Consider the following 72,089-nt stretch of genomic DNA (forward strand, 5'->3'; position numbering starts at 1 on the left):
GTGTTGCCTCTCGCTCCACTCCAAATCATAGTTGTGGTGCCTCCGAGGCTCCACACCCAGTGTGACCGAATCGGTTCTGGGCCCCTAAATCCGGCTCTGGACCGGATGGGAGCCCCTCAATTGAAGCTGAACCCCCCCCAAAAAAAACCTGCAGTGGGAAGGTGGGCAGTTCCCATATCCTGGAACTAGGATATATGACCTGTTCTGGGCGGGGTTACACACACCCCACAGAAAAAATGGGTTCGTAATCTGGGATTATTCCTGTATCCCACTTTGTCACTGGTGTCTCAAGCGGATTCTGTGGCTAGGAATGTGTATGCCCATATTAGCTGGTTTTCCAGCTAACTGTTGTTCCTGGACTGGGATAGCCTGGCCTCAGTTGTCTGTTCTCTAGTGACTTGCTTGGACTACGGTAGTGTGCTCCACGTGGGGCTGCCCTTGAAGACAGTCCAGCGGCTGCAGAATGCTGCTAGGTTAGTGAGTGGTGCAGTTTGATGAGACCATGTGCTACTGTGTTATTAGCATAGAGTAGTTGTGTTTGAGTAATTTTGCAAACTGTATTGATTTCTAATCTGTCATAGGAAGAATAAAATAGCACTTAACGTATTAGGAATGTTTTTTTTATTCCCTTAAAATCCTTGTGATGTAGATGATTACGCCTCATTTTACAGGTGAGGACTACAGCAAACATCCACCTGCCTAGCTAACAAGTTGTTTGATAAGTTTTTAGAAACCAGGCAAAGGTTTCTCTTCAACCAGGCCTTTGGATGATTAACATTCTATGTCCTTTTAAATGGGGGTTGTTTTTGGGGGGGGGCAAGTATTGGTTATGTTATTATGTTATGTTATTTTTATTATGTATTTTGTGTTCTCATTTTGTATTTTTATGTCATGAACATAAAAATGTGATCTTTGAATGAAGGGCAGTACAGTCATACCTTGGATCCTGAACACCTTGCGAGTCAAATGGTTTGGGTCCCGAAGTGAGTGTTCCAGTTTGTGAATGTTCTTTGGAACCTGAACGTCCGACGCAGCTTCCGATTGGCTGCAGGAGCTTCCTGCAGCCAATTGAAAGCTGTGCCTTGGTTTCCGAACATTTTGGAAGTCGAACAGACTTCCGGAAGAGATTCTGTTCAACTTCCGAAGTACTACTGTATACAAATGCAATCAATCAATCAAAACAACCAGTGTGACAGCCAGTGAGCTATCAGGCCCAATTTAGCGTGTTCATTGTTGCATATAAATTCCTAAATGGCTTGGGACCCAATTACTTAAAAGAGTGTCTTCCCCAGTATCAACCATATTGGACCCTATAATTTGTAGATGAGGCCTTGTTGGTGATGCAGCCATCGGGGCCTGCTCAGTTGGTGTTGACCGATGACAGAGCCTTCTCAGTGGTGGCTCTCCATTTGTGGAAAACCCTCTTCGGTGAGTTTGTCGCCACAATTATTAACTTTCAGCAATTGGAAAACATTCATGTTTACCCAGGCCATTGGTGGCTAAAGAATACTGCTCATGGCAACCCTGAGATCACTGGATAAAGCAATGTTTTTTAACCATAACTGTTTTTAGAATGTCTTGACCATTTTTAAAATGCTTTTTGAAATAAATTGGGGTTGTGTTTGGCATCCTGGACTCCTTTGGGAGGAAGGGCGGGATTTAAATTCAATAACTCTCTCTCTCTCTCTCCTATGTTTTGTGTCTCCTAGCACTTTTTTATACATGGGACACAACTGTAATTAAGAAGTGCAGGATGAAAAGATGGCGCAATCAGTGCTGGTACCACCAGGACCTGACAGCTTCCGCTATTTCACGAAAGAATCGCTGGCAGCTATTGAACAACGCATCGCTGAGGAAAAAGCGAAGAAGCCCAAACACGAGCGCAAAGACATCGACGACGATGAAAACAAACCAAAACCCAATAGTGACTTGGAGGCTGGCAAATCACTGCCCTTTATCTATGGAGACATACCTCCGGGAATGGTGTCGGAGCCCTTGGAGGATCTCGACCCATACTACCTTAACAAAAAAGTGAGTCTTTGCTGTGAGTTTAGTGCAAGTCCCACTGGAATAGGATGGGATGGAAACCCTGCAACCTTTCAGCTGAATGCTTTTTAGCCCGTGCAACGTACTGACGCTTATTATCCAATATATTCTGTTTTTCTTAGTTGTCTTCACTGACGTTGCCCATAAATAAGTGCTACATATTATAGTGTTTATAATATTCCCCTCCTCTATATTTGCATACAGTGAAGCAATTTTATTATACGATGCTTGGCATTTCGTGGCAATTGTTGCTTACAGTATCTTACACCTAGGGAAGGGCTTGAAAAATGAATGAACAGAGGCATTATTAACTTCGCTGCTAGCAGCACATCTTCTCTTAGTAATTTTTTAAAAAAATATTAAGTACATTTTGCAGTTGCTCTTTGGCTCATTTATGTCATGTCTCTGCAACAAGGGTTTTCACTGCATATTTTGTTTCTGAGCTGTCCAGTCATCAGCAAAGTTTGATTTTATTTATTTACAGTATTTGCAAAATAATTCTGTGCCTCCAACATTAAGAAAAAACTAATAATACCATGATGGCAAATAGCATAGCAATAGCTGTGGAACAATACTCTCAGAAGGACTAAGGCAGCTTTCCCATGATGCAGTGTGAAACTGTTGCGTAAGGCAGTCGGTTCCATAGATGGCACCATTTCCTTGCTTCCATAGTCAGAACAATCAGGACTGGGCTTCCCATGAAGCAGTGCGAAGTCGTTACTTATTCCACATATTACCTCCTTGCCTCTTGGTGTTAGTCCATAGGAGCTGGGCATAAGTTTACCTGTTAATTTCCGCTTTGAAAATGTTTAAGGGCAGAACTGTACTTCTCCCTCCTATGCAATGTGTGTACTAAGCCCCGCTCAATGAAGAATCGTTATCTTTCAAAGGTTATGTCTTTCAGATGACTTATTCTGAATCGAGTTGTTTTACTGTGGGAAACAAATGGTAGGTTGCAGTTGAAAGGTAGATAAGGCTCCTAGCTTACCCTCTGCCTGGCCCTTTCCTGCAAAGTAAAAGGCAACTCAACCATGAGGATTTTAATCTTGGCTGGAAATGTCATTGATTTGATTAGACGTAGATGTACCATTTCATTAGAAACAGAGAGGTGACGCTTTCACTTAACTCTGCTTAGCTATACATGGGCAGATGCATGGATAATTTCTGTGATTTCTCCCATGAGACCAGATCTTACTGTTTTGAGCATAAAACAGCCCTCAGACATGGCAGCTCAACAGAAAACACTATATTAGGAAAGGTTTCTTTAAAAAAAAAGTATATGAAACAATCAGACTGGAAGTGAAACATCAGACCAAGTCCAGCATTTTGCAAAGACAGATATCTTTCAGAGCTCACAAATGTATAGGCCTTCTTTTGTTGTTTTTCCCTAGTATTCCTTAATTTCAGGTGGCATGCCTCTGTATGTGGAGGTTCCACTAAGTTCTCGTGACTCATTGCCATTGATAGGCCTATCTGCTCTGATTCTCTTTTAAAGTTGCTATCTTACAGCAATGAATTTTGAAGTTCACATTGTATGAAGAAGTTGTGTATCTCCTTTGTTAAAGGGTAACCCTTTGGAAACTAATTAGTCTCTTGAATTATTTGTTCAACAATACAGAAGCTGGAAAAAAGAACAATGACAGCCCCACTTAGGGTGGTTGTTGCTTGTTGGCTTGTATGTTTTTTTGCAGGTAATTTCTGCAACATGTCATTGACACAAAAATAGTGTTTTAGTATTGGCTGTATACTGCGTCACCCATATGCCACTTTGCTTTCATAATTGTTCTGCAATATTTCTGCATTATTGCCATATGGATGGGCGCTCTTGTTCTATAGCACAACGAAAATAGGACAATAGAAACTCAGAATATATGTGGTATGAAAAGTTATAGGATTTTAGCAGGAAATTATGAGACATGCACCTATTGCAAACAAAGCAGCTTGATTGTTACAAACTTAGTGGATCAGGGGGATGCTGTTGATGTAGTGTATCTTGATTTCAGTAAGGCTTTTTAAAAAGTCTCCCATTATATTATTGTAGAGAAGCTGGTAAAATGTGGGCTGGATGAGGTAACTGTTTGGTGGATTTGTAAGATGGTTGACTGACCAAATGCAGAGAGTACTCACTAATGGATCCTAATCATCCTGGTGGAAAAGTGACAAGTTGGGTGCTGCAGGGTTCTGTCGTGGGCTTAAGTCTTTATAAATAACTCGGATGAAGGAATTGAGGGGATGCTCATCAAATTAGCAGATGACACCAAACTGGGAGGGGTCATTAATGCCACTGAAGACAGAATTGGGGTTAAAGATGACCTTAACAGATTGGAGAACAGGCCGCAAACTAACAAAATGAATTTCAGCAGGGACAAGTTTAAGGTTCTACACTTGGGAACTTAGATGGTCTTCAGCAGCTTCACCTTTTGTAGCTCCCCCAAACCAGGAGGTGAAGCTGTTTTCCTCTAGAAACGTGTGTATGAGGAAAGATGGGGAGAAATAAAGAAAGATGGGGGAGAATAAAACACCTGCAAGAGGGAAAGCAATTTCGAAAAATTAAGTGCAAACATTTGGGGCTCAGAGATGATCAGAAGGAGCAACTTCTTGTTGCTACAGAAAGAGTCATTTATGCTTCCAAGGATTCAGATTAGGCCACCTACAGTATTTGCTAATCCTGTGGCCCTCCTGTTTTAAGTGAAGCTTGCCTGCTTATGCTTCCTCGGGGATGTGCAGGGCTGCTGGTCACATCATGGCTGTCTTCAAAACAAGAGGGAAGGTCACCCCCTGCACCTCACCTTGTCCCTGAGCAGAGAGGAAGCCCTAGTTCTACCTCACCCCTTATATGTGTATTCAGGGTCAAACCTAGATGTCCCTTGGAACTCAGGGAATTATCGCTTGCTGAAATCAAACGGCAAAGCTTCTCGAGCATAAATTTGGTGTGAAGTTTTAACTGCAGATTTCCCGCCCACCCCTTCCCTGTTTCTAAATGAGAAGGCATTTTTAAAAATAAATTTTAAAAAATGTGATGGAGCTGTTATTGGAGGATTGTGAATAAAATATAAATGGTTACTTGATTGCTGCTGATGGCTAAATGTAGACATGAGAGCACAAGCAATTCATAAAAAGAATGAAATATGAGGAATAAATGTATTAGCAGCGGTGAAAACCTGGCAGAGAAACAAAACTTGCAATCTTGGCAGGCATGAAGGAAAACAGCCATTGTAGTTATGCAAGTGTCTACTCTCTTGTGGGGGGGGGGGGGAGAGACAAATATCTCAAGTGCTTCCTATAGCATGCGATAGTAAAAGCAAACCAGCCCTTGTGGCCTGAGTTTGTGAGGTATGTTAGACTTGAACACGTGCAAGCAATTATTCTAAACTATTCATATTTGAATGCATTGCTACAGCAAAGGAGATGTCACTTGAAGGCGTGAGAGACTGCTTACCAGTTCATTCCCTCTCTTTTCTGTACAAAACGAGGACTGAAGGTTTTAAATGCAGTTAGATGAATAAGCTAAGCACTTGCACCCTAATGCAGTCAGCTATGACTTTGCTTCAAAGGCCGTGGGACTTTACAGTGGAATCCTATACATTTATACTCAGAGGTGAGCCCCATTGCGTTCAATGAGACTTACTCCCTGGGAAGCGAGTGTAGGATTCACTCCTAAGCACACATACTGGGCTGACTAAGCCTCACAGAGCTCAGCAAACTTCTGAGTAAACCTGCAGGGGGAATATGTTGTTGAAACACATAAAACTGCAAACCTGAAGATGTTGCAAAACGGCAGGCCTGAAGTTGTTGCTTAGGAACACAGGAAACTGACTTTTACTGAGCACTGGTCCATGCAGCTCAGTGTTGCCTAAACTGACTTGTCAGTGACTCTCCAGGATATCAGACAGGAGACATTCCTAGCCTTATCCTGGAGGACGCCAGGGATTGAACCTGGAACATTTTGTGTGCCAAGCAGATGGTCACCCACTGGCAAGCTACTGCTGTGCAGTTGTAGGAAACCATTTCCAAGCATCAACAGGGCCGATGAGGTAATAGGGATGAGGGGGCTGTAATAACAATCGGTATCTATTCTGAATCCTCATGCTGTTCTGACCAAATGCCACAGTGCTCTACCTGCATGCAGACTAATCCTTTCTTTTCCTTTTCCTTTTTGAAACAATAGCTGTCTTGCAAATAATTGCAAGGACAGAGCCGGTAAAACCCAAATCCAGTTCTCAGGTGCGAGGCTCCGTCTTTAAAATTCACACACAATGGTCATTCAGGTCCTGGCTGGAAGTTAAATGCAGTGCCACTGGGTCAGCCCAATGGCCCATCTAGTTCAGCACCTGGCTTGAGAGCAGTACATGTGAAAAGGATCTAGGAGTCTTGGTAGACCACAAACTTGACATGAGTCAACAGTGTGATGCAGCAGCTAAAAAAGCCAACGCAATTCTGGGCTGCATCAATAGGAGTATAGCATCTAGATCAAAGGAGGTAATAGTACCACTGTATTCCACTCTGGTCAAACCTCACCTAGAATACTATGTCCACAGTTCAAGAAGGATACTGACAAGCTGGAACGTGTCCAGAGGAGGGCAACCAAAATGGTCAGAGGCCTAGAAATGATGCCTTATGAGGAACGGCTTAGGGAGCTGGATATGTTTAGCCTGGAGAAGAGAAGGTTAAGGGGTGATATGATAGCCATGTTCAAATATATAAAAGGATGTCAAATAGAAGAGGGTGAAAGGTTGTTTTCTGCTGCTCCAGAGAAGCGGACACGGAGCAATGGATTCAAACTACAAGAAAGAAGATTCCACCTAAACATTAGGAAGAACTTCCTGACAGTAAGAGCTGTTCGGCAGTGGAATTTGCTACCAAGGAGTGTGGTGGAGTCTCCTTCTTTGGAGGTCTTTAAGCGGAGGTTTGACAGCCATCTATCAGGAATGCTTTGATGGTGTTTCCTGCTTGGCAGGGGGTTGGACTGGATGGCCCTTGTGGTCTCTTCCAACTCACAATTCTGTGATTCTGTCCTGTTCTCACCGTGGCCAGCTAGATGCCTATGGAAAGTCCTCAAGCAAGACCAGAGGGCAACAGCATTCTCCCCCGTTGTGATTCTCAGCAACCAGTACGCAGAAGCAGTTTGCCTCTGATACGGGAGGTGATATGGCCATTGATGGCCTTACCCTCCACAGATTTCTCTAACCCCATTTTAAAACCAACTTGGTGTCAATCACTACGTCTTGTGAAAGCAAATTTCGTAATTTCACTATATGCTGTGTGATGGAGTCCCTCCTTAAGTATTAAGTTAGTCGTGACTAACATAAATCCATTGTTTTCAACTGATCTAACTCTGACTATGACTTTGGGCTGCAGCCCAGGATGCTTAAAGTCACTGGGTCCTTGCATTGTTTTCCATACCAGGTGCCGCGAAGGAGAACAGCAGTATTTATATTTGTAAACTTTTTAGGCATTGGCCCACGCATAAAAGCACAATGCATCTGAAAACAAAAACTAGGTGTTTTAAATGGCAGCAGTACAAAATTGTTTTACAATATACCCGCTTTAGAAAACAAAATAAAACGGCAGTGTGGATTCTAGCAGCTAAAAAAGTATGCTTTTTTTTTAAAAAAAAAGATCTCTAGCTTAAAAATCACATAGGCCTAAGCTGGGAGGCAGTGGAGTCTGAAATAAATAGGTTTTTTTTTTTAATTCACCAAAATTTGCAGAGTTAAAGCCACAAGAACAATGCCACATGTGACCAGAAGTCTGGAGAATAGTTTTGTTGTTTAGTCATCTTAGTCGTGTTCAACTCTCCGTGACCCCATGAACCAGAGCATGCTCTCACTTTCTTCTCAAAACTTCTCCATTTTTATGTCCATGAAGTTTTCTTGGCAAAATACTGGAGTGGTTTGCCAGTTCCTTCTCCATGTGGATCACATTTAGTCTAAACTCTCGGCTATGGGTGGCCCTGCACGGCATAGCTCATAGCTTCTTGGAGTTATTCAAGCCCTTTCACCACGACAAGGCAGTGATCCATGAAGGGGTGGAGAATAGTAGTGCAGTGCTTAATCATGAAGTTCAGGAGCTCATCATGACAGCCTCCGTAGTCAAGGAAGCAGCAGTGTCACATGAGGACAGGCAGTAGCATCCTCCTGCAGTGGTGATGTCACTGGTGAGGATGGATGGGCTGAGGTGGCAGTGAGGTTGGAGGAACTCTGGGCTGCTGTGATTGGCCCACAGGTAAATGCAGCCCTCCCCATACTGCTGTCCAGGTAGTTTTATACAGTTGGTGTATGATGATTAACTGAATTCGCCTCAGATCAAGTGTTAAAATGTGTGGCACTATTCGCCACACCGCTTGGCAGCTTTGTGAAAGTGGCCAGCTTATAAATGGTCATTTACGCTCAGCAGGTAGCAGATCTCGGCCATCCTGATAATTCTATGTAGTAGATAGCAGACATAACCCACCTTCCATTCTCCATTCTGTGTAGGTTGCCAGCATTTTAAAATTTCATCTTAGGAGGGAACGTGACTGGAGTTCACCCAGTTATGTGATAAGGGAAACAGAATTCATAATCTGAGTCCTTGAATATTTCTAAAGGAACCCAGAGCAGGGTCCAGGATAGTGTTCATAACAAAACACTTCCAGAACATTATTTTACCGCAAAAGCCCCTCAATGCGCTATATAGCTTAATGCTTAATTAACCCGGATGCTGTGAGAAGTGTTTCTTCTAATCCACAAGACAGGAGGTTGCTTAGGCAACCAGTCTGACTTGATATCTGGTATACCAAAGAAGCCATCGCAGAGTGAGGACCGGTCATTTGAATCCAGTAGATAACAGGCAAGTTTAGGTGTTAACACTGCTTGGGAATTTAAAGAAATCTGTATGTGTTCAGGAGGCCAGGCGTCTCTCACATGTGCGCATGCACTGCTCAAAAAGTCGCTGCACCACAGGAAAGCAGCCACTTGAATTGCCTGTAGGGCAAGTTCATGCAGGTGAATGACTTCGGTGTGACCCCTCCTGTCCGTTCCTTTCTGGGAAAATGATTTGTGTAAATACCAGCTGCGAAGATACCCAGCGGTTTCCCAAAAGTGGCCCTGAGGCCCTGGATATTACAGCAGAAATATACCCTCTTCCTGCACCAGGCATTCCTTCATTCAGTTTGGAGTACAGTCAGAACAGGCATGTAGGTTCAAATGTTCCAATTTTTTTTAAAAAAAAAATTGTTACGTTTGAACCTACACATTAGCAAACCCTGCCCCATTCATTTTTTTGACACATCCACTTTTTTGACGCATTTGAACTTGAGCTTCCTAGCTGTTGAGAGCCAAATCTTGCTAAAAGTTGATGTCGTAACCTTTCTACCTGGCTGGGTGGAGCTGTTCGGTTGCAGTGCTCCACAGAGCAAGGCCTGCCCATTGATCTCAGTCGACTTAGCTGTGCCTGACCAGGACCAGGCTGTTGGGAAGGAATGGCTGAGGCTGTTACCTGCCTGCAACAACTTCTGGTTCCATCTTCGAAAGAAACTGGTCTGCAGTCATAATGGTAGGAGGAAGCAACAGTAGCCCAAGGGCCTGGACTTCGTGTGGTGTGCCCCAAATCCCCTTCCCCTTTAAAAAAACTTTTTTTAAAACAAAATTTATATGGCAGTTGGGCGCACTGCAAAGTGCAATGTTGGCAAGCCACCCACCATCTTAATTTCTCAGAGTATATTATAATTAGCACATGCTAATTTAATGCAAATTTCAGTCACGGGCCAGCCAACCAAAATCTAATTCCTAGTATTGGTTAGGAAGAGCTAATGCCTGCCTTGTATGTCTGGCTGTGCAGAAGAAGATGACTTTAGACTGAATCCTGAACCTGATTGGTTGAGTAGCCTTATGGAAATCATGGTATTAACTGAATTAGATAGGGAAGGTTTTCTTTTGTGTATACTGTTCTCTAACCAAGCTTCTGTGTCTGTGCGTTTCGGTGCTTGAGTGATAACACAGGTCAGTGTTACATGCCACGAATCAATTCTTTCCTCCTTCTCTCTGTCCCTTTTTCTTCCAGACATTTATAGTATTGAATAGAGGGAAGGCGATCTTCCGATTCAGTGCCACTTCCGCCGTGTATATGTTAACTCCATTCAACCCTCTTAGAAAAATAGCTATTAAAATTTTGGTACATTCATATCCTTTTCAAGTGGTTACGTCACAAGAAGTGAAACGGTGCTACTCTGTTTTTCGGTGCTTTGGTTCTTTCCAGGCATTTGGTCCCAGGGAGCCCATATAATCACACAACATGCCCCAAGCAGCTTGGCCCTGGCAAGCAGGGGAACAGAAAGAAATCAAGTGTGGCAAGAAGTGTTGGCTTGCTGTTGAATTTACTTTCCAAGAATGGAACCTCTACCTTTCCATTTTGCTCTAAGTCTCAAATGCACCTTTGGGTATACTTGCTTTCGTTGGCTAATCCAAGAAAAATCTTAAGGAGCAAAGCTATACCTGTGCAAAGAAGGGAGAAGGATTGCAGGGAGACAAACAGAAGCATCTCGAGGGGATTCCAGTTCCATTTTTTAAAATTCCCAGTTTGCATGTAACCAGAGGAGACCTAACATCCTTAAACTCACATTGCTTGGCAGAAGCACTGGCTGCTTCTTTGTTCTTTAGAACCGCCACGCCAAAAACGGCTGTTAAAGAGAAGGGGCTGGAGTATTTCTAAGTCGAAAGCTAAGGAGATCTGAAGCATGTCCTGGGAATCCCTTGCACACTACTCTGAGGAAGGGCATGATGCAAATGTAATAAATGAACATCTAAATATGCATGTATACGCCTTCCGTAAAATAAAAGAGCTCTACATATTTTTCCTAGTTTATAGTGCCATCCTGTGGCCACTGAGAGCCTATCATGTCTAGGTAATTAAACAGTATGCATTTGTGTGGGGGGTGTACCCTTAAGTTATTGAGCCTTTGAATGACAGAGGAAATAATTTCTATTGCGAAGGTGAAGAGAACAAGTTATGTCCAGTGTTCATAGTGATGTAAACCCCGGGTCATTCTGAGTGGGGCTCTTGCTTAACCTTTTCCCCATCCCCCAGGTGGGCAGGTTTCCCTTCCATGAGTAGAAGCCCAGTTTTCCCGTACGGCAGATTCCCGAGTGATCCGTTGACAACAGTCAAGATGGGCTAAAGCCAGCAAAACATTGAGTGCTGTCTCCCTAAAGAGGCAGCGATTGTTGGCTTGATCAAACAATCACACCTGGAGTATCTAGAATAATGTATATATATGGACATAGGAAGTTACCAGGGCACTGGTCCATTTCGCTCATACTGAGTGGCAGCAACTCTCCAGATAGGAGTCTTTTCCAGTTGTCCCTGGAGATGCTGAGATTGAATTTGTGCCCTTTTGCAGCTGCTTCCCCGTTGGCTTTTCCATTGTTTTCGCAAACAACAGCAAGAACCTAAAACCCTACCTCATTTTGGAACCTTGCCATGTTTTGAACCTACTATAAAATCTACCTTAGATGAGATAAACTTTTGATTCACATTTGAAACTAATTGTCAGGTGGCAAATGCTAACCTACAGCATTCACATACACATACACAGAGTTCATCTGACATCATTTTCTGCCTAATGTTCCATATCATTCTGAAACATCATTTTGAAGTTGCCTGCCACTTTGCTGAGCACAATAATGCTTAGCGGTGTCATCACCGTTTAGACTTAACATTTGCATCTTAATATTATACCGGCCACCTGCATCCGACTCAAACCACTTGTTTTTACTTCTGATCCAGAAGTAAAATGACTTTATCCTTCCTTCCGTAAAAAAACAACAGCAACAATTTAATAATATTTCTGAAAGGCTATTAGAATGTCCATCAATCCACCCAATTTTTTTAAAAAAATGGAGTAATATGTGAGAAGGGTATGCGATGCTCCCCGAGCATCATAAAAACCACAGGAAAGATTAATGATTCTGGAAGTGAACCACAATGTACTGTTGATGTAACCAATTTTTCTTACAATGAGTTCTCAAGAATATGTTCCTTAACAATAATATACATTATTCAGCATGCTTATTATGTGCACTATTTTGACCAACTGTGTATTTATGACCATGAGCAACCCTCCGGACTGGACAAAGAATGTAGAGTAAGTTAAATCTAATCACTATTCAGTGTGTTAATGAATATGTAATGCATGATTTTTTATATATGTATATAAAGTCATCCAAGGGGCAGTTCTGTTGGCAAGAAACCAACAATGCTGGTTCTCATTACACGGGTTCCCACATTATGCAAGCATGCATTCAGGGCCGGCTCTAGGGGTAGACTGGGTGGCGCGGGGTGCTAAGGCGCCGGCCCGGCAGGGGGGCGTTGCGTGGCAGAATCATGCGGAAGCCGTGCTGCGCCCTGCGCCCACCCACCAGCCACGACAAGATACGGGGCGGAGCAGGGGTGCCGGAGCGATCTCCGCACCCGGGCACCCGACATGGTTGAGATGGCCCTGCATGCATTTGTGCCCAAGATTGACCCCCTACTTCTTGTTCACAGTTTACACCTTTAAGCTAAAATAGGCCTCAAGGCCTGACTGGACCATTTTCTGTGCTCAAGAACTGATCTTTGCTTCCCTCTGCCTCTTGCTGTTTCCCAATTCAAAAGGCAATTAAAATGCAGATTGGTGATTGAATCAGATTTGTAATATGGTACCCAGGGATGTAACAACAGTCATGTGACTTCTTTCAATTTGGACACAACTCAGTGTGGGTGGGAAGGTAAACCCCACACTTGCTGTCTGATAACAATGGCATGTCACCAAAGGTTGAAGACAATCAGCTACAAATTCCCTCTTCAAAATGTCAAATCAAGCAGAAACTATGCCACTAAAATTGGCAAGTGAGGAAAATCTCCAGGCTAGAGGGGAGATCAAAGTTGAACACTCAAGGAAGGAGGAGGAGCCACCTGCCCTTCTTTGCACACTGGTTTCCTTTTCCTTTTCTTCTTTTCTATTAAAATAGAATGGGGAAAATTTATGGGTTACTTGAGGACACATTGTAAACAAATCAGAACATTAGCGGGATTGATATAAATGCATGCAGTAAGAGATAATTAAGGGGAGGAAAGGGGGAATTTCATAAATATATTTGAATTGGATGTGCAGTAACAAAAAGATAGGAAATGGCCCTAGTCAAAGTCCAACTTTACCTGTTCTTCTGTTGAACCATCATGGCGACATCCACCCACAACAAAATAGCAGAAAGTGGTTTTATCCTTCTGGCAGTCCTCCTCTATTTTGGACCCCAAGTATAGAATCACAGCCTTGGAAAGGGTCCAGGGAGGACATCTAGCCCCATTGCAAATCATACAACAATATAATTCCCTGGCCTATCCTAAGATAGTTGGAGCATATAAAGCCAATCCTGGCACGACTGAACTGCCAATTAGTTTCAGACCCAATACAAAGTCCTGTTTGGGGTTTTTTAAAAATTATTTTCAACTTTTCCAAAAACATTTTAGCAAAGTAAAATAAAAAAATTCCTTCAGTAGCACCTTAAAGACCAACTAAGTTTTTATTTTGGTATGAGCTTTCGTGTGCATGCACACTTCTTCAGATACACGAAAGCTCATACCAAAATAAAAACTTAGTTGGTCTTTAAGGTGCTACTGAAGGAATTTTTTTTATTTTACTTCGACCCAGACCAACACGGCTACCTACCTGTAACCAGAATTTTAGCAAAGTCTTTACAAATCTAATTTACCTTCCTGTCGACTTCCCTCCCCTCTCTTCTGCACACCTGGTTTACTCTGTTTTTGCATCTTCTTAGTGGCTGAGGAAGAAGAAGTGAAATTAACCAGTAAGAAGACACATAAACAGTAGAAGCCAACCAGTCAGTCTTCTCCCTCCTTGCCTATGTGACTTTGATCTCTCCCAGCTTTCTGCTACTAGTGGTGGTGGTGGTGGTGAGGGGAAGCCTTAGGAATCCTGACATTGTGAGCATTGCATTTAATCAGCTCTGCCTCATACCTGGCTTGTCATCCAGAGACAGAGCTCATAGCTTTCCCTTTGGAAAACAATTCATGCTTTAGACTTCTGACATCTTCCCCCCGCCACCCAATTTTATAATTGTCTGTTTTTTGTTGGGAATATTTTGTTGAAATCATTAATACTTGTTTTCTGTTAACTGTTGCACTGATATTTTCTTCAGATACACATTCACGGGAATTTACACCTTTGAATCACTAATAAAAATTCTTGCAAGGGGCTTCTGTTTAGAAACTTTCACTTTCCTCCGGGATCCCTGGAACTGGCTTGACTTCACTGTCATTACATTTGCGTAAGTATTTGTTTGCAATATTTAAAGGGGGGTGTTGTTAGTTACTGGTAACCTCAAATTGAGACAGGGAGAACCTTTAGAGAAAGAGATATACAGTATTGTTGATTGTTAGCGTCCCAGAATGGAGACTGTGCTGCAAAGCCAAATTAGAATTTCTGCCGTTTGTATTGTAACTAACTCTGGCTTAGCCCTCTTAAAATAAGCTTGTTTCATATCTTGTCTTCTTTTCTGTTCACCGGAATGGAAGCTACCTCTCAAGTTCCCAAATTAGTTTAAAATAAAGCAGTGTGATTTGCTCGCTGACATTTTAATTTAATCTGAGGAAAGGCCCCCCCAAGCAAGTAGCATAAAGTCTGCCTCAATTCTGAATAACTGTGATTTGATTCTACAGGTATGTAACAGAATTTGTAAACCTAGGCAATGTTTCAGCTCTTCGAACTTTCAGAGTATTGAGAGCTTTGAAAACTATTTCTGTAATCCCAGGTAAGAAGTGAGTGGAATGATGAAGTGTCAGGCCCCTTGTATCTCCAACTGTTTTTTGTGTGCTGTCATTGTGTTTGTGTGTGAACTCCCCTATTGCAGATATGTGACAGAGTTTGTGGACCTGGGCAATGTCTCAGCGTTGAGAACATTCAGAGTTCTCCGGGCATTGAAAACAATATCAGTCATTCCAGGTGAGAGCTAGGTTAAACACGGAGGCTGACCTTTTAAAGCTCCATTAAAGATGAAACCACACTTTTAAGCAAAAGCCGTGTTGCTCGCTGCACTGTATAAGCAAAAGAAAAAAGCAAGAATCGAAAACTTTTGTTTTCAGCGATTCTTTGCTTTTTAACTATGACAGCTTGGTTATTATTATTATTTTCCAAATCAGCCTTTGCGTTTAACAAATTCTTGCATGAGACATTTGCAGTAAGTGGCTATATGATTTGCATCTTATGACATCAAGCTTTCCGCTTTTAAATTAAGAGTCAAGATTAAGGCTTTCATACTGATGCAAATTTTACCATTTGTTGCAGGCACTCCCAACCGAAACTTGCAATCAGTTGTGTTTGGGATTTTTATTTATTTATTTATTTTAAAAAATTATGCATAAATAGATGCAAAATGTGAAAGTTAGCATGGGCTTTTTTCTATGCATGGGAATTTTCTAAAAAGATGTTCTTCTCCAAACCATCGCCCATTTTTATTCAATAAAACTGAACATGGGATAATTGAAGTAACTATTTTTTTTATTAAAAACCCCCACCTTATTTGTGTTGTTGAACCTTTCATAAACTGACCCCACAATAATGGTTTGGGCAAGAGACACAAGCAAAATAAAACAATATACTTTTCTACACAGGGCTGATATACAAGCATGGATCGCAAAATTGCGTTTTTGCTTAGGCAAAGTGTTTCTCTGATTATGTACCACAGATACCTCAATATATCTGTTTTATTTTCATACACAGTTTCAAATCAGCATAAACCTAACAGCTTTTCAATCATGTCCACAGGCAATCAGGCTTTTTCATTAAACTGTCACAAATATAAGAACCATTTTGTTGTCGTTCTGCATGAAACATTAAGTCATGCACATTCACGTGGCATACAGTATATTTAGCGTGCAACATCGCAATGAATTTCCCTTTCTGTTTGCAGGCCTGAAGACCATTGTGGGGGCCCTAATTCAGTCAGTGAAGAAGCTCTCGGATGTCATGATCCTGACTGTGTTTTGTCTGAGTGTATTTGCATTAATAGGGCTCCAGCTTTTCATGGGGAACTTGAGGCACAAATGCCTGATTTGGCCGCCTGACAATTCTACTTTTGAAATCAACATAACTTCCTACTTTGATAGCACAATGGGAGATAACGGTACCTTTGTTAATAGAACTGTGACTACGTTTAACTGGGATGACTACGTCAGTGATGACAGTAAGGCCTGCTGACACATTATTACTTTTTGATTGATTGATTGATTGAATGATATATATATATATATATCTTAATGTTTTACTGATCACAGCTGGATTGTTTTCATCAATAGGCACTAAAATTATGCAGCCCAGCCTAGGCTATAGTGCTAAAACTGAGTCCTGGGTTTGCAGGCACTGATGATAAGCTGAATGGCGAAAAGAAAAACACACACCAATAAATAAATTTTAGAAAGGGGCAAGATTAGACACGGACACGCAAAACATTTTTTAAAAAAGACTCCTTGCACTCTGCTCTACTCCCCCTTCCTGCCCAGGGCAGTCCTATCCTCCGACTCCCCCTCAGAGCCGCCATGTCACACGAGGCTGGGCCTTGGTGGCAGCAGCCTCTCCTTCTCCTTGCCCTCTTCCCAGCAGCCACTGCCAGCTGCCCAAGGGAGGAGGCCAGCAGCAGCAGCAGCCGCCACCATGGAGAGGCAACAGGATCATAGCTGCCAAGTCTCCCGTATTCCCCGGGAAATCCCCGTTTTTCCAGCTGAAAAAACCAGATTTTTTTTGTTTCCCCCCCCCCGGTTTATTCTGGCGCGGCGGCCATTTTGGAACTGGGCGGAGCATGCTCAGAAGCTACTTTTGATGCTGCTCTGCCCAGTTCCAAAATGGCTGCAGTGGAACTTCTGGCGCGGCGGCCATTTTGGAACTGAGCAAAGCAGCATCAAAAGTCACTTCTGAGCATGCTCCGCCCAGTTCCAAAATGGCGGCAGCGCTACTTCCGGTCTGCTGCTTCTGGCACGGTCCCTTATTTCTCCGACAGCAACTTGGCAGGTATGAACAGGATGCTCCCCCTCACCACCCCCATTCAGGACAAGCGCCGGCTCCTCCTCCTCTGTGAGCTCAGTGGCAGCAGCAGTGGCAGGGGAAATAGGGACGCTTTGGGATCAAATCAGAAACTGGGTGGCTTTTGTAATTCCAGGACTGTCCCTGGAAAATCAGGACACTTGGAAGGTGTGCTTTACCTATGCTCACAAAGAAAACGGCAAGGCTTTGTGCTGATGTTATTGAATCACTTAACTTTAAATGTCTAGTCCAGGCATGTCAAACCTGCGGCCCTCCAGATGTTTTGGCCTACAACTCCCATGATCCCTAGCTAGCAGGACCAGTGGTTGGGGAAGATGAGAATTGTAGTCCAAAGCATCTGGAGGGCCGCAGGTTTGACGTGCCTGGTCTAGTCATTTTAACGTCCTTGAGTTTGCCTATGTATTTACCCACACAGCTGAGTCTAGTGCGTTGGGGGTTGTACAAGCTTTATACACGAGAGGTATGCATCATCCCAAGGCCATTTCTGTCATGAGGTACACTGGTGCAGCCCAGTGCGCTTCTTGTTTTCCTGTGACCTCTTATACTGTAATGGGGTTTCAAGCAGTACGACAGAAATTAAACGGTCTCACTGATTTGACACTGTATTTATTGTAGCACAAACTATTCTGCAGCCCAGGCCTACACATACTTTGCTTTCATCTTCTCTCCCCCTTTTCCTTTTGTATTATGTCTATCAGATTGTAAGACTGCAGGCAGAAACATATCTATATCTATATCATCTATATCAGGCATGGCCAAACTCAGCCCTCCAGATGTTTTGGGACTACAACTCCCATGATCCCTAACTAACAGGACCAATGGTCAGGGATGATGGGAATTGTAGTCCCAGAACATCTGGAGGGACATGTTTGGCCATGCCTGATCTATATCTATATCTATCTATATCATCTACCTGTACAGCACTTTGAAAAATTCAGGCCCTTTTAAAGCGAATAGTAATAACGATAGTAATAATAATTCACAGTATCTACAGGACTGTGCTCAATACTTTTGGTCTACAGGGGACTACCAATACTGTTTCATAACTAAGTTGAAGGGATTGTGCCACAATAAATCTATTGGACGATGTATATCCTGCCAAATATTCTTTCAGTGGGTGTACCTTCTGAGTGGAGTTGCATTCATGGGATGCTTCTGTCCGAAGGGAAGGGGAGACTTTCACAGGCAGAACTGGGGGCTACATGGAGAAAGAAGGAATTGGCAAAAATTACTTTATCTGCTTTCCACCAGTGGGGATTTCCACTGGATCATCTCAATTCCACCCATGAGCCTGTTCATAAATGCCTAGTTAGGATCCAAACCTTAATCGCTAAGATGTCATGGGACTCTCAAGTTATTTTCAGTGCAATTAAATGTTATCCATTTCTGTTTCCAAACAGATCACTTTTACTTCTTGGAAGGACAAAATGATGCTTTGCTGTGTGGCAACAGCTCAGATGCCGGGTGAGAGAATGGTCCATTACACCTTATTCAAGAGTGTGGGTGCAGCAGCTGTAGTTAAAGTAACTTTGCCTTTAATATCCACAGCATTTCAGATCTCTAGCATTTTGGGCTCAGAAGCCTGCTGTCTGGATGTCAGCATCTACATTTATGGGGATATGAAAGAGGGGGCTATGTTTGACATGGAGAACTTGTGTTTCAGTAACAACTCCCCCATCCAACCAATCTTTCAATTTTCTTCCTCACTTTCAGTACCTCTCTTAAGTGTTACACTAAAGCATGATAAATTTAAATGGTAACACTTTGTGGTGGTATGTTTAGGATTTGGGCAAGGCAATGGCTAGTTTTTCCTAGGTAATGTTGAAAAGGCATTGACCGTGTAAACCAGGCATCCCCAAACTGCGGCCCTCCAGATGTTTTGGCCTAAAACTCCCATGATCCCTAGCTAACAGGACCAGTGGTCAGGGATGATGGGAATTGTAGTCCAAAACATCTGGAGGGCCGAAGTTTGGGGGTGCCTGGTGTAGACCTAAGTAAAGAACCTGCAGTTCAAGGCAGTGGTGATCACCAAGACTTCGGGTGATGTGATGCTACAATTCGGGGGGGGGGCTCTCATGCTCGGTTCAACATCATTGTTTTGGTGCCCTCTGCAGTGTGACGCCCAAGGCAGCCGGTAGTCACGCTACCCTAAAACCCCTCAGTTCAAGGATTACATGGGGCCTTTAGTTTAATTTGCATCCCTCCTTATCGTTCAGCTCTCTGAACACTGCAGGTTCACTCTTGCTCTCCAACTCTCCTCTCTGGGAATCTCTTCATCTTCCACTTCATGTGTGTGTGCAAGAGGCAGACAAGGGATCTTGAAGCCTCACCCACCATCAGATCTGGCTCTAACCACTATTGGCTGCAGCCCCAGTTGACTTTTCCCATAGGTCAGTGGCTGTAGATCTTTGCCTGAAGTTGGCTTTCTTGAATTGTTCCACAGAGTAAAATCACAGTTAAAAAGCATTTTCGTTCTACTGAGAACTGGCAGACTATTTGCTCAAGCAAACACATGGATTGAGATGATGTTTTGAAAATGTATTCCCCTCCCCCACTTTTTTCTAGCCAATGTCCGGAAGGATATATGTGTGTAAAAGCTGGTCGAAACCCCAACTATGGCTATACAAGTTTTGATACCTTCAGCTGGGCCTTCTTGTCACTCTTTCGGCTGATGACTCAGGACTTCTGGGAAAACCTTTACCAACTGGTGAGAGACTTTATATGCCAGGAGTTTTAGCAATACTACAGAGGTTGATTATATAAACAGGAGCAGCCAGTGAGTTGCCCTCCAGATATGATTGGATTCAAATTCCAATCAGCAGTAGACAACATGGCCAATGGTCAGGGATGATGGAAATTGTAGTCTTATAATGTCTGGCAGGCACCACATTGAGTACCCCTTATTACGATTACCATAGTAATAGAGCAATGTATTACTATGAATACTTGAGTGTATTTCCAAGGTAGATGGTCTGTGTTACCATGTCACAGATAGAACAATCCATCTCAGGAACATAAAACCGCATGTTCCAAGTCAAGGGCAGGGTTGGCCACCTTGCCACAAATGGTACAGTCCATAGGGATTTGTTGCATTCGTGGTCAGGAACAGGGAAGCTGTGATAGCACAACAGGAGGAATGATAATTGGCCCAAGGTTAAGACCGTCCACAAAACCTAATGGTTTTCAAACCATACTAGTTGTTTCAACGTGTGGCCATGACTCCTGCTGACAGAATTGGTTATTCCAGCAAGCAACAGGGGAGAAATGTGACTCAGGTGCTTTACAAAATGTCTCTGCTGAAGTGAGTCGCAATGTTGCATAATGAACGTTTCGGTGTTAGTACTTTGCCTCCCCCCAGGGCCGGCCCTATGGCCAGGCTGGGTGGCACAGGGTGCCAGGGCGCCCACCCGCCAGGGGACGCTGCACAGCTGCGCCCACCCGCCCACTGCGGAGCTGCGCCCGCCCACCCGCCGCGGAGCTGCACCCCCGGCAGCCGCACTGTGTCCGCCTGCCCGCCGCGCTGGGAAACGGGGCGGGGCGGGGGCGCCGGAAGGATCTGTCGCACCATGGCGCCAGGGCACCAAATATACTTAAGACAGCCCTGCCTCCCCCCCACCCCGACCAGCAATATGGCTGCTGCAAAGCAAATTGGCTGCCTATAGAATGGCTTATACAGAATGATTGTACAGGCCTTGAATATCCCATTCTGGCAGCTGGCAGATGTAAAATATGCAGGGGGCCAGTTCTGTGGTCAGAAGTGGACTATGACAGCTGTTCCTCTCCCTTTGAGATAGAGGAAGCACATCTTGTATTAAGCATGAATAAGAGGTGAGGTCTAACTTTACTAACTGGTGTGTATATCCAATTGTAAAAAAGGAATGCCGTGGTTGTTATTACAGCCTCTTATTTGCCACATAGCTTGATGTGAACTAGTACATATAGCTCAGCTACATAAGACCAGCATGTATCAGTACACTAAGTTTCTTAACCATTTAACTTAAACTCATTCTGAACATGTTACTTGTCACTACTGTATAATAAAGAAGCCATTACATTTTATAGGAATGTTATTAACTCTTTCCTTCCTTCCTTCCTTCCTTCCTTCCTTCCTTCCTTCCTTCCTTCCTTCCTTCCTTCCTTCCTTCCTTCCTTCCTTCCTTCCTTTTATAGACATTGAGAGCTGCTGGCAAAACATACATGATCTTTTTTGTCCTGGTGATTTTCCTCGGCTCTTTCTACCTGATCAACCTGATCCTGGCTGTTGTTGCCATGGCCTACGAAGAGCAGAACCAAGCTACCATGGAAGAAGCCGAGCAGAAGGAGGCCGAGTTCCAGCAGATGCTGGAGCAGCTGAAAAAGCAACAGGAAGAAGCCCAGGTACCGTTCTTTCTTTTTTAACGATTATTTCTATTGACTATTCAGCACAGGAACAAGAAAGCTCAGGTACATTTCTAATGAAAATGTTTGGACAGTTTTCGCATAGCTTTAAAGTTCCAGCAGCCGGCGCTTTAAAGCTGTAATCTCCATTTCAACCTGCTTCCCAGCAGATATTTTGAGGAGAAATTTTCAAATATTGCAATATTTTTTTCAAACAGGTCTAGGTTTCAGTTGGCACCATGATTGGGGGGGGGGGGGGGTTAGATGAAGGCAGGAACCGGTGTCTGAATGTTGCACAATACTTTTTAAAGTGTTGGCCAAAGCCTGGGAGAAGGGGGCGCCCCTCGCTTCAGGCAAAAACATGCCAGCACTGAGTCTGTCATTCTGAGGTAAATTTGGCGAGGTCCTGGAAGGCTTTTGGAATTTGGAATTTGCTGTATTGCTTTGTTGAGATGCTTCTTCTTATGTAGTATGTGGGATTAGTGTGATGAACATCAAACTCATCTGCTTTTTTTTAAAAAAAATAGAAACCCTAGGAATAGTATTAACGGGTTAGTATTGTGTGCCTTAAATGTGTTTAACTTTGTTTACTCAACAGGCAGCTGCTTTAGCCGCCGCCACAGGTGAATCTAGAGAGTTCAGTGAAGTTGTTGGTGTCGGAGGGTTCTCGGAGAGCTCTTCAGTGACGTCAAAGCTGAGTTCAAAGAGTGCTAAAGAGAGGAGGAACAGGCGGAAAAAGAGGAAGCAGAGAGAACAATCCGAAGGAGACGAAAAAGATGAGGATGAATTTCACAAATCTGAATCGGAGGACAGCATCCGAAGGAAGGGCTTCCGATTCTCTATTGAAGGGAACCGACTGACTTATGAGAAAAGGTTCTCTTCCCCACACCAGGTAGGGAGAAAGTGCCCTGGCCTGTCTGTGTACTAATACCGGGCCAGGTGGAAATTGCTCAGCCTTCCTCATGTATGTATATTAAGGGGGATTTTGACGCAAAAGGTCCACTGATCCTTTCCAGACTTTGATGCCATGGAATTCAGGATCAGCTGGACATGGACAAACCTGTTCGTTTCAGTTTTGGCCATCTGAAATTCAGTTCTCCACATTACAACAGCAAAGTGCCTTTCAGGGTTGCCATATTTCAAAAAGTGAATATGCAGAAAGTTGTTGAGCTTGTTTTTTTTTTCAAAACTGTTGAGCCAAGATGACGTTCTTGAGCTATTTTTAAGGAAAATCAGCAAAAACGACCCTGCCGATATGGGTTGTCATGTTACATTTCCACCCTGGCACTGCTTCTGACTGCAGTATTCCGGGTATGTCTGGGAAATTCCAGATGTATGGTAACCCTGTTTCAGCAAGACACTCCCACTGGGCCCTCCCTTCCTGAGTGCACCCACTTCATCCTCCTCACAACCTTCTTTGCTGTCCCATTCACTGACTTTTCCCTCTGGGCTTAATCGTGCCCAGAGAACGAGGCATGCAGATGGCCACCCATCTCAGTGCTTGCTTGCTCTGAGAGGGTGAGGAAACAAGGCAGCAATAGCAAGGAGCAGGAGCATCAGTGGCAGAGGGCTTTAGCAGGTGAGCAGCAATGCCGGTCACTGACACCACCCTGGGAGCAAGCCATGGTTAGCTGGGATTTTGTCCATTTTTTGTTTCCCCTCTAAAGAATGGAGGACGATGAGAAACAGTTCCACTAGGTGGAGACGTTCACTGTAATCAAGTAGAACTGCCCAATAAATATTCATTTAATATTTACCTGTGTTAATATTGATACAGATCACTCAGGTTCACTGGGGTGAGTCCCTAAAAAGTGTCTGTGTTTCAATAATTCCTCAGGAGGGAGGGAAAGAGTTTTTCAACACAATCATTTTTATTGGTAATAATTTCTAGGTAATTGGGTTTGGTGATTACATGTGGTGATTTTAATGGTAGCCTGTTGATACAGCTACAATGGTTCTTTCGATTTTCCTACAATTTATTTTCAGATTTTTTAAATTTTTCGGATAATGTTATCTGTAAGGTTAATGATTATGATTCCTTCCTCCCTTCTTTCTGCGATGTTCTTAGTGTTGTTTCCATGATATTTAAGTGATGTTCCTTTCTGGGTATTTTACAGCCCCTTTGTAATACGAATTGTTATTTTCTTCTTAATCAAGTTCCAGTGGCATCTTACAATGTTGTAAACATTGGATTTCAATGTACATGTCAAACACCGGCATTTCACTATGCTTACGATGTCTTGGTCTTGCACACGGCTTACATGAGTTTCTGATTTGGGGTTGCTTCCCCATTTCCCCTCACAGTCTCTGCTGAGCATCCGTGGCTCCTTGTTCTCCCCAAGGCGCAGCAGCAAAGCGAGCATTTTCAGCTTCAGAGGCCGAGCAAAGGACATCGGGTCGGAGAACGACTTTGCCGACGACGAGCACAGCACCTTCGAAGACAACGAGAGCAGAAGGGATTCTCTCTTTGTCCCTCACAGACATAGTGAAAGGCGCAACAGCAACATCAGCCAGGCCAGTCGATCATCCAGGATGGTACCCGTGCTTCCAGCAAACGGGAAGATGCACAGCACCGTGGACTGCAATGGGGTGGTCTCCTTAGTTGGTGGGCCTCCAGCTCTGATGTCACCCACCGGGCAGCTTCTGCCTGAGGTAATAACAGATGAAGCAGCCACCGTTTTGAAACTGCGCAATCATTCGGCCAAGGAATTTCATTCCTTTCTGTGGAATGAAGCTCGCTTGGACTACTGCAATGTGCCCTACATGGGGGGGCAAGGTGGGGCTGCCCGGCGGTACCATTGGGAGTGCAAATGGCATGTCTCTGCAGCTCCCACCTTGCCACCACCCTTCCTGGAGGGGGCAGTAGTGTAGCCCTTGTCCATCACAGTGGTTGCCCCTGCTTGATAGCATCAATGGGACTTACCGCCAAGTAATATTTATGACTTGCAGCCTAAAGAGGATTTGGGTATCTTCATTTTCAGTTTGTGGGTATTCTTACGGGACCAAAGAGATGAGAGCTGTTAACATTCCTAAGTATTTTGTTTTCAGGGCACCACTACAGAAACAGAACTAAGAAAAAGACGCTCTAGTTCTTACCATATGTCTATGGATTTTCTGTCTGATCCTACTGCAAGACAAAGAGCAATGAGTTTAGCCAGCATACTTACCAACACAATGGAAGGTATGTAGAATCCTTCCAAAACCCAGTGGATGAAAACTGAGATTACCATTTAGAAAACAAATAACAAAATGTCTGCTAACAGTTATCTGCTTCTGTTTGGCTGTATGTTATGTTCTCTGCATCCACAACAATTATTTTACTCTTCTGGTAGATATAAACCATTATGTTATAGCCACTGACTTTTGTTCCCACAGCCATTCTAAATCTAGGAGGGGAGAAGCTCTTGTTTTACCAATTTTAGTAAATGTAAATACAGTGATAATACAGAAATTACGATTGACAAACGTGGTGCAACAGAACATTCCTTTGAACTGCTAAGTCTCTGCTGAGCAAAGTTGAGCAGTGTAGAGTCACATTGATTTCAGCAACAGATTTACAATACAATCCTATGCATGCCTACTCAGAAGTAAGCCCCACTTTGTTCAGTAGGTAAATATGCAGCCTTAAGGACAGACAAGTGTCAGAGACTCAAACCCCACCCCCATTCCTACCAAGGAGCTTTTCCTAGATATGCTCTCTAGGTTAAATATCATATTGATAGCTAGGTGCCCAGTTTCTGGGCAATTTGATATTTGTATCTAGGAATCTGAGGGTGGCATCTAGGAGTTTGAAATATTTTTCAACTTCTTAGGTACTGCCAATTGTTTAGACCGCTAAATCTTTGTCCTGGTGATATTTAGAGCTGAGGAAGTAAAGGAGGGTTTTAATTGGCTTAGTTGAAATATCTCATCAAACCATGGTTTCTGCTACATAGTTTCTGCTCCATAGTTAGGAAACCCCACCATGGTTTGAGCTTCCAGGCACACAACAGGGAAACAACAGTTTAGAGTGCTTTCATTTCCCACATATTCACTCCCATTTCCATGGTACAGCAGCCTCTTGAGACTGCAGTGACCCTATCTGGGATTTGTCTGTGGCTTGTGGTTTCAGATATAAGAGCAACCCACTAAACCCAAACTGTGGTTTGCAAGCCAGCATATAGCTTTGGTTTGATATCCTGGTTTGGTAAATGTTAAACTGGGATCAGAATACCAACACCTTAATGAATCGTATCACAAAACACGCATTGTAGAAAAAAAACCTGTACCACATAATTATGAGTTGAATATATAGAGTGGATTATTTCTTTTTTATGCATTCTCTTTTCTCTCTTCTAGAACTTGAGGAGTCCAGACAGAAATGCCCGCCCTGCTGGTATAAATTTGCTAACATGTGCTTAATCTGGGATTGCTGGCCGCCATGGTTAAAAATAAAGCATATTGTTAATCTGGTAGTGATGGATCCATTTGTTGACCTCGCTATCACCATCTGCATTGTTTTGAACACCTTGTTTATGGCCATGGAGCATTATCCCATGACTCCTCAGTTTAACCATGTGCTGTCTGTTGGAAATTTGGTAAGTCCTTTGTAGTAAAATAAATAGCAGAAAGCAAAAAAAGTCAATTTATTTCACTTGGATTACTCTGTTGGACTTAGTTAGATATCAGCCACTGAAATAATTATGAAATTGCTTGGGTTGGATTGGGTCTGGATTAAGAGCCTAATTACAAATTAATTTAAATTTGCTGCTTGAAGTGGTGTCAGCAGTTTTGAAAAAGTAAAACCAAGCACCAGAACTTGTATGAGAAAAAAGTTTGGGCCTGAATGAGGAAGGAAGATTTAAGCCTGATCAAGTGGTTCACTTCTGGAGGGTTGTTTTTCCCCTTAATAAAACAATATTTTTGATGCTGTAGCTCTTCGTCTCTGCTCAGCAAACATTTGATGAATGTGATCATTGTTATCTGGGATGGATGACAAATAGTGGTTTTTGTGTGTAGGTGTTTACTGGCATCTTCACAGCAGAAATGTTTCTCAAGATAATAGCTATGGATCCTTATTACTATTTCCAAGAAGGCTGGAATATTTTTGATGGCATCATTGTCAGCCTGAGTTTGATGGAGCTGGGTCTTGCAAATGTGGAAGGGTTGTCGGTCCTAAGATCCTTCAGGCTGGTAAGTACCTCAGTAAGGTTTCAAAACAACTTTCGATCATATTATATATACACAGATTCATAATTTGATCGGTGTACAACAGGGCACTCCCACCACATATGGAAACACCTGCCCCAGCCTTGACAACCACCCCTAACCCTGTTGTACAATCATTTTGGCAGAAAGTTTTTTTTCTGTAGTACAGCACTGGATATTATTCCAGTGGACCCAGGCTCAGTGCTGTTATCCATTTCCCCAGGAACCATGCAGAATATAAATTACGAATGTACATACTATACATTTTACTACTTGTGCATGATTTTTTGAAAATTCGGTCAGGAACAAATCAGCAGGTAATAGTGTAATATTCTAATAGCACACCCCCAGGCATGTTTGCTCAGAGGTTTAAGTGTTACTCATTACAATGTAAGTGTATATAAGATTGCAGCCTGCAGCTATTAATCGTTCAAATCATTGAGACCTATCTGCTCTGTTCCCTTAATGCAAGAAGAGTAAAAAAAAATCACTGGCTGGATTCAACTAAGTAGTTCTGCTGGTGGGAGACCGCACAAGAGCTCATGCAAGCACAATGGGGCTTCCCTTACTCTCTTTTCACTGCATGCCCCTTGTGCCCTCCCCCCCCCAAAAATGGGGGGGGGCTCTGATGCACCCGAGAACCTCCAGAACACAGCACTGGAGCAGAAGAGGGAGGTCCTTCTGTCAGGCAAACAACAATGCTTATACTGATTGAATATTTGTTTCAGCACAACATTCAATTCTTCCCATTGTGTCTAATGTTTTCCATATTAGAAACTGGCTTTTAAAGAAATGCAGCATCCTAATTCTGCCACCAGGAAAATGTGCTCTGCTAATCAGATCTAGTCACTAGGAGAAGTCTTGCATATGTGTAAGCCGAAATTATTTAATCTGCAATGCAAGTATTTGATTAAATATTTTAGGCTCAATTACCTATGAATAAAAAATATATACATTGTCAGCTTTCATCAACCTACTTCCTCCAGAAGACAGCTCTTATATTAATTGAAATGTAAAGATAATGAATACTAATAGTGATGTCTACTTACTCTTACTTTTCAGCTTCGAGTTTTCAAATTGGCCAAATCTTGGCCAACATTAAATATGTTGATAAAGATTATTGGCAACTCAGTGGGTGCTTTAGGAAACCTGACCTTGGTGTTGGCCATCATAGTCTTCATTTTCGCTGTGGTTGGCATGCAGTTGTTTGGCAAAAGCTACAAAGAATGTGTGTGCAAGATCTCAAACGACTGTGAACTTCCACGCTGGCACATGAATGACTTTTTCCATTCTTTCTTGATTGTATTCCGAGTACTTTGTGGAGAATGGATAGAAACTATGTGGGATTGCATGGAAGTTGCCGGACAAACAATGTGCCTTACTGTCTTCATGATGGTCATGGTAATTGGAAATCTAGTGGTATGTATCCAACAAATATATATTGTTTCTGCAACGCAAGATTAAGTGGGTAGAGCAAATAACACACAGGCTGTAGCAGGTTTCACATGACCTCAGCTCTTACTGGTTATAGCTCACAAAGATTGACATGGCATAAGGCAGGAATCCAGTCATCAGGCAGTCCACTTGTTGGCTGATAGCACCATCCAAACTTGAGTGCATGGATGTGTTCTCAATGTGCAACCAAAGAGTGTGGTATCTGGGCCAACTCCCTGAATTGGGTTTGGGCTGATGCCCGAAACAACACTTCAAGACCCCTTAAGAGGTTCCCCCCAGTGGGGAAAAGGATGGCCATCCCCATTTACCTCTGCTATGGATGCAGCCCAATGCCTCCAGGATATACAAATTACTGTGGTGGTTAAAAGGTTAAAGGTAAAGGGACCACTGACCATTAGGTCCAGTCGTGACCGACTCTGGGGTTGTGGCGCTCATCTCGCATTATTGGCCGAGGGAGCCGGCATACAGCTTCCAGGTCATGTGGCCAGCATGACAAAGCCGCTTCTGGCAAACCAGAGCAGCACACGGAAACGCCGTTAACTTCCCACTGTAGCAGTACCTATTTATCTACTTGCACTTTGACGTGCTTTCAAACTGCTAGGTTGGCAGGAGCTGGGACCAAGCAACAGGAGCTCACCCCATCACAGGGTTTCGAACTGCCGATCTTCTGATCAGTAAGCCCTAGGCTCTGTGGTTTAACCCACAGCGCCACCTGCGTCCCGGTGGTTAAAAGAAACAGCTAAATAAAATGTGCCCCAGGAAAGGATCGATCTGAAATGCATCAGGCCTGAAATAAATATTTCCTCAAGCCCCTGGAATTCCTTTCCCTGTTTCCTTTCCAGTACCCGTAATAAGAAGTTGCAACAAGCATGTAGAAAGAAAAAAAAGTGGATGAATGCTGCAGAAACATAGAAATATGTGTGCAGAAAGTCAGCAGTGAACAGACTCTTTCCCCTCCTTATTCTCAGTTTGAGATGCCTTGTTAGTTTCACCTCAACAATGAAGAGGCTTCTCCATACAAAAGCTTTCTACCACATGTCCATTACATGTTCTTTCCACACAAAGAAGGAGGCCGTAGGTCATGTTTTGCAAATCTGAAACTTCATCTTCAGGTATTAGACCCTAGGACGCCTTCAGCTTAGAGCAGCGGTAGGAAACATGGGCTACAACTTCCATCATGCTGTCTGGAGCTGATGGGAGCTGTAATCAAACAGCAGCTAGTCTTGGGAGCATGACATAAGGTTGGCTTGGCAGGATAATAATTAGGATACAAAATTGTTGCATCCAGAAAGGATTTATTGTCATTTAAATTGTGCAATATGTGAAGAACCTCTTGTCGCCTTTTTGCCTTAATAGGTTTTGAACCTGTTTCTAGCCTTACTTCTGAGCTCTTTCAGTTCAGACAATCTTGCTGCTACTGATGACGACAATGAAATGAACAATCTCCAGATCGCTGTGGCAAGGATTCAGAGGGGAGTCGATTATGTGAAAAGAAAAGCATATGAATTTGTCCAAAAGGCCTTTGTGAGGAAACAGAAAGCTCTGGATGAAATCAAACCACTCGAAGATCTGAACAACAAGAAAGACAGCTGCATTTCTAACCATACCATAGTAGATATTGGCAAGGACTTTAACTATCTGAAAGATGGCAATGGAACCACCAGCGGCATCGGCAGCAGTGTGGAGAAATACATAATTGACGAAAGCGATTACATGTCGTTCATAAACAACCCAAGCGTAACTGTGACCGTGCCCATTGCGGTTGGAGAATCAGATTTTGAAAATCTGAACACCGAGGAGTTTAGCAGTGAGTCAGATTTGGAAGAAAGCAAAGAGGTACGTTTCGTTTTAATACGCAACACTATATTGCTTCAAAATGTAATCCTTTTAAATACATGAAGTTCCCATTTAAAAACAAATGGCATTTTATTGTTTTACCACCAGTGTGAACAAGTGATATGCCTTGATATTTCATGTTTCCAAATGGAAAGGTAGAAGACAGTGATTTTCATTAACCAGTTGTTCATTATGGCAAGATTAACATTAACTTCATATGTTTAATATTCCCCACTTCTTTATTGTATCAAACCTATATAATAAATGAGGATCAGTGATAGTTTTGTAACCTTGTAATTAAATTCCTTTATTCACAGTATAATTTCAAAGGGCATTAGGGCAATATTGTCCACAGCTAATCATCTAATTTATCTAACATGACCTCTACCTTATCACTGAGTTCCTTGGTGTCAACTTGACCTGCCCTAGAATTCTAAGCTGAAAGAAGACAGGATATTTAGTACAAATATCTATGCTATGGGAAAAACCATTTTTGGATATATACACAATAATTTGTTAAGTTAGCTTTAGCCTCCCTCAAACTGTGAACAACCCCCACTGGATGTAAGAATGTGTTGGGGGATTTCCCCACCTACAGTAAATGCCTGAGATGTAGACATTTTGGGTTAGGAAGATAACCCCACACCCACCCATTCCCTCAGTATAGATTTTCAACCACTTTCCTCAATAATATTTGGGATAGAGCAATGGCAGATAGAATTCTGGGTGGCATGGACTAGTCTCATATTTTATTTTAGTTTGTTTTTTAATAATAATAATAATAATAATAATAATAATAATAATAATAATAACAACTAGGTTAGCCTTCACCAACACGGCATCCTCCAGCTGTTTTGGTGAAAGCTGATCTAGAGAATTATTTGGGGAATTGTGCTCATTGTCTGCCTGGCTGTTATATTTGGAACTGGGGATATCCCCTCTGCACAAAGATAAAATTAGTGACCCACAGATGCAGAGAGAAGGGAGGAATTTTTTTTGCCATGTGATATGCTTCTTGCATTACATTCTTAGAGTTGTTGCTTTTTAAGCACTTCTGTGTTTAGGGTTGTCTGGTCCCCAGCAGCACAAAACCCAAAATGTTAGGCAGGGCATTGTGATGAACTCAAACCATTGTTCTGCTAAAATAATTTACTATTCATACACAATGTCAGGACACTGAGGACAGATTGCAGCGAACTCTAAACTACAACCGTGCCACAATCTGAGCCAACTACCCATTATGTGGGACTTCCATTGTTATAATTCTATTATTCCCCATTCCCCCCCCCCTTTCTTATAAAATAGCCATAGCCTGGCCCAGGCAAATCTAGGCTGAGGTGCTGTAGGGGTGATGTTTGAGACTTTGCTCACACACCACAAACCCTATCCAAATAATAAGAGCATAGCTGCAAGTAGCTACAGAGGGCAAAAATTGTGGTCATCACAACTGTACCTAATAATAGGGGAATAATTTCCTGTGACAGCACAATCTGCTCAAGCTGCATGGAATTTGTATGCTTGCATACCTCAAAACCCTTTAGCTGCCACCTACTCTCAGACAATTAACACCCAGGGCAAAAACCTGGAACCCTATGTATTGTACGCTTTCCGTATGTGGCCCAATGTAGCCCATAGCTGCCAAGTTATCCCTTTTTTTAAGGGAAATTCCCTTATGCTGAATAGGCTTCCTCGTGAGAAAAGGGAAAACTTGGCAGCTATGATGTAGCCTGGTTTGATTCGCAAGATGGTGAGTTTGACTGGTGAATAGGTCTGCCTTAAGAAAAGCTGGTTGGGAAAGAAGATGGCCCCACTCATTCCACGACCTTGTTCACACAAAATGATAAGGTATAGTTATTGGAGTTGAGCAGCTCGGTACACAATCTAGTGCACATTGCTCAATCACTCCCATTTTGTTCCTCCCCTAAAGCTCTGGCTGGTCATTACCTTAGAACTGGGATTGTGCTTGTTGCTCCATAGTTAGCTATGATCAGCAAGCTAACAACAAACCATGGCTTCATTTGGGCTTGTTAGGAAGAAACAGCCCACAATCATAGTCCACTCATGACGACAAGCCAAGGCTTCATGGCTTGTTGGGAGCAATCAGGAGCAATCAAGCAGTGTGGCACCAGCACAAAGTTTTATCTAAACAAGCTATTGTCCATGGTTCATTGGTCTTCGGACCTATTAATAACACACACAAAAGTGTTGCTTTCCACAGTGTCATTTAAGATGATTTTTTTAAAAAAAAAATCGAATTCTAGGCATCCGGATGTGTTATAATGTATTTGTTAGGATTAAGAAATTTTAGAAGATATTTATTTACTGTATTAACTTTGGTAAAACTATGTCATAGTTATGTTAAATGAAAACAGGAAGGTTCCATCCCAAAGGTATTTGTGAATGTTCCAGCTTTGTGTTTGACTTTGAAACTAATTTCAGGTTTGTGATTTGAAAATCCAGTCCAGCAAGTCCAGGCATCTCCTCTGTTTTAGGACCCAGCTTCTAATTTACTTCTGTACATTGTAATCAAATTCTAGAAACATCTAACAGTGCATGATTTCGAGGGACATTTCTATTAAGGCAATGAGTACACCTTTTTCCTGTGTTGTTTTAGATGATGTGCAGTTAATACCTGTAAGCCAAGTCATACATAAAAATAATAATCCAAAATCAAAAGCAGAGATACTGTTTTATAAACTTCATGTCCTACCATTCTTACTTCTCGCAGGATTAAAATCAAGCTGGATCATTCAAGAATGCAGGTCTGGTGCTTTTTGTTTTTACCAGGCAGAGCAACGAGCAGCATCAATTTTGCACAGGTTACCTAAGCAAGTTGTTCTACCTCTATATGATCACCTTTTAACTGGATATGGATTGGCTTGCATGCTACTCAGCCATCTTCCTTTCCCCCCATCCATTGCAATGTTAGAAAGCTACACGGCTGCTCTCTGCCAAGTCAGGTGACTCGCATCACAGTATGGGCAGGCAGGATTGGCAACTCCAACATTTGTAGGGATTCAGACTCCAGTTAGTATCCTGCAATTTTATAGCAAGAAGAAAAAGAAGTAGTAGAAATGCATGCGACTTGTTCAACCTGAAAAGCATTTGTTTCACTAGGTATAACTGGGAGATGAAGTATGTTGGGCATAACAAAGGGATTAATTGCTTAATCCAAGGGTGAGGAACCTTTTCATCCTGCAGGTCACATTATCTCAAAGGAAACTTGATGGAAGACAGAGGCCACTGGTGGGTGAGGATTTCTGGCCAGCCTGGGCAGAGACATGGCATGAGGATGGCACCAAGGGCCCAAAAGGGAATCCTAGAGGGCTGCATTTCGCACCTGGGTCTGAGGTTCCCCACCCCTGTCTTAATCAAGCCAAGGGGTATTTTTATACTACTGTACTTACAATTAATGTTGCTGGGTGGTGTGCATGATTTCTGAGTTTATAATGAAAATAACTAGCGCTTTTTTTTTGCAAGCTAAAACGCGTGTGTGACCTTATAGCCTGCCATTAAGCTGTACAACGAATACAAACAGATAACACTTCAGCAACTTTTCGAAACTCACGCAAAACGAAATGTGGGGGGAAATCGACTAGCAAAACACTACTGCTGCAGGTTAAACAACACCCACCCTGCAGCTGCAAGCACACACACACACAAAAACCCCTCCACCAGGTGCTATTTTCATCTGGAGGGAAGTCTGATCAGAAATAATAGTTTCAGAAGGGGGCAATTTTTAATTTTTAAAAAAATGTTTTTAAAAAAGCAAAAGTGAAAAACCTCACCATAGTCCAGATACTGATCCATCCTATGTATGCTATTTTAAAATTTTTTATGATTTACACAATGCCAAACTACACATGACATATAGTTTGGCCCTTTAAACATGTGTCCCAGTCTTGGGAATAATAAGCATTGGAAAAAATGGGTGGACTACTTTGCAGCTATGTAAAACAGGACCTGAAAAGCATGCAAATGGGGTGGCACGTATCCTGCCACAAGCATTGCCTGCTGGATGTGATTTTCCTTCCCCCTCTTTCATTCACTACAGTGAAGCAACATGCATAAGTGTGTTGCTGATTGCTGTTGCCGAATATTGGTGTCTGTGCCACTTGTATGCAAAAAGGTTTGTTGCAAATTAAGAAATCATGACTTCCCTCAATTTAAGGGGATTTTGCTCTGTAGGTAAATGATAAGCCCAAATCATTTTAAATCAATTTGTATGTGTTTGCCTTCTCCTACCATTCCTTTAATAGCTCCCTCCACCTCTTTCTCTTAATTTCCATAGCATGGCAGGTTTTGAAAATCAGTTTTAATTAAAATAAGATATTGAGATCATTTGCAGATGCTCTGCTTAGTAGTTTTCCTTTTTTCAAAAAAAATAATGCTTACATTTCAAAGGAGCATGCAAGTTATGTAAATTGATGCAAATTGTTCATGCGCAGTTGTTATTGTCCAAAACACTCTTATTAAGAGCATAATTAAATAGTCTTGTTTTTTTGTTGCATCCTGAAATAATTCTACGTTGACTATACAGTACTTATTTATTATTTTAGTGTCAATTTTATAATTAAAAAAGCAGTTCCCTTTAGCATGGTTAGATGAAAATGGAGACCAGATGCCTATATCTTTAATAATTGTTTAGAAGAGGGAATTTCAGCAGTGTGGCTTGCATAACAACCTGCTGAAATCCCCTCTTCTACCCAACTATGAAAGGGCCAGTGTGGATCTGCCCACCCTACTTTTTTGTTATCGTATTATTACTGTATGAAACCATGATACAGCTACCAGCAGATCAGGTGTGTACACGAATAACAGTACCGCCAAACTTCTTCACATTTGTAAACCTTTTTGGTATATTAAAAGCAGGAGGCATTCAGAACCAAAACCATTTTAGAATGTTGCTAGATTGTGCTTATTTGTTCTGTTAGCAGCATACCTTCTGATGCATCTAAGATGCTCCCCCCACCAAAAAAAAATACCCAGAATATTAAGGTTTGTACAGTATCTGAACTCTAATAAATTAGCCATCCTTTAAATTGTGGCATACTTTCCATAGCATATTGTTTGGGGGCAGGACGGAATCTTGCTTTATGTTTGTCTGATGTCCTATATTGCAAAGATAGAAAGATGGGGCAGAAAAGTACTGTGCAATGCATGCTTACTCAGAAGTATATACTGCAGTGTTCATCCTCCTGGGCTTCTTGCCCAGAAAATGGGCAAATGTACATAAAAGCAATGGGAACAACAATTACAACATCTGTTCCTTCCAGTCTGATGTACCTTTAGTGAAACTGGATTTATTTCATTCTACAGCTCAACTCAACACTTGTGACCTTTTGGGCACCACCAACACAAAATAGTATATTTCCTTTCAAGAGGTGCTACTATGTGCCCTATTACACTCTCTTAATTTTTAATCAATTCAAGTTCAGTCAATCAGACCCTTCTACCTAAAATCTGGAAGATGTCCCTTTTAGAAACTGGCAAATTAACCGCGTGATATTCCCTGTGTATATTCATAATGCACATCCTCAAAAGACAAGTGACGTTGCAGTTCAGCTCTGCCACATTGCTACATAAGGGCTGGCTGGGCTTCTTTAGGAGGAAAGGTAGCAAATAAATAAATAAAATAAGGAATGATTTTTTATATAAACCATTATTTCTATATAGCCAAAGGTGCCACAATGTAGAGCAACTCAGGAATGAAAACTCTTAATGACTTGCCTATAATTTTTGGCTCTGTCAGTGTGTACTGAATGTATTTAACGCCTTATCAAAAACTTTCCTTTTGAAGTACTGGAGATTCAAAATGGGCAGATGTAAAGAGAGTGCTTCCAACATAACCAGTGTGCACTGTATAAATCTCTGAATGTGCCTCTCTTACTTTTAACACACACTCCCCCAATCCTGACCCCCGACAATCCCAGGCTTGCCTCATCATATGGGCAGATGTCACACTCTGGTTTTAAGCATAAATGATATAATAATAATAATAATAATAATAATAATAATAATAATAATAATAATAATAATAATAATTTATTGTTTATACCCCGCCCATCTGGCTAGGTTTCCCCAGCCACTCTGGGCGGCTTCCAACACAATATTAAAAATACAATAAAACATCAGACATTAAAAACTTCCCTAGATAAGGCTGCCTTCAGATATCTTTGAATAAGGCAAACAAATTTCGCGAACCTGGGATGTTTTCTCTTTCTGAGTTGCTTGGGTACTGCACAGTGTCCACTTCAGGCTCAGTTAACTAATATGATTGTTATTATTATTACAGCATGTTGCAAGAAACATGCCAATTTCTCACTGAGAAGAAACCTGAAAGGTTTAATTTACAATTCATGAAATGTAGACTTGTACCTCAACCAAGATGAATGTAAAGTGGCTGTTTGCGTTTCGGATAATGGTATCCTAGACTTTTGCCTGATCATTGTGTTTGCATGTGAAATGTCTAATATACTAATTTGATGAATGAACTACACATAATTCCAAGGATTGAAAAAAGACTGAGATTTGTACTTTTTTATTCTTTGGACTTCACTGCTCACAATGCAATACATATAAGTTACTAAACATTTTTTTTCTTCCAAGGAAAAAAAAAGAACAACCTAAAGATTTCTCTTTATTTTCTGAATAGACTCATCATGACTTTGGTTTGCATTTTTGCTTTTTGCTCTGCTAATTCTGCAGCATTAATGCTAAAAAAAAACCCCACCTCTGCAGTTTGGAATGATGCAAGCAAAATACAGTATTTTACAATTTCAAACTATTAAAAAAATAGGATGTTATGGTTCTATATACATGTATTGACTAAGCGTGATTCGCATAGATTACGTATGATAGCTGTCTACGATTCAGTCTATCGTTGGTTTATAAGCACAGGAGCTCCATTTATGTATAGAAGCTCCACATGTGCATCGACCTCAGAATTCATTGCAACATGATCTGCATGTGCGTTCCATGTGCAGATGGACTAAGCCCATCAATTGGAATGAACGGGGCAGTCAGTGTGTACCAAAAATCTATTTGTGCATCTGATATACATTGTACTTATATGCTACTGGATTTCTTGGGATTTAGGTATGCATTGCTGCACTATGTAAAGTACCTGAGCCTGAACATCTTTACCTGGAAGCCCTTCCCTTTGATTTTGATTAAACTTCATTTCTGAGCATATACTTTGTACCAATCTGTAAGCAGAATATAGTGCAATTTATGATTTGTGGCCATTTCTATAAAACAGTGCTTAGCCAAAGCCTTTTCTAGTCTCCACTTAGGATAGATGGCTGGATATCAAGGAATACTGTTGCAGTGAATTCCCTGCAACTGTTTTTCTCTTTGTGGCAAAGAGTTGTGATTTATATACATTTGCACTTCATAAATGATATTGTACACCAGTTGTTCCTAAGTACAAAATAGATCCTTTGAAGCTGCACTCAATAATGTGCTGGACTTTCCCAACATTGATCCCTTGCTCCCTGCTTGATAAAATGCCACAATATGCATTTTGCTACAAGGTGGCTAAGGTCATACTATCAGGAAGCTGTTTACTGGTCAGTATTAGTAAGATTATTATTGGTAAATGATTAATCCCAGGTTTTATTGTTCTGAGAAAAACAGGTATGTTGGAAGTACTGTCCTGAGATAGCCTATTCTAATTTTGGATGGTGTGGTTACTATTTTTCTATTATCAGAAACGTTCTTTTGTCATTGAACAAGAGTGCAATGCTTGCAGTCCCCTTATACTATACTTGTGTGAATATTATGTTGTTTTATATGGTTCTATACAGCTAGTGTACATGGGGATAGCATTCGTTCCCTGTTGACCTTTATTTTGTTTATTGACATTAAAGTGCATTAAAAATTAAATGTGTGTTTCTTCTGGAAGTGTAAAACTAACAACAACAGTTTTTGTTTCTTATAAAAACAAGGGACTCAGATGAACAAAAAGATTATCTTGAATCTAATTCTGTTGCCCCTCTCCCTGCAAGTACCATTACACAGATATATATATATATATATATATATATATATATATATATATATATATATACAAAACAGAGAGCAGATTATAAATTATATTCTGATGAAATCAATAGAACCTGTTCATACCTCCTAGAAATCAATTTTTAAAACCCATGAAATGCCAAATAGTCTTCTGAAACAAAGTAATTTTATTGATCCAGAAGTTAGTCAAACCACCAGAAAATAGACTAGAAAGGGCTGATTGGTAGAAACAGCTTGAAGATAATCTGAGGCCTTTTTTTAATAAGTTCAGAATGGTAACCAATTCTTTCTGGTGCTTAAATAAAATTCAAACTGGAACACTGCAAAACTGGTAAAATACTTTCTTTATCAAACTAATATTTTAGCTGGTTAAGAGTTCGTGAAAAAGCTTGATTCCGATGAATAATGCCGACAGCTTTTTAAAATTATTATTATTATGTAAAGAATGATCTTTTTATAATAGTACATTGACACCAGTATGCGTTATTCACCATCTGCTTACATCATTCCCCACATAAAGATAGTTACTTACCAATGCAGCCATTTACTGATGTTATACACTGCCATGGTAATAACATTGTAGAATGCTACAGAATGCGATTATCAGCTCTACTTTTATTCACTATGGTACTCATATTTGTCTACTGCTGCCAGTGCAGCAGCCTGCTAGCTTTCCTTAATCACATCAGGAAACCAGTTGGAAGTTTGGATGTCATCACTTTTCATTATGGACGTAATCTCTTCCCCTCCAAAAATAGCATTTTTAAAAAAATGTGTTTTCTTTGCTGTCGTAAAAATTACACGCGGTTATCTAAATACTAAAGAGGACACATATGTGTACCATGCAAGAATAAAAAGTAGTTGAAAAAAATGCACACTCAGCTGTGCAAGTGCATTGGCAAAAGAGAATGCGAAATAATGGCTCCTGCTCTGGAATTAATACGCTGCTTTCCTTTCTGAAACCTCAGAAAAATAGAAGTACTTATACACTGATAATTTGTCTTTTCATGTCAACAGGAAGTAAAGGGTTAAGCATGGTTTGCATCATATGCATACCGTACCTGCATCTGACATGAAAATGCTTCCTTCGGTTTTTGCTGTAACTTGGGGAGAATGCTGCAATTCACGGTGCTCTCTCGCTCTCTCTATATCTCTATCTTACCAATTAGTGTTACTTCAGAACTGTCAGTTCAGTATGTGGCTTAGTTTCTTAGCAAATTGGTTCAAAATGGTGGTTCCTTCTATGAATATACCGAAACCCTTCCATCATGGGGGGGGGGCGGAACCCCCCGTTTGATGCGGTTAATAATACTTATGGTTTCACATACAGGAAAGCAAACTGGCCTCTGCAGTTCTGCTCTTCATTTGAGAGCTCTTAATTACACAGAGAGCATTTTGGAATGCATTAAGTGAAACCCAGTCCTATAACAAATAGAATGGTAATTAACAGTTTCACATGGGGCTTTTATTTGCAGAAGCTAAATGCATCTAGTTCATCGGAAGGCAGCACAGTTGACGTTGGAGTTCCCCTAGTTGGAGAGCAACCTGAAGCCGAACCAGAAGAATCCCTTGAACCACGCGCCTGTTTTACAGAAGGTGAGGAATATAAAAACTTTGTTTTGTGGGGCATTTTGTTTTTGCTTATCTGTATTCCTGCCCTGTTATGCTAGCATTGATAATAAGTTGTGTTGTGCACAACTTCAGATCCAGCCTTTGCTTCCAAGGTAAACACTGTTGGTCTGTTACCCAGAGTTGCTTCTTGTGACCCAGCAATCCTATGAATATTTGACAAATTTCTCACATCCAGCTTACAAAAAAAGTTTCCTAGGAAAAAAAAATCCAAGTTAATATACATTTATGCTTTGTGTGTTTTTGATTTTTGATTTCACACTTACGGAGTTCTGTGGAGGCAAAAAAAATTTGTGGGAAGAATTAATCTTCTGACGCTGCTTCCCAACTGCACACTGTTAGCTTATTCTAAACGAAGAAGAGTTGTGTGTGTTTCATTCCAACGTAATCAGGCTTATTATACAGAGCACAAACAGGAACACAAATTGCTTTATACGTCACGAGAAACGAAATGCTGCAGGCTGTAGTGTGCTTCTAGTCAGGGTGCCAGCCAGCAAGCCAGTCATGTCTTCTTTCAAGATGCACAGTTGCATTTCTCAGCCTCAAATTGTCAGCCAGTATTCTGTAGCCACTTGAGTATGCTCAGTCCTTCTCATCGGGCTGCCCTTTTTCTTAAAAGAAATTGTACTGGGGTTTTTTTTAAAAAAAAATTTATTGAAAAGTTTTTTCATACAAAATAAAAGAAAAATAATTTTACATAGCCAATACAAGAAAACAACAAAAAATAAAAAATAAAAACCGTAGCGCTAGGGGCCTCGGAACCCGAGGCAATCCCCGCCTTTTGGTGATGGCAGCAAACCGGAAGTCAGAAATTGTACTTCTGCAGACTGTAGGGTTCTGCAGACTTTAGGGTTCTTCCTACCCTGCTGATGCCTCGCTCTTGCGAGTGAATGGTGCCATTCAAAACCCACACTCAAAAATTGTATTGTATCGGGACACAATGTACATATTGTATTAGTATACAGTGGTACCTCGACATCCGAACGACTCGACTTCTGAAGGTTTCGACTTCGGCGCATGCACAGAAGTGCAAAATCGCGCTTTGCGCATGCGCAGAATGGGCGCTTTGACAACCGAAGACTTCGATTTAGGAAGATGGCCACGGAACGGATTGTCTTCATAAGTCGAGGTACCACTGTACAGTGAAATAAGTAGATCTGTTCCAAATGGGATCCATTTGGAGATTTCATGGCATGTAAAATAGATTAAGCTGACCTATCTTCCTTCCCCCACCCCCCTCCCCAAACAACTGAGCCGACTAGAGTGAGTTTTAATTTTAATGGACAAACTATTTTAGGACTGTATTTTAGTATAGAATATATTCTACTCAAGACTGACCATAGAAAATGTTGTTAATTAACTGTAGCTTCAGAATAACTTACTATGCTACTCTTGTTTGTCACATCCTCCTGCCGTATTTTGCCAGGCTGTGTTCGGAAATTCAAGTGCTGCCAAGTCAGCGTAGAAGATGGGAAAGGAAAACTATGGTGGAATCTTCGGAAGACCTGCTACAAAATAGTAGAACATAATTGGTTTGAGACTTTTATTGTCTTCATGATTCTTCTCAGCAGTGGTGCTCTGGTAATTTTGAAAACTGTTCTTTACCACAGAACCTTAGAGAGCAATCCATAGAGTTGTGTCAGGGGAGGGTGACCAAAGATGGAATAACCACCTTTCCCAGCGCTCTCCTGCGTTCACACACTGGCAAGGCAGAAGGGAGGAAAGATTCATGTTCAGGAGACTGAGTTAGTTTTCACTACTGGTGCCAACTATAGGGGACCCTTTCAGGGCCCTAGCACCCACAAAATAATAATAATAATAATAATAATAATAATAATAATAATAATAATAATAATAATTGGGTGCTCGGCACCCACACCACAGGGCTCCAACATGACCTCCGAGGCAACGTTGGAGGTCTTGTAAGGCAGCATACGTGGCCTCCAAGACCCTGCAAGACCTCAGAAGCAACGTCCAAGGCTCTGCCTGTTACGACATTATGTTGCAGGTGCCATTCGGCACCCATAATCTAAGGCCCAAGTTGGTGCCCCTGTTTTTCACCTGATCTCCTTGGTTTATTTCATGTCCATTGTTTCCAATGTTTATACCTTCTTTCAAAGCCAATGGAGAGCCAGTGTGGTGTAGTGGTTAAGAGCGGTAGACTTGTAATCTGGGGAACCAGGTTCGCGTCTCCGCTCCTCCACATGCAGCTGCTGGGTGACCTTGGGCTAGTCACACTTCTTTGAAGTCTCTCAGCCCCACCCACCTCACAGGGTGTCTGTTGTGGGGGAGGAGGGGAAAGGAGATTGTTAGCCGCTTTGAGACTCCTTCGGGTAGTGATAAATCGGGATATCAAATCCAAACTCTTCTCTTTTCTTCTTCCAATGCCTGGGCTATTTATGGATAGCTTTACACCATCACTATCAATGAGTCAAGGCTACACTGTCCACTGACAGCAGAAGTTGGATTAGGGTAGCACATAGAATAAGAAAGGCAAAGTGGGCCAAGTAACATGAAGATATGGGAAGAAGGAGCGGGGAAAACCCAGCCATATGGGTGGGGTATAAATATTATTATTATTATTATTATTATTATTATTATTATTATTATTATTTCTGCTAGAATCTGTTGACATGAACTGAAAGAAGTCTTGACATCATACCAGGCAGGTGTATCTGGGAACACAAGAGTTCCAACAGACATTTTCTGTTCCACTTTATTCCTCAATAGTACTTATCTGGAACATTATGTGTAGATATGGGTGCTGTACTTTAAGAAGAATGTAGGCAAAACAAGATGTTCGGAGAAGGGCAATGAAGATGGTCAAGGGCATGGAAAACAAGTACTATGAGAAAAAGCCGAAAGAACTGGGTACATTTATTTTAAAGAGGAAACATACCATAGTAGTACTTCACCCAAATTCTTGAAGGGTGGTCTCATATAAGAGGCTAAAGTCACAGAAGACTTTGGTTGAACATTAGGAGAAACTTCTTAATGATAAGAAGTTCAACAATGGAAATGGGACAGCAATCAGTTTGGAACGTTCCAGCTCTAGATTTTGTGCATTGCACAGGTGTTGCGCTAGAGATCCCACAAGGTCCTCTCCAACAATGTGACTCTTAACTGCTGAATAATAATAATTCTGCAGAATGGAGGAAAGGAACACGGGGAGATGCTTTGGAAGATTAACCTGTGTCCATGTAGCCCAATATTTTCTACTGTGGCTGGTAGCAGCTCTCCAGGGTCTCAAAAAGACCCATTACTTGCTACCTAAACATTGTAACTTGGTCCTACTGTGTGCAAAGCATGTTTTCGTTCCTTCCCCCATGAATGTCAAACAACAGAGAGGAAGAGGGGACTGAAGTTTCAAATACTAGAAAGGGAAACACAAATATTTCAAAAAGTAATGTCAAACTAAAATCCATCAAATGTGTGTGTTTGTGTGTGTGTATGTTTGTGTATTTGTTTACAGGCTTTTGAAGACATATATATTGAACAGCGCAAGACTATCAAGACCATGCTGGAGTATGCTGACAAGGTCTTCACATACATCTTCATTCTGGAAATGCTTCTGAAGTGGGTGGCCTATGGCTTTCAAATGTATTTCACCAATGCCTGGTGCTGGCTGGATTTCCTCATTGTTGATGTACGTATTCTTTTTCTAGGAGCTGAATATGCAATCTACCTTTATGAAAACGAGTTATGGTGAATTAACTACAGTTACTGTGCCATGGATTTATTATTTTTTCATGAAATGTGGGGTAAAGTGAACACATTTGCGAGAATCACGAGTAACTTTAATCCAGAATTCCATAAAAGGATGGTATAATGTGAACAAAAGCAGTGTGGCTGGCTACTGGTTGCAGAAACCAGGGGTGTAATTACTTCCAGGAAATAGCCATTTGGGCCTTAGTAGTGTGGGTAGTGGTTGGGGTAATTATTTGCGTACTGCAGCATTGGCGAAACCACTCCAAACTAGTACAAGCTGAATTACAAGTTAAACAAAAGAAATTGCTATATGAATTTAATAATAAAAAAATGTGTCCTTCCCCATGTCATTAAGAAAAACTTCAGAGATAATGAAATCTATATCTGCCTGTACAGTGGTACCTTGGTTTATGAACACAATTGGTTCCGGAAGTCTGTTCATAAACTGAAGCGTTCATAAACTGAAGCGAACTTTCCCATTGAAAGTAATGGAAAGTGGATTAATCTGTTCCAGACGGTCCGCAGAGTACTTAAACTGAAGCATTCATAAACTGAAGTGAACTTTCCCAATGAAATTAATGGAAAGTGGATTAATCCGTTCCAGACGGGTCAGCGGAGTACTCAACCTGAAGCGTACTTAACCCGAAGCATGGGTGTAATTGGTTCCGGAAGTCTGTTCATAAACTGAAACGTTCATAAACTGAAGCGAACTTTCCCATTGAAAGTGAATTAATCCGTTCCAGATGGGTCCGCGGCGTTCGTAAACCGAAAATTCATAAACCGAGGTGTTCATAAACCGAGGTTCCACTGTAATGGCATGGTACAAAGTTAGATCCAGATCCATCTACTAGCATTCTGTGTACACGCACCTTTTGGCACTATGTTTTGGAATCCATGGTAAAGTTGTGCATGGTGAAACTCTGGATTGTGCTCAACATGGATCTATACAACAGGGACACCTACACACTTAGTCTTCCATGGATTGAGAACCCTGATGCCATGGGTGCCCTGATCTGATGGAAGCCTATATGCATAGGTATCTACGTATGAAAACTCCCCTTTTGCAGTTGTCCATACTCAACATGTGGAAGTTGCAGGTGGGGCTGGGGAAGCTGCACAATGTTTAGGCCAGGGCCAGCAGCAGGGCTTTGCATCCACTTCAACACACGGAGGCCCTGTTGTGTGATTGGTGCAAGAAGGCGGATTTGGTTAGAAAACACTGCGGTAAACCCCATTGCAACAAGCTGATGGCAGCAATTTGCATAAACTGACATAACATCCCAGTTCAAAAGACACGTGCTTCTACTTCGTCTTACACCTGAACGCAAACAACTACATGCATAATTCAGGGTTTGAAAATTATGCCCTGGAACAAGTGGCAGGCATTTTAAGCATGGTCTTGCACCTCTTCTTAAACACGGCATTAGCATTGCACAGTCTAAAATTGAATTATGTAGAAGCACTTTCCCTCAATCCAGAAGAAGCTGTTCACTTTGTAGAAACAGTGTGCGTGCCTTTACCCTTCCTCCACACAAGACACCTTTGAAATGCCGAAATATGTTCCATTGCATATGTTCCTCCAACATTTCTCCGATGAAAATACGGGCGTCTGTAATGATAATTTTACTATTTATACCCCACACATTTTACTGGGTTGCCACAGTCACTCTGGGCAGCTTCCAACATATATAAAAAACATAATAAAATGTTAAACATTTTTTTAAAAAATCCCTATACAGGATTGCCTTCGGACGGCTCGGGGTTTGGATAACTCCATACCTTCCAACGTTTCTCCAATGAAAATTGGGGCATCCTAAGGGAAAGTCGGACATTCTGGGCAGGATTAAATCAGAAACCAGGATGGCTTCTCTAAATCTAAATCAAGGACATCCCTAGAAAATCGGGACACTTGGTGGGTCTGCCATTGCATAGTGGCAGATAACCTGTTTAAATTCACTAGCTGGGCCAAGGCAAAATTCTTTTTCAAACTCTTCTATACTGAGAATAACTAAAGCATTTACCTTTGTGTCCATTTTATCATGAGGTGCCCTTTGAGCCATTTGTTCTGCTACAGTGAATGACTGAATTGATCTCTGCAAAGTTATAGAAAAAGTATGTGCTGAGTCTTATATATGTTATATAGCTTACAAGTTAATTTCTTTTTTCTTCATGTGTGCAGGTCTCTTTAGTTAGCTTAACAGCTAATGCCTTGGGCTACTCTGAACTTGGCGCCATTAAATCACTGAGGACTTTAAGAGCTTTGAGACCCCTAAGAGCCTTATCACGATTTGAAGGAATGAGGGTAAGAAAACATGGAAAGAGCTTAACTTAACATACAAAGCTATCATGATCATCTTCTGGATGGCATATTAAGAATACGAGCAGCAAGGTTTTCGGTAGAAATCCAGGACTTTACAGAGTCCAGCAAGCAGCTTTCTCTCTCAGCCTCTGTGCAACTTGAGAAAAAGAATACCAGCCTACCGGCCAGGATCTTGCAACATAAACTCAGCTAATGTTTGCACATTTGGAATAGACTATATAAATGTCACTAATTAATATATCACTAATTCCTTTTAAATAGTTTATTTTTTTTAAAAAAAGCTAAACTTCAGTTCCTCTCTTGTATTATTTTACTTTCCATATTTTTTAATCAGCTCTGAATTGTCAACTTCTAGATTATATTTTAATAGCTTGGTTTTAAGTATCTGGTATTCTTACCCTGACGCATCTAAATGCATGTGCACACGCATATGATTTGCAGGCACATGTATTAATGCATATTACATAACACATAATACATATGTATTAATAATACATATTGGGAGGAACTCAATAAGGAGTTTGTTCCATCAAATCTTAACAGTCATGGGATCACCTGGTAGGTCCTCTTACAAATCAATATCTATTAGAAATCAGAAGGTGGAAACAGAAGCTTTCATAATGGTGGGTTGTAAGCAGTGAGGCTTCCAAAGAGCTGGAATCCGGTTGCGGTATCCAAATTTACAGATAACACCCAATGATTGAGAATGACAAAATCCCAAGAGTGCCAAAAGGAGGAAGAAATCATCCATAGCTTTCTTGTATTTAAACTGAATGTTTACATTCCTTTTCTGAAACCTTTAACATTTTGATAATGTACATCAGAATGTTTTTTAACATCCAAAAGAAAATAACTGCACCAGCCTTCTGTTTAAAAATAATAATAATAATTTAGTATTTATACCCCGCCCATCTGGCGGGGTTTCACTCTGGGCGGCTCCCAACAGAATATTAAAAACAGAATAAAACATCAATATTCAAAACAGAAAATAATAATAATAATAGAAATAGAAATATCCAACATGTGTGTGCTATTCTACATTGGACATGGCCCCCTAAATTTAAAGTAATCGGCATGCCTTTTGCCTCCTCGACTGCCACTTATCTCTGGAGCCCCACACTCCACATTTCATGCTGGCAGATGATAGCATATCTCTGGCACCATGTTTTGAGCTTGTCAAAGGATTCATACCACAAGGGAGTGGTGTTGCTGCAGGACTCAGAAAGGGGGAATGTAGGTCAGCTTTTGAAATGCAGCAGTAATGGAGGGAATAATATGACCGATCATGCAGCTAAAGGAGAGACATATTTCCCACAGACTCTGCACTGCCTGTGCCTTGAAGCCAGCTGTCTACTACACCGTGTAATAATACTTTCATTTGTCTGTCTGTGTACATATGGATTTATTTATTTATCACCGTTTTTAAAAAGAAGATGGGTAACCCTATTTTTAAGAGAGTATGAAAATGAAATAAAAGTGTGCTAAACAAAACAGTCCTATATTAAATGCTGGCTGTTGGGTGCTTACCAAAATTAAAAATGAAGCAGAATTTATCGTTTGCCAACTGGAGCCACGTGGGTCACTCACATTGAGCCATTCTTTCGCCTTCCAATTCTACAACTCTGATTTGCACTATTGGCACTGGTGCAGATGATAACCAAGTGTCTTAAATGACTAGCGTGGCTGCAGCCTGCATATGTTACGAGCTCCAGCCGCACAGAAGTGTTTTCCTTGCTAACTATGTTACCAGGGTAACATGTTAACCAGGCTGCAAAACTATACTTCATATACTTCTACTGCTTGTCTATAGCACAATGACTATCCTTCTCAGCTGCCTGCAGAGATTTCTATGAAGCACATGGCAAAAGTGATCTATTCTGAGAAGAAATGCCAAAGCGAGGGGCTACTTCATTTTCAGAAGTGTTAAAACTCGAACTTCCTTGAAAGCCATTTCTTCTGACCTATGACCTCAACTGTGTGTTGGAGTATGGTGCTCTAAGTGGCCTAGACCAGGGTTTGCTAACCCTTTGAGGCTAATTTGAACTTTTAAGAAATCACTGTGAGCAATGGTCTCAAAATGTCTGCTGTAGAGGTATGGCATTACACAAAATGCCCCATTTGAAAGCAGAAAAAAGGCATCACTGTCAAAATTAGATGCACAAAAATCTCTTCCCTCACCAAATTGCAAACGTTGGCTTTCATGAGATGTTTTGCTGCCTTTATTTTTCTACATGATGTGCTCTTTATTTGTTTGGAAAATACAAACTCTGTATTGCTCCTATGTTTGGTAACATTGGTTATCTGTAGTTGACACTTCTCTCCTTTCGTTCTGTTTCTTAGTTCATATGGTTGGACTGGCAACCCAGGTTCCCCCACCCCCTTTGTATTACACTTCCTTGCTTTCTTTGGTTTTTATCTTACTTACATTTGAGTTCTTCCATGAGTAATGGAGGGCACATGTGTAACGAAGGTTTCAGAAGTTTTTAAAATTCATTTCAGAAATCCTCATCCTACGTTGATAAAGCATCTTCTTTTTTTGCAGTTATACAGTCAAACTTTCTTTCTACGGTGCCATTTGTTTTATAGGTGGTGGTGAATGCCCTCCTGGGAGCGATTCCATCGATCATGAATGTGCTTCTCGTATGTCTTATATTCTGGTTAATCTTCAGCATTATGGGAGTCAATCTCTTTGCTGGCAAGTTCTACCACTGCATCAATACCACAACTGGGGACATGTTTAGCATCGATGAAGTGGACAACCAAACTCAGTGTGAAGAGCTCATAGAAAGAAATGAAACAGCCCGGTGGAAAAATGTGAAAGTCAACTTTGATAACGTGGGGCTTGGTTACCTCTCTTTGCTTCAAGTAGTAAGTGGTTGTTATTCCTAGAATTCTTAATGTTAACTTCTTTAAAAATAAAGAAAGAAAAAAGTTTAGCCGTGCTTTCTTTTATGCTGTCGTCTTCTTCTTTTTTACTGGAAAAATCCCACTAAGCTAAAATTTCTCAGAAGTGATTTCCCCCCAAAATTCTTTTCTTTTTCTCATTCTCTCACTTCACAACAGAAGGCCACTTTGCCAAATTTGTTCCAAATATTCTCCACCATTTTTTTCATTCAAGCTTTAGGGGTAAGACCCTTATTCTGTGGTAGAGCATCTCCTTTGTTTGCAGAAGGTCACTACTTCCATCCCTGGCATCTTCATGTCAGGCTGGGAATGTCTCCAGTCTGGAACCCTAAAGAGCAGCTCTTAGTTGGCTAGGTGGACCAGTGATATAAGGCAGATCTCTATGTCTTTTATGTTTTTGGCAGCAGACACCATTTTCCAACCACAGTGCCGTGGAATGACACTAGGTCTGGGGCACAGTGAAGGGTGGAAAATGGCGGCCACGCTTCTGACGCAAATGCTTCTACTGCTACAATTGCTGCTACCACTTTCACCAAACAACAGCAGTGAGACCTTAGGAGGGAAAGAAAGAGCTTGTGCTACTGACAGGTGAATCCCATCACCGAGAACCTGTTGGAGAACTCCCCCCCCCCTAAGAAAATTTGGTAAAATTATGTCTTCCCAATACATCTGCATGGAAATTTCAAGGCACTATCTGAACACAGCTTAACATTAAATTGAAGTGGGAAATCTGCCTACAGTGAACCAGCAGACTATCTGAGCTCAAAATGCATATATTTGCAACATTGCTGAGAAACCAGAACATTATGTCCAGGCAGTATTGAACTTTGATCTGAAATAGACACATAGGAGCACACAGCCCAGTGCAAATCTAAACCAAATCTTCCATAAAACTATGATGATGATGATGATGATGATGATGATAATTTATTACTTATACCCCGCCCATCTGGCTGGGTTTCCCCAGCCACTCTGGGCGGCTTCCAACAAAAACATTAAAATACACTAATTTCGTAAACATTAAAAGCCTCCCTAAACAGGGCTGCCTTCAGATGTCTTCTAAAAATCTGGTAGCTGTTTTCCTTTTTGACATCGGATGGAAGGGCGTTCCACAGGGCAGGCGCCACCACCGAGAAGGCCCTCTGCCTGGTTCCCTGCAACTTGGCTTCTCGCAATGAAGGAACCGCCAGAAGGCCCTCGGAGCTGGACCTCAGTGTCCGGGCAGAACGATGGGGGTGAAGACGCTCCTTTAGGTATACTGGACCGAGGCCGTTTAGGGCTTTAAAGGTCAGCACCAACACTTTGAACTGTGCTCGGAAACGTACTGGGAAACGTAGATCTTTCAAGACCGGTGTTATGTGGTCTCGGCGGCTGCTCCCAGTCACCACTCTAGCTGCCACATTCTGTATTAGTTGATTATTTGTAAAATGTGTACACAGAACGAACTAAAAAAAACTCCTTCCAGTAGCACCTTAGAGACCAACTAAGTTTGTCATTGGTGTGAGCTTTGGTATCTGAAGAAGTGTGCATGCACATGAAAGCTCATACCAATGACAAACTTAGTTGGTCTCTAAGGTGCTACTGGGAGGAACTTTTTTATTTTGTTTCGACTACGGCAGACCAACATGGCTACCTACCTGTGTACACAGAGGCATTCATTTATTAATGCATGCCAATGGCATTATCTATTTATGTTGCTGGACTACAACTCCATCATACCTGACCATTGACGAAGCTGCCCTGATGGGAGTTGGAGTCCAACAACATCTGGAAGGCCACGGATTCCCCACTCCTAACGTACAGTTTGTAAAGTATTTTAAATCCTATTAATTCAGCTAGAAATTAATAGGATGTTGTCCCAGACCACTTTGAAGGGATTTATCAGTCCCTAATACATACATGGTATGCTTTTGTTCCTCAGTTGCCAAATTGTTTATGAAGTGCAGGCATTAAAAATGGTGTTCTATTTTCAGGCCACCTTCAAAGGTTGGATGGATATTATGTATGCAGCTGTGGATTCACGAAATGTAAGTGCACTACCATGGCATGAGCACACTTTTGCACTCAGATTTCACACAACTATTGTTTCGATTCTAATTTCCCAGGGTTGGTTCCCCCACCCACCGCCGCTGCCTTTTATTTTGAAATTTGCTGTCTGCAGGCCCCAAAGGGCTGTTATGTCTCCACAACTGATTTGTCTCTTAGCCACTACTGGTTATCTTGCCTATTCTCCCTGCTTCAGTCTCAACTGCTATTTTCCGCTCTCTGATCAGTCTGTCTTCTATGTGATCCTTAACTATACATGAGCCTGAAAGGTTCTCATTAAGAGTTAGGAGGTAGATATTCAAATACATTGTCATTGCTGAACAGCTATGGGCAGAAAAATCGCTGCAAGATACCATTTCAAAAATTGGAATTTTATAACAACAAATCTTGGGTGACAGTATAGATTTATATCAGGGGTGCCAATGGGGTGCCATCCAGGTGTTTTAGACTACAACTCCCATCATTCCTAGCCATTGGTCATGCTGACTGGGGCTGATGGGAGTTGGTTTCCATAACATCTGGAGGGCCCAACATTGGATACCCCTGCTTTATATTATTATTATTTTTAAAATAAGTCATCCTGCAATAATTTCACATGTATTTCTTAGTGTAATTGGAATTTGCTCCTTCCTTATTTGTTTTTCTCCACTCTCCCCTTTTGTGTACCTGCCATCTTCTCTAGTATTTCTCTGAATATATTATTCTGTAGACCTTGATTGCCTTTAACCAATATTTATTTATTCATTTATTACATTTATATTCTTCCTGTCTTCCCTGGAGCTCAATGCAGCTCCCATTTGCTTTCCCATTTGACCCTCACAACGGCCCTGTGTGGTAGAGTTAGAAAAAGAGCCTATGACTCCCCAAGGTGTCTCTCTCACACACAAAGTTTCATGGCTGAGTTAGCAAAAGCCATATAAGTCTAGATTGAAATCTAGGTAGGTAATGGAACTAAGGTGGAGGAGCAGAGAGAGAAAATGTTGAATTATAACTCAGAGTAGAAAGATAAATGTATGGTTCAATGTTGTGTACCAAAATACGGTATTTCAGTTTAGAGTTTTCCATTTGTAGATATGAAGTCAAAATAGATTCTGGGGAAGCGCAGCTCTGTGGCAATTCTAAATAATTATCCTGGATAATAGCTAATCATATTAAATGTTGGCTTAATGCATGTTTCCTTAAAATGTCTTTGTAGGTGGAGAAGCAACCTCATTATGAGGATAACCTGTATATGTATCTTTACTTTGTCATCTTTATCATCTTTGGATCTTTCTTCACTTTGAACTTATTTATTGGTGTCATCATAGACAATTTTAATCAACAAAAAAAGAAGATAAGTATTCTGTTGCTGTGTTCTGAACACACTGTCAAGTGATAATGATTCAGTGTCTGTTGTGCTGTGTTTGCCGTCAAGATTTGCAACTGTCTTTTTTAAGAAGATTTTTTAATAAGGTTAGGTTCCCCCCCCAAAAAAGTGCAGAATGTTCATTTCCAACAAATCCTAAATCTATATCCATAATCAAAGTGAAGTCACTCACTTCGGTTGAACCATATTAGTAAATGCTAATAATATGAGGGAGGCAGAGGGGGGAAATATACTGTATCTGAGGTACACATTTCTTATGGACATCTTCTGAAGACACAGGAAAGCCTTAAGGAAAATAGAGATTTAGGAGGGACTTTGTGACTTTGTGTACTTTCTGCTGAATTTATTATTTTTCCAACCTCTAAAGGCAAGGCTTGCAATGAAAATCCCCAGGCAAAGCAGCTCCTATGCTTTTGACAGCCCTACAATGTGCAGAAAACAGCTGGGGGATTGTAGAGCATGAGAACTAACTTCACCCCTTGCTAATGTCACCCAATGATACTAATAATATTATAATAATTTATTATTTATATCCCGCCCATCTGGCAGGGTTTCCCCAGCCACTCTGGGTGGCTTCCAACAGAAAAATGAAATAAAATAATCTATTAAACAGAAAAATGAAATAAAATAATCTATTAAACATTAAAAGCCTCCCTAAACAGGGCTGCCTCCAGATGTCTTCTAAAAATCTGGTAGCTGTTTTTCTCTTTGACATCTGATGGGAGGGCATTCCACAGGGCGGGCGCCACCACCGAGAAGGCCCTCTGCCTGGTTCCCTGCAACTTGGCCAGTTTTTGCACACAGAGAAGCAGCAACAACCAGTAAAAGTAGGCAAACCCATTAAATACACCAGAGCCTGGTTAGAAAATAATTTGGCAACCCTTATTTTGAACCTAATAACACTTAATAAATTAGGGTTCAAAATCTTAATCCCTTGCCGTCAGCAGTAAGCCTTGACAGAGCAGTGCAACCAGGGCTGCATCCACATTCTCAGATCAACCAGAGCAGAAGTTGGGGTTTTTTTTTTGGAGGATTCCCTTCACTGCCTCCACTCCCAGCACTGTTCCTTCAGTGATGAAAGCAGACTCACGCAAAGGGAATGGCACACTAACCTCCTTTCTCTGATCAAAAGAAAGGGGCCAGGATGGGCAGTTTTTGGAAGGGGTGGCTACTATGTGAGCACATACAGAGTTCTCACTATGTGAGCACATACAGAGTTCTCACAATAGCAAAGGGAAGGGGGACCAGACTAGGGAACATGTATTCAACTAAGTCTTACTCAGAGTAGACCTAATGAAATTATTGGACCTCAGCAATCAGGACCGTTGACTTCAGTTGGTGTTGTTGGGTATGACTTACTTTCATTCAACGCATAAACCTCTGAAAGCAAGGGCTGTGCCTTGTACCTTGTTAACAGTTATCCGCACTTTCTCCTATGCCAAGACCCAATGAAACAGCAATATCAAAGGCAACACGATGACCATGTGCAATATGCAATATGAAAATCTTTATAGAATTTCCTCAGAACATCACACGTAATAAACTGAATTATTTGAAAGTCTCTGCAAGTCTCCAAGACCCAATGAAAGGCATTGGTTGTTAAGTAAGAATAGATACAAAAAATAATAATCGTTTGCTTGCTTAACAAAAAAAAAAGAGGTATCCGGTTGTAACCAGGTTTGGTTTCATCCCTTTACTTTGGAGGTCAAGACATCTTTATGACAGAAGAGCAGAAGAAATATTACAATGCAATGAAAAAACTGGGGTCCAAGAAACCACAGAAACCAATACCAAGGCCAGCAGTAAGCCTCATTAATTTTCCAACCATTATATATATATTAAATAACAATGCCGAGTAAGTGGGAATGCAGTCGGGACACAGATTTACACTCAATCAAAATTATATCCAATGCAAGATTAAGAACGTATTTCTTGGGCGCTGCCCTGAGTGGGCACTAGAAAGGTGGGGAAGAAATATTGTATATAGATAACTAAGAACATGAGAGGATCCCTGCTGGATTAGATCAAAGGCCCATCTAATCTATCTTTCTGCTGTCATAATAGATGCCCATGGGAAGCCTGTAGGCAGCGCAAATGCACTGCTATATGTTTCCTGTGCCATTTAGGTAAGGATTTAGAGCTCACACAGGGCAGCCATTGATACACTTCCTTCACATGCCAGTGTTGTCCTGTCCCACCTCCCAGGAGGGATAATACTGGCATGGGAAAAACTCGTGTCTTTTTGTGACATAGGGTCTTGTTGCATTATGGTAGAGGTGTGACTGTAAGGCACTCAGCAGCTCCCACTATACTGAGGAATGGCGCCCTTAGTGCATCTAAATTTGGTTTTACCTTAAACAGTTTGCCGTAGAATGAATTACAAATGTCCCGTACAAGGTATCTACTGGTAAACTGTGTAAATCATGAGATATTTGAATAAGACATTGTTTTCTTCGTCTACAGAACAAATTTCAAGGCATGGTCTTTGATTTTGTAACAAAACAAGCCTTTGACATCAGCATCATGATTCTTATCTGCCTTAATATGGTTACCATGATGGTGGAAACAGATGACCAAACTGATACAATGGAAACTAATCTATACCGAATTAATCTGATCTTCATAGTCCTTTTCACCGGAGAATGTGTCTTGAAACTGATTTCACTCCGCTATTATTATTTCACCATTGGCTGGAACATTTTTGATTTTGTGGTTGTCATTTTATCCATTGTAGGTAAGAAAAATTACATTTCAATAAAACATTAAAATGGTGCTTAATAAAAATTTTGGAAAGTTAATGGGAAATATGGGGGGAAACCTTTTCAATATCTTAATTAATCTCTAATTGTAATTTTCTGAATAATGTAGAGATCGTTTTTCATTTTAAACTCTGGGTTGCAATTTTTAGCATGTTGTTAAGATTAGATGTTGCATTCCCTTTTTAAGTAACCTATTTATAAATTTTGTTTTTAGGTATGTTCCTAGCAGAGATTATTGAGAAATACTTCGTATCACCCACCTTGTTCCGAGTGATCCGACTTGCCAGGATAGGTCGCATCCTGCGTCTCATCAAGGGTGCTAAAGGGATCCGCACTCTGCTTTTTGCCTTGATGATGTCTCTCCCTGCCTTGTTCAACATCGGCCTCCTCCTTTTCCTGGTCATGTTCATCTATGCTATATTTGGAATGTCCAACTTTGCCTACGTGAAGAGAGAAGTGGGCATTGATGACATGTTCAACTTTGAAACTTTTGGCAACAGCATGATCTGCCTTTTCCAAATCACCACCTCTGCTGGCTGGGATGGGTTGCTAGCTCCCATTCTCAACAGTGGGCCACCAGACTGTGACCCTAACAAAGACCACCCAGGAAGTTCAGTGAAAGGAGACTGTGGCAATCCTTCCGTTGGGATTTTTTTCTTTGTTAGCTACATTATTATATCATTTTTAGTTGTAGTAAACATGTATATTGCTGTGATTTTGGAGAACTTCAGCGTTGCTACAGAAGAAAGTGCTGAGCCTTTGAGTGAGGACGACTTTGAGATGTTCTATGAGGTTTGGGAAAAGTTCGATCCGGATGCAACTCAATTCATAGAGTTTAGTAAACTCTCCGATTTTGCAGCTTCACTGGATCCTCCCCTTCTAATACCAAAACCAAACAAAGTCCAGCTTATTGCAATGGATCTGCCCATGGTAAGTGGCGACAGAATCCACTGCCTTGACATCTTGTTTGCTTTCACAAAGCGTGTTTTGGGTGAAAGTGATGAAATGGATGCCCTTCGTGTTCAAATGGAAGATCGGTTCATGGCAGCCAATCCTTCAAAAGCTTCTTATGAACCAATTACAACCACATTAAAACGAAAGCAAGAGGACGTATCTGCTGTCATCATTCAGCGAGCCTTCAGGCGCTACCTCTTAAAGATAAAAGTTAAAAAAGTGTCCTGCCTATTTAGTAAGGATCGAATCAAAGCTGGAGATGACACTCTTATCAAAGAAGATATGATCATTGATAAGCTGAATGAGAATTCCACCCCTGAAAAAAACGATATCACCCCTTCCACCACCTCTCCACCTTCCTATGATAGCGTTACAAAGCCTGATAAAGACAAATATGAAAAAGACAAATCAGAAAAGGAAGATAAAGGTAAAGATATCAGGGACAGTAAAAAATGAGCAAAGCGAATGATTCCCTTTGTGACAAATTGTTTACAGCTTGAGAAAATAGAGTATTATTTCAAAAGGACTCCACGAGGAGGTTTATGCCAAACTGACTGTTTTTGCACACCACACACAAACACACACACACAAATATATCTATAAATATATATATATATATACAAATGTTATATATATACTTAAGGCCAGTGCCTATTAACAAGGCAGTGACCCCCTCGTCAATCCCCATGCTGCTGTGTAAAAACAGGATGGCTACTTTGACAGGAGGCTACTGTTTTCATTACCAGCTGACACTGCTGAAGAGGAAAGAAAAATGGCTACCCAGACTGTAGGGACCAGTACAAGAGGTGCAAACCTAGAATTTATGTGTGTTTAACATAAAACACTCAAGTACAATAACTGTATCCACTGTTTGCATTCCAACTGCCACCTTTTGCCATATTTTTACAACAACAAAAATCAGTGTTGGTGAGGTTGTCATTTTTTTAATTCACAGGTTGTTTACTATTATATGTGACTATTTTTGTAAAACGGGTTTTATGTTCAGGGGTGGGTGGGTTCAGGGTAAGGGGGGCCATGAGGACCAGCTGTTCTGTCTGATTCTCTTGTACAGACAGAAGAAGTGATTTGCATGAAGGCATGCTGCACTTAGAGACCATGCATGGAAACAAGTAAGACTTCTTTGCACAAGGGTTTTAAATACTTCCATGTTTCAGGATGGCTCCAGATTCTGAGGTGCTTAATAAAAGTATACATCTTTACGTCTCATCCTGACAATTCTTAAATGTGCCTGTAAGTCTCATAAACTCAACAGTTACTCGACAGAAGTATTTTTGTCCCCTTTATGTACCGTTCTGTTGTCAAGTTGACACACACTTAACTAAATTTACAGTTGGATGGGGAAACTGGGTGGGGGTCTTCTTTAAGTGTTCTTTAGGAAACAAAAATGTGCTCATCTGGAGCACTAAACTATCCAAAAGAGGGGGGAGAAGAACCTGACATTTATAAGTTTGTTTTTGCTTTCTCCTGCAGTATTGTTTAGCCATCTTCTGCTCTCAGCAAGGTTGACACTGTATGTGTCAATGAGATAATGCTGTCTATGTAAATAGTTAATTTAACCCCGTGGTGCATGTTTGAGCAAAGGAATAATGACCTGTGCACAATATTTATTGCATCAAATATGTACCACAATAACTGTAGTTCGCAAGCCTTGAACAGGAAAATATGATGTATTCTGTACCATTATAAGTAGTTTGGAGGCTATCACTGATGCATGTTGTTTATCTTGCCTTCGCCGCTGTATTTTTCTTGGATTTGTTCAGAAATCTAATATGGGAAGCCATATGTCAGTGGTAAAAGTGAAACAAATTGTTTAACCAGATATCATTCCTCATTTCATCAAGCAATAGTTTTCAGCTATCCGGTAAAAAAGAAAAGAAAAGAAAAGAAAAGCTTCTTGTTCTGCCCTTTATTCTTCTCTTGAATTTTAAGTGAGTATTGTACAGTGTGTAGCCAGCTGTACACATCATGTTGCAAACTGCTTAAATCTTTTCAAATACATGGTTAGGATTTTCTAAGAAAAAATATAAATAGTGTACAAATGTCATTCAATTTTATTTTTCAGCATTTTGTACATAAATGGCAAAACAAAACTGATCTTCAGGTCGATGTCACAGGCAGTTTCTTACTTTCTGTCCATAGCACTTTTTAATTGAAGAACTTCACAAAGTAGAAAATAATGAAAGGAGAGAATGGGGATAATGTTAGGTTTCTGGGTTACCTTTTTTTTTAATTAGTACTGTATTTTTGCACACATCTTAATGTGAATTTTCAGATGGAGTCCAAAATGCACTTGCTTCCAAATAGCTATAACTTGTAATTGAAATGTGGTGGGAAAGATTTGTTTGAATTCCTAGCACTGCCTGCAGAAGCAGTTAGTCTTATTATCCATAAAATCCTTGATCTTTTCCAGTGTTTGTTTACATAGACTATTCTTATTCTTGTTGATTCATGCTGCACTAGAAGTCTTCTAAATATTATATGCGGTTCTACAATTATAATTTCTCCCCCTCCACAAGAACCAAGTAGCGAACTTGTATATCTGATCACACCAGGACATTTTCTTTTCCCGTATTCCATTCACAGGCAAAAATTAAATGTTAATTCCTCCTTTTACTGAAACTGTTGACTTTGTGTGTTGGTGAACTGCATGCAGGAAAATGCTATTACCATAAAGAACGGTAAGCCACATTACAGTTGAGCCAAAAGAATAAAGACTTCATTTTTTTTATTGTACTTAATGGTTCTGTCTTTGTTTTGTTTGTTTTTTTCTTTTACTGTAAAATATTTTCAGATGGCTAGAATTCTGACCTTAAAGAGATGTTCACGAATATAATAAAAATGTGAGGTTTTTGATGTTTCAGTCTTAAACACAGTTGTCGGAGCACATCACATTTGGCATGAGAATGTCACTGAAAATGGACTCCTTATGCTGATACTCATCTGAGCCATAGAGCGTAGAATAGTGGGATAGTCCATCACTATACGACTCTGAATCTGTGCCCTTTGTGACAGGATCATGCTCATTTTCATTATGAGTGGCTAAACAGACTTTCACTTCACATTTCTTGCCTCTTACAGGTTTGCATCAGGCATGCAGGTATATTCGATGACTTGCAGCTTTATAAGTGAGCTGATTCCACGGGAATATTGTGCCAGAGTGGGTATGAAAGTTCTGTCCATGGCATTTATTTATTTAAAAGGCTTTAGCCCATTCTTTAGCTAAAAAGACTCCCCAAACAGCTTACATACAATCAGTAACAGAGAATGGAGCCCTTCCCCACATGTTTACAATCTAGAAAACGTCAAACGAAAGGGCAACAAGATGAGGGAAGAGGAAAACATGCAAAGTCAGGACCTGTTTCTTACTATACAAAATTCTTACAACGCGCATCTTAAGTAGAATTAGTTCGGGGAGAGCCAAATGGAGCTTGTATTTCAGCAGAACTAGTGGAGTGAATCTTGCCTCCCTATCTTTTCCTCTCCTGCAGCAAGATGGAATAGTGGCCATTACATATTATTTAGCCCATGAAACCCCAGTTCTGAAGGAAATGTTGACTTCTTATTGTAGTCATCAAGATGAAATCATGCATGTGCAAAGGTGCCTTTAGATCACAGGTTGCCAATGTCTTTTGTCCTGTCAGCACATTTGCAAACTGGAGCAGCACTCATGGAAACACACACACAATCACACATACATGCACCCAGCCATCCAATAGTTAGGATTGACCTGGGGGGGGGGAACACACCAATTGACTACAACAGAGTGGTTTCAAGCCTAATTTTTACTGCAGACAGAGGGTGCCCAGGAACACCTTTGTGAGTACAAGTGCCCCATTGGCACACCCTCCTTAGATTGCCAATATTTTATATATGCACCTTACAAATTTGCACTTTATACAGCCATTATTGTTATCTCAAGGAAATGGGATTTGGCTGAATTAACCCTCTTCCTTCTCATATCTATATAACACATTGAGGTTGGGTTCCCCCCCCCCCCCTCCAGCGACAAAGAATACATCATTGGTTCTGCTTAATAATTGGTTACTATTTCCCCTGCCCTACAAGACCAAAGCTGAGAATTAATGCATCATTCGGATAAAGGATCGGGAGAGCGTGGATGCCACCGCCCTGTAGCTTTCGGCAGCAGCTGTCTGCCAGTGACTGGGCGGCAGCTGTCTCCTGGTGACAAGAGCGATGACTATTCTGTAGACTTGTCATTCACAGCAGTGCCTAGAGTCAGACTGTGATCTCTGCACATCAAGACTGAAAGCTGCTCACATCAGAATGAAGAGTGCTCCACTATGCATCCTTGTAAACAGAAAGATCCACAGGCCCCTTACAGGAAAAGATGTCACATGGCAGACTTATGGCCTAATTTCAAGGCTTACCTCAGCAACAAATATATTTCTGGGACAGGGCTGCTCAAATGGCGGGGCTGAACACCATCCTGATTCAGTATGGCAGCGTTTCTCAACCGCTGTTCCGCGGCACACTACTGTGCCGCGAGACGCTGGCTGGTGTGCCGCGACGTGCGGCGACGAGAAGGGCGATTTGCAGAACTACCGTACCTATGTGCGGAGAACCTTCTCAGCATGGCTGCGTTTGAGCGCGCCCTTCACAAGATGGCGGCGATTCCTGTAATAACCCGCCTGCCTGCCCCGCCCGCACCACCACCACTCTCCGCTCTCTCTTTTATCTCTATGGTTCCTCCTCGAGCGTCCCTTTGACTTAGTTGTCTATGGTCTTCCGCACCCAATCGAAAGCCGCCGAGCGCTCCCCCTCCCCTACTCACCATCTCTGCAGCCGCAACCTCAGCCCAGACCCCCCAGAGAGGAAAAAGCAGCAGAACCCCCAGTATCCCAACATGCACCGCAACCTCGGGACAGCACAGCCGGGTTCGACGGGAGGAGCGGAGCCACGTGGAAATGAAATGATGCATTTTGTAACGCATAAAAATCGCACAGGGACTCCATAGGTGCAAAGAGAAGAGCCTCTTTTGTCCAGCCAGCATCCAAACTGTCACTCTGTCAGGGAGTGAGCGGCCTCTTCGGCGAGGAGCACGTGCTGGCAGAGAAATCAGCGGCTTGTGAAGCCTTATTACAGGAGATTGCAACCAACACAGCAATTGGCAAGTGTTTCTTACAGTCATAATTATAGTCAATATAGGGCGGCACAGAGTTAAAATTTTTAACTTTTTTAATGGTGGTGTGCCGCGTGATTTTTTTCACGGAACAAGTGTGCCGTGGCCCAAAAAAGGTTGAGAAACACTGCAGTATGGTACAGTGTTAATGTGGTAGTGGCCCAAAGGCTTGCAACATTAAGACAGTGGTACCTCTGGTTAAAAACTTAATTCGTTCTGGAGCTCCGTTCTTAACCTGAAACTGTTCTTAACCTGAGGTACCACTTTAGCTAATGGGGCCTCCTGCTGCAGCCGCACGATTAGTGTTCTCCTCCTGAGGTAAAGTTCTTAATCCGAGGTACTGCTTCCGGGTTAGCAGTGTTTGTAACCCGAGGTACCACTGTACTAGATTAGCAAAATTCATGGCCTGCCGGGGGTGGGGGGGGTTGTTTCTTGTCACTATGTCCCACTTTTTACAATTAGCCCTTCCACTCTGATCAAGTACAGCAATAATAACACCCAAGTTGCTTTGAAGATGATATATCACAAATAAAAATCAATGGCAAAAAATACAGGGTGGGGGGAATTCACAGTCTTAGAGCAGCACAGCACTGGGACCCGATTGTTCCTACAATGCATCCAGCATTTTTATCCAAGACCACCAGGGCCCATTCCAACTCCCTCTCTGTTTGTCTCTTTCCTAGATTGCCAACTCTTGAAATAAAAGAAGCTGGCTCCTGGGTAGAACCTAGCAGCAGAACTGGAGCTACATGTTTTTGGTTGCCATACGTCCCAAATTTCCTGTACATAGCCGGTATTCAGCTCTTGTAAACAGCGTCTAGGCTGAAATCCGAACACATGGCAGCTCATGTCGGCAGTGTAGATTTTGGCAGACTTCATTAAAATTGGCTCCAAAACACTCAACAACTGTGCCCCAAAAAGCTCAACAACTTTTGTGTCTGGAGGACACACATGTATACAAGCAATAATTATCGCATAAGCAAAGCAACATTAGAAATGCCTTTTTAAAAATTGAAAGAATGCTTTTCAAAATTACTATTGAATTTATTGATGCAGATATGAGAAGCAACAACATGCATGCTATGGACAGCAGGAAGGTTTGTCACCCGAATGTGTGTGTGTGTGTGTGTGTGTGTGTGTGTGTGTGTGTGTGTGTACAATCTAATATAACATTTATGGAAAAAAACAAAAATGACACACCCACCATATAAATAATATCAATATTAAGTACTGTGTATTGAAATAATAAACAAAAAAATATACTACCCACTAATTAGCAGATAAACAACTTTTTTCCCCTTTACCCTCCCCACCCCACCCAAAATCTTGGGTTTAATGTATCAAAGTGGGGTTTTTTTTGTTCACTTGTTTGTTCAATTGGTTGTAAGTTGCCCTGGGCAAGGTAAAGTGACTAACTAATTAAGTAAGTAAATATTAAACTTCATTCAGGAAGATAAACAAAGTGACCAATAGGGAAAATGACAAAGAAAGACCATGTTGAAACTACTGAGCACTGACAATGAACAAAAACAAAGGTCGATAATCTGATTCCTCTCAGTGAACTAAGGCCAGTGTTCACGAAATGGGCCCCAGAGGCGGAAATCTGAAAATTGTGTGTGAAGACCTTTAAACCTCCCCCTTAAATAAATTCAGACAAGACTCAAATTTTGGTTTGGTTTTTGGCAGAATTTAGGCCACAACTTTATTGATTACAGCAAGTGAGTGGTTGCATAGGCTCTGGTTCGACTAGCTCAAAAGCTCTTCAGGAGGGGAAGGGAAAGGCAAGGTGATGGGGGAATTAATCGGGAATAAACGGCTAAAGGAGAAATCAGGGAAAGAAAGGGGAATAATGGAAACAGATCACCAGTGGAATCGTTGAAGGTAGATCGCTCTCTATCAGCTTGCAGCGGACACAATGCTGTTGTTCCAATGCAGGCACCGAAAGAGGAAGCTCTATGTCACATGCATTGGTATATGTAGGTCCCTTGATCCGATTAGCCTGCGTCCCATTGGCCTGATTGAACCCTGCATCAAGGGACCTACCAATTGGGTGTTGTGGCTATCCAATCGTACCCACCCACAACACAAGGGTTTGGTTGCCAGGTCTCACCGCAACACGTGCCCTCTTTAAGGGAGGACCCGATTTATTGCCTCTGCGGTCTAAACAAGCTTTACTATGTGGGGATTTGCCACAAACCCTGGGTTTTTTTCTCCCTATCAGCCCTTTCTATTAACAGTTTTAAGACATTTGAAAGGTGTGGAGAAGAGCCTCCAAACAGTTTGCCTCACACAGAAGGAACACAAATGGGAGCAATTTAAAGATGCCCCCATTTGGCAGACGTTTTCTGCAGCCACCCTAATCTTTTGGCCACTCTTTGATGTCACTCAAAAACACTGATGCCACTTCTTACACTTTGGAGTGACTTTTACTGCTCTTTAACCCCCCCCCCCAATTACTGACAGAGAAAGTCCCCTAGTGAGATCATCTGCGCTAGCTTTCCACTTGTTCCTCTAGGCCAGGGGTGGGGAACCTCAGGCCTGGGGGCTAAATGCAGCCCTCTATGCCTCTATACCCTGGCCCTCAGCTTTCTCCCAAGGCAACGCACCCAGTCCGCAACCACACACTTCACTTGCTCCACTTCACACCCTAGGTATTTTTGCTTGGTTTGAACATGTCCTTGAACATGTGTTATCCAAAATAAATGTGCATTCTGCACTTGGTTATAAAATGCTACTGTCAGCTATCAGCGCCCCCTGGCGTGAACACAGAGAGAAATGAATCTGGTTGTGGTGTCGTGAAACCCTGGGGAAGAAGAACCTCATGGCACTCAGAGGCAGTAACGTGAACACACCCTCAGTTGTGTGAAGAAGTGAGCCTACTGTAGAAAGATAAAAACCACATGCATTGTGCCATCTTCTTTTGCCTCTCTCTGGCCCTGCCCACCATCGGCATGCGGCCCTTGGAAGGTTGCATGGAAGAGAATGATGCACTCAAACTAAAAAAAGCTTACTTGCTGCTCCTCTGCACTACTTTTATTGGGGATTAGCTCTTAGCAGATGCAATTAGCAACACTAAGTTTTCCTCACTGATTTCGAGCTGAACATTTTAGTGAGTACATGCCAGGGGAGCCTTTGAGATCCCCCCTCAGCATAACTGAACCTCAATGTCATTGGTTTTGACGGAGTGAGCAAAGCTAGTGTGTTCACTCAAATCTCAAATATCCCCTGGTTTTGCCCACCTGACAAATGTGACCATATGCTCTCCCTAGTTATAATTGCTTCTTCAACCTAATGGTTGTTAACCTTTGCCCGCCGCCATTTTGTTGAAGGCATGGCAGGCAAAGATCCCTCACAAGAAGCACATCATTAAGCACAGATGCTTAACTCCAGAGGAAAAAGAAGAAACAGAAGTCACTCATGGAGGAGTGGAGGAACCTCCCATGCCCTGGGTGCCTTAGTGTGGTCACATTCGCACCATTAATTTAAAGTACTATGATACTACTTTGAACCATCATGGCTTCCCCCAAAGGATTCTGGGAGCTGTTATTAAGGGTGGTGAGAGTTCTTAAGAAACCCCTATTCTCTTCGCAGGGCTAAAATTCCCACAGTAGTTTTTAAACAATGAATCCCTCTTCCCTGGGAACTCTGGGAATTATAGCTCTGGGAGGGCCATAGGGGCCCTCCTAGCAGCTCTCAGCAGCTTTGCCAAATTACAATTCCCAGAATTCTCTGGAAGAAGCCATGGTGGTTTTAAGTGGTATCGTAGTGCTTTAAATGTGCAGTGTGGATGTGGTTTGCCAGTCTCCATTCTTGCCTCTGAAGACAGGAAGGGATATTTGAAGGTTTGACCCCCTTCCCAGCAGTGTTAGAAACTGAGATGTGAAAGCTGGGGGCTAAATGGCACCTTAAACCTAGGTTATGGGTTGAACAACGGAATGCCTAGGCACACTTTTTTTATATAAGAAGAATACAAAGCTGATAATGAATGAGCTTATGTCCATTTTTCACATGATCCAGTCCCTTCCCCTGCCCACCCCCCTAATATTATTAAGAGCGTCTCTTCACCAGTCTTCAGAGAGTAGCTGGAAGTGGGGAGGCAGAAAAAGGCCCTCCATTCCTTCCACTCCGCAGTTTTAATCTGAAATCTTAGGTGCAGCACTGTACCCAGAGCTCAGAAACTGCTTGCGCTAAAGAAATTCCCTGTTGCAAAATGCGCCTAGAACAAAGGGAGTTTCAGACACTGCTTCCCAGTATTTTTCTAATGGACTTGGCAATCGAGTTCAGAAAGAAAAAAAAAGCAATGCAAATATCAAACCTCCGAATATAAATATTATGATTCCATTTCCTCTGAAATTTGCAAATAAATAGAAATGTCGATTTCCGCAGTGTTAGCTCACTGTATTTAACTTCGGTGGGGAAGCTGGCTAAGCTTCTAAGCAGTGAGCTCTTAAACAAATCACTTCTGGCTCCCTCAAGAATGTATATTATCTACTTTAGACTTGTTGACAGAGTAGCTTGGACTTGGTTTTGCCTCAGTAGCTGCTGCTAAACTGCTAAACTAAGAGAGCCCCCCCCTTTTTTTACCACATTAGGTTATCATATGCCAAAAAAGGTTTTCTCCAGGCCTTATTAGTGATGTTATTAGTGATGTCTTTGCCCCAACATTGGCAGTTACAGTATATTATTTTTCCATATAACAAAGCCATCATATTTCAATATTTGGAAAAGTAGTACATTTCTCAGGGGAAATTTACCATTTATAAATTTTCTGCCCACTCCAGAAGACATTGCTTTCGCCTACCAAAAATAAGTCAAGCATTTCTGATATGAGAAATTTAGACAAGGAATGGTTTCCCAGCAAACACTGTCTATTGTAAAACTGAGATGCCATAACCAACTTTTTTTGCAATTTCTATGGCAACCAGAATTTTTTATCTGCAAATAAAAAAGCAATGTGGGATCTTTTTTTCTTTGCAACAAAATAATTGGCTGATCCGAAAAAAAAGAGAGGAAGGACATCACAAGGTTTAAATATTAACCACAAGTATTCAAACTGTAGAATCACAACATTTGTACAGTATAACTTTCCACGCAAAGCATGTACCTTCCTTTAATTCTATGGCCAATTAGTATAAACAGATAGTTAATGGCAAACATATAAAGGTTTAATTTACTTCAAGGTGTCATGTACTTCAACTGCCAGCTACTGTATTCACAGCTATTTTTAGTTTTCCAGCAGAAGTCAAGATATAACATGCAATTTTTAAGAACAGGAACTAGTCTCATTGACATTAATATGCCTAATCAGTCATTCAGAGCTTTGTACTGCTTCTAGTTGAGGAATGGCCTAAATGTGAGGTCTAATCTAAATTCTGGTCTAAAGTTTTGTTGAGACTTAACTCCCCCCCCCCCGAGTTTTGTAATTAGATTTTTTTTTTCAATCTCTCTTATTAGGGGTTGTCAATCTTTTGGGTCCTACAGGCACATTTGCAAACCAGAGGAACTGCCATGCGACTGGAACTGTCCCATCCCATGAAAAGCAGCCCCCTCCCCACACAGTCATCAGGCTTTAAAAAAAGCTTCCTATTGGCTAAAGAAGGCTTCTTCCCAGCCTAACTTCAATGTGGGAGGGGATAATGCACCTGCCAGGAAAGACCTCTACAGCAGGGCACTGTCGTTTGACTAAGTGGAAACCAGGCTTCAGAGAAAGAACAAGGCAAGGGAACAGAGAAGCATGTATATAAATTATCGTTATAATAGGCAAGGCATGCAACTTCCTTTTCCAGGATACTGGAAGAGGCTGGCACCAGTGGTAGTCATATGGCTCACATTTGGGGGCATTTATGAAAGTTTTCCGAACAGTCAACAAAGGAATATTCCCTGCAACCACGTCCTCAAACATTCTACCAAGGATGAAATATGGACTTCTTCTCTGGGTGGATGTGATGGATCCATACTCTGATCAGGGAGATGGGAGGTTTGGTTGTTGATCATCCACGAATTTCGTATCATGCTGCCCAGGTTTTCTGTCCAGATGGGGTTCATCTTTCCGCACTGGGTTATGATTTGTGGTTGGCAGCTGTTAGAGGCTGTTTGCAGTTTTGGTTTGGTCTGTGAGTGGTTTTGGCGGTTGAGCCTTAGGCTCTGGTGGCGGTTAGGCATTGGTTATGTTGTTTGTATTAAGGGTCTTAAAGATTAGTTGGCCCCAAGTTTATGCCTGAGTGGTGGGGAAATCCTGGTCAGGAATACAGTGGCTCTATGCTGTGTCCGTAACCCCTAGGCAGGGGCCAGGACGGCATATTGAAGCCTCTGGGAGCCTGAAGGGAGAGGGGAGAGTTCTGTACACCCGGTCCCCGTCTCTCCCTATGGGGATTTCCCCGTGTTGACAAGGCAAGTTTTTTATTCTATTATTAGTTCTGTCCTTAGGTGACAGTTGGGAACCAATGCCTACGCAACCACTCACATTGTTTTGGATTTAATAAAGTTGTGGCCAAATTCATGCCAAAAACCATTAAAACTTAATTCTGTGTTTGTTGTGATTTATTTAAGGGTGGTTTGGGGGACCTCCACACGCAAACGGTCCTTCTCTCTTTTGGCAAGCTTTCTCCCCAGCATGTTTGCCTTAGGTAGACCTCAGCCACAGCAACAGAGATTATGACATGGTTCTTTATTGGCAGCAGATACTGGCAGACACACAAACCGTACACAAGGATATGCAAAAAATAATAATAATGAAACCAATGCTTTCTTTTTGGTAACTGTGAAACCCACTCACATGGCCTCTCCCAATGATGCTCTCCTTTTGCAAAGAAACTGATGAAAATTAACATCAGTGACCATCACACTAAATTGTTTCTCAGGACCGCAGCCATTAGGAATGGCAGCTGAAGTATTTCACTTCAGGATTTCAGAATGGCAGCTTAAGTGTTGCAGCTTTTTTGGTTGTCCATTGGGGCTCTTCGGCATCCTTTTGAGAATTCTGCGCACTGGGATGCCATGAATTTTGTTTGTACCTTGAAGGTGTTTTGTTTTTTTCAATCCCCATATAAATTATTGCAGCTATGATTCTCATTCTTGCAGTTGTTATCACCAGTGTGTGTATATTTTCCTCTATTCAGACGATGCCACAAAAAGTTTAATTAATCTCGCCATATTGCTCCACCTCTGAAATAGCTTATGAAAGAGCCCCAAGGGTGAAAACAGTTAGGTTTTTATGGACATATATTATGTATTAGTCATTACTTTTAAAGTCTATAAAATTTAACAGAGAATAAAATATTCTCAATGAGTTTGGTTAACTATCCAATAATCTTGAAACAAGACTTTCATTTCTTATTCATTATAAAAAATAAATACATCTTTGATAGTTTCAGTCATGTCTTCAATCGATCACTAGGTGTCACTCCATTATCATGTCCGATTTTATGCTTCTTTTGGTTTGCAGTTTGAAAGGAGATGTAAAGGAAAGTATCTGTGGTAGATCACTGGTTCCCCCCAAAGAAGCTCAACAACTTTGGCTCCCCTAAGAAAAGCTCTACATTTTTGCCTTGCACCCCAAAAAGCAGGGATTTCCTCCTCCGTCAAACAAGCTCAACATCTTTGACCTGAACCCCTAAAAATGGGCCTTCCTCCTTCCTAAAAGAAGCTAAAAAACTTTGACCTGAATCCCCCCCCAAAGCAGGGCTTTCCTCCCTTAAAAAATAGCTCAACAACTTTGACCTGAATCCCCAAAAAGGGGGTAGATCACTGCCAGTTTTTAACTCTGTGAGTAGATCACAGTTTCTTGGGAGTTGGCCACCCCGCTATATACAAAAGCTAAAAATAGTTTGAGCAGCATATGTCATTCTTTCCCTTGACCATCTAAGAATTCTCTCTCTCTCTCTCTCTCTCTCTCTCTCTCCCTGTATGTGTATTTTTTTTTTTGACAAAATTCCAAAATACGCAAAGAATTGCTCTGAAACAAAGTAGGAAATAATTCCTACTAATTTCAGTGGGGCTTACTCCATAATACAGCCATTGATTTCCACGAGATAGATTTATACATGTGCTTAATTGAAATGTGAAGCAAATGATATGTACTAAATGCACTTAACATTGGCAGCCTCCTGTCAATAGATTGCCGCAATGGTTGAGATGTGTTGTTTTTCATCTGTCACTTTTTGTTAAGACGAAGCTTCTCCTAACTTCACATTTGTACTTATAAAAGTGTCAGTCTTCTGTTCAGTTATGAAATAAATGAATTATGAACTTCCCATGGATAGTTGCATAAAGTGTTGATAAAATTAAATTAAATGCTTTAGCAATCCTATTTCTCAGACGTAAGTCTCAAGAAGGGCTTCAATTGGGCTTACTCCACAGTAACTGTGTTTAGGGTTGCATCCTTCATGTATCAGAATAACTAAGTTAGGTGCAGACAGGTACAGTGGTACCTCTACTTATGAATGACTCGACTTACGAATGTTTCTACTTATGAATGGAGCTCCGCCCGCCATCTTGGTTGCTGTTTAGATAGGATTTTTTCTACTTATGAATTTTTAGATAGGGTTAGATAGACTTACAAATTTTTTCTCCCAATGCATTCCTATGGGATTCGACTTACAATTTTTTTCGACTGAGGAATGTGCGTTCGGAACACATTAAATTCATAAGTAGAGGTACCACTGTAATACAATATAATACAATATTGATTCTCTCTCAGTCTCTCATCTCTCTCTCCCCCATACCTACGATGATGTTGATTTCTAATAAGAGACAGCATTCCCCAGTGCCAGGTGGCCCCACCAAACTTATACACATATGTACACATACAGATCACAGACACACATGCATTTTTCTCTTTTTCTCCCCCCCCCCGTCCCTTTCTCATGCACTTCATCTATGTGCAGCCGCACATGCACTTCCTTCCCTCTCTCCGCCCAACATCTTTACCAGCTTGAGTGAAAAAGGCCTTAGCAATGTCATGCCAACACACTCCTATTTCCCTTCTAAGGCCACCAAAAGTAAGTGGATATGTTAGGTCCTAATTCTGATCCCTGAGAAACTTAACTGACATTTTGTCCCTTACCCTAAATAACCAGCCTTTTAACAAAAATGTTTGTCCTCTTCCCTTTCACCAGTTCATTAACGCATACAGATACAAAGCAATTTGCCTTAAGTTCCAATCTGGTATTTTTCCACGTTCTTCAAAAATGCCAGTTGGCTCACGGTGCATTCCTGCACACATGACTACTCAGTCCTGCTGAGTTCAATGGGACATCCTTGCAGCCAGGTAAGCGTGAAGTGTCAATCACCACTTTCCGTTGGTCTGTTGAACAAAAATAGAGTTTCAGATTTAGTCTGGCACCTAACAACTCCCCTGTTCCACATATCCTGCCCACCCTCAACTTTCATACATGTTCTAGGCCCTTATCCACCTTAACAGGTCTGTAATTAGTTACAGGTAGGTAGCTGTGTTGGTCTGACGCAGTCAAAATAAAAATAAAAAATCCTTCCAGTAGCACCTTAGAGACCAACTAAGTTTGCCATAGGTATAAGCTTTTGTGTGCATGCAGATACACTGAAACAGAAGTGGAAACAGACTGGAAAGAGAAGTTGCTGAATTGCAACTCATTACCAAGCTTAAAACCATGGAGAGACCTGGTCTGAATAAGGACACTGGATTCTTATCTCATTATACATGATCAAGCTTTCTTTAGCACCTCAGCCCTTGCTTTTTCCTGCAAGACCAATTGCAGTCGTTAACAGTCATCAACACGTTTACCACTCCTATCAGCCAATCACCCATTCCCACCACCCTTCTGAGTAATACCCCTCCCCACCCTCTGACTATATATAAGGGTCTGGTGACTTTTGTTTCAGTGTATCTGAAGAAGTGTGCATGCACACGAAAGCTCATACCTATGACAAACTTAGTTGGTCTCTAAGGTGCTACTGGAAAGGTCTGTAATTATTTGCGTTATCCCCTCCCTAATCCCTGCCTTGAATAAAGGCAACATCAGCTACTCTCAAATCACTGGACTGAATCCATACAGTCAAAGAGAAGCCAGGAATATGACTTGAGCTATAGCTGCAATCTAATTCTGACATACAGCGACAAGTTCAGAAGATGACACAAAAGGACATGCAAGGTGAACTGCCTATGGGCACATAATCACTGCAAGTCAGACCAGACTCCAAGGGCATAAGCTGAAAATGTCAAATATCTACAAGATTCATGGACGTAGCATTTGGCTTTCTTTTGCAGCCTTTAGCACATGCATCCCAAAGCTGACCCATTTCTTAAACCTAGCCTGAAGACTGGAGACAAGAGTTTGCAGGATGAAAGAGAGGGAAAGAACAAACACTTTTTTGAACCAGTGTACAGTAGTTATAATGCATTAAACCATAGCTGCCAAGTTATCCCTTTTTTTAAGGGATTTTCCCTTATGCTGAATAGGCTTCCTATTGTATTATTTCCTTAATCAGGACCAGCAGGGCATAAGCTGTGTTCCTATAAGCATGAAGTTGTCTAGGGCCAGGGGAGCAACAATGTATGCATTCCCATTTTGCATTTTGCCATGCTGCCCATGGCAGCCATCTTGTGCTATGCAGTACCCCCTGTGGCCGCCATTTTGTGTTATGCCACACACCCCTGGCAGCCATTTTGTGCCTATCACCAACAACACTTTGCGTGTTCAGACCCAGAGACCTCCCCCCTAAATAAATTCAGACAAGACTCAAATTTTAGTTTTGGTTTTTGGCAGAATTTAGGCCACAACTTTATTGATTACAGAAAGTGAGTGGATGCATAGGCTCTGGTTTGTCTAGCTCAGGCATCCTCAAACTTTGGCCCTCCAGATGTTTTGAACTACAATTCCCATCTTCCCCAACCACTGGTCCTGTTAGCTAGGGACCACAGTTTGGGGATGCCTGGACTAGCTCCCTGCACCCTTGCAGGTAGTGCTGACCCAGCGCACCAGCATAGGTCAGCCAAGGGTGAACACTTTGATAGGCGAAAAGCCGGGAACAGACCGCCACCCAAATGCCCCCCTGGACTCAGGCACGGGCACAATCCCCTCTCAGGGGCTGACCAAACATTTGAGTCCTTTAACGAAATACCCCTTCACATAGGGATGGCGAGAGCAGCTAGAACTGAGAATAGAAGTCGCTACGCAAGGAGCCTGACGGCAATGTTAAGCGGGCAGCAGCAAGCTCCGCAAACAGGGAGCACTCAGGGGCCAAAAGCCCCTCTAGGGGGAAGGGAAGGG

General features: G+C 41.6%; 1 protein-coding gene across 1 annotated transcript; it reads left to right on the forward strand.

Annotated features, from left to right (window-relative positions):
• Window positions 1–1,718: 1,718 nt before the first annotated feature.
• LOC118093527 (sodium channel protein type 2 subunit alpha) lies at window positions 1,719–56,255 on the forward strand. Its single transcript, XM_060280265.1, is given in 27 exon segments — window positions 1,719–2,031; window positions 10,087–10,205; window positions 12,077–12,166; window positions 14,220–14,348; window positions 14,740–14,837; window positions 14,840–15,022; window positions 15,990–16,262; window positions 18,517–18,580; window positions 19,682–19,823; window positions 21,287–21,493; window positions 22,092–22,385; window positions 23,798–24,145; window positions 24,542–24,674; window positions 25,832–26,070; window positions 26,492–26,665; window positions 27,743–28,099; window positions 29,492–29,971; window positions 39,472–39,592; window positions 41,052–41,206; window positions 43,098–43,271; window positions 45,513–45,635; window positions 48,240–48,521; window positions 50,531–50,584; window positions 51,799–51,936; window positions 53,667–53,771; window positions 54,433–54,703; window positions 54,943–56,255. Coding segments are annotated over 27 exon segments (6,219 nt in total). The 5' UTR covers window positions 1,719–1,761; the 3' UTR covers window positions 56,139–56,255.
• Window positions 56,256–72,089: the final 15,834 nt, after the last annotated feature.

The sequence above is a fragment of the Zootoca vivipara genome, chromosome 1 (assembly GCF_963506605.1).
Source record: "Zootoca vivipara chromosome 1, rZooViv1.1, whole genome shotgun sequence".
NCBI classification, from domain to species: domain Eukaryota; kingdom Metazoa; phylum Chordata; class Lepidosauria; order Squamata; family Lacertidae; genus Zootoca; species Zootoca vivipara.